The following is a 72,089-nucleotide window of genomic DNA, read 5'->3' on the forward strand; positions in this document are numbered from 1 at the left end:
TAAACGATCTTTTTTTCTTCTAAAATACAAGACAAAGTTAAATTTTTCTTAACCTACGTATTTATATTTATTTAATAAATAAATAAAAAATAGATAAAAATTAAATAAATAATTATATATTATCTTATATATATAAAAATCTTGTGTCACGATGTATGTTGCCAATAAACTCCAAAACTACTGAACCGATTTCAATCAAATTTCACATGTACCCGTATTTTGGTCTAACTTACTGGATAGGATAGTTATCATCTCAATTATTCGCTTATGTCGTGAATGTAAACGAATAAAATGTATCAAGTAATTGTTTCTTAAGCAAGTGTTTATTTACTGTTTAGTTTTATGAAGTTCTCGTAGATGGCGGTGTACGTTGATTCATCAATAAAATTCTTCAATATTGTTTGACATCTAGGTTGCAAATACACTCAATATATGGCGCTGTGTTCTGTTTCTTAGAATATAAATTCTATTACTTTATTTCATGTAGTATTTATTTATGTTCACGATATAACCGTATTATTTTAATGGTTTGTGACTGATATTTTTATAATTATACTGCGTATTATGTTACAATATTATTAGCATTAATAACAAAAAAAAAATTATACTATTTTTGTCAGAGAATTATTAAAGTTTTGGCGCCAAATTTTAATCAAAGTTTCAAGATCTGGCCATCAAATTCTATCGAGTCGCCATCCCTAGGTATCCTGATTTTCATTGCTGTAAATATTTTAACGATAGTTTAGTATACCTGTAGTAATTATAATAAGCATCCCACGCATTTCAACAATATGAATTTTTCAATAGAATACTCCAGTTTTATTTTCAATTTAGCTAATTCGATTTTACCGGAAGGGTTTTATTTCCTCAGTTACGATTAGAGAAATAAAATATGGCGGTGCGAAGTTTGCCGGGTCAGCTAGAAATATATAAAATAAAATAAAAAATAAATAAAATTTCGTGTCACGATGTATGTTCTAGATAAACTCCGATACTACTGAACTAATTTTTATCAAATTTTGTTTTGTAATATCTGTAATTTGGTCCAACTTGGTAGATAGGGTGGGTAGTTTTAATCTCAATCGGACCCGGTTGGTGGCGTCACTGTCGATATGTAACTCCGAAACTACTGAACTAATTTTTATAAAATTTTGTAAGCATTTGTAATTTGGTCCAACTTGGTGATAGTGTAGTTTTTATCTCAATTGGAGCCGGTAGGTGGCGCTGCTATCGGTATGTAAGCAATCAAATTTGGTTGTTGTCTTCCGGGTAGAACAACGTCTGCCGGGTCCGCTAGTTATACGCTATAATATAATTATAATATATATTAGTACGCTAAGGTTAAGATGTTTAACTCCCCTTTTAGAAAAAATCTGAAAATTACTCCACATAAATTACATATACATTTTAAAGATACTCGCTTACCCTACCGGCATCCAAAAAATATCGGCCAAAATAACCACGTTCTATAGGGGGCGGGGAGTTTTGACAGGAAAAGCTAAGTTAGGTTACATGAGGGGAGGGAGGGGTCTAAGAATGCGAATTATTCGCACGGGTATTGCTATATAAAATTATGTATACAAAATTACATATTTGCTATCGAGTTTACAAGATTATTAATCTAAATAATTATATATTAAATAAGACTTGTCTCCAAGTAAACAATGAATAATTTATGTATGAGAGCTCATGAAGTTACCGCAAGATTGTTACAAACATTAAAGATACTTCGCATTTATCAATTAAAACGAAATTTAGTTTACACGAAAGCTAATGTATTGCACACTATAATTTTAGTCATTATTTATTTATTTGACGGCATTTAAATAAACATAACTCTTAGCGAGTTATTATCGTACTTCGAATGTCGTAAATCATTACGTTGAGGAAGCGGTGAGATCATTTATTCTGGTCGCGTGCAAGACGCTCAAATCGGTCAGCCATACGACCGCGTCCGTGCCCTTAGGTGAATCAATTTCATACAGCTGTTTCGTACAAGCTGCGCCAGAGTAGACGATATGTATTGTCTTTGTCATTGGACGGCTGTTCTATTTTGACCGTACGCTCGGAAACGACTGTACCCTTATTGAAGTTATCAACACGCATTATGTAGTCACATGTACCTTTTGGCACTCGTTGGTAATTAATTTGATTATTTATTTCATATAATTTATATACCAAAATGCGCAATTATCATAATAGTTTTATTACAAAGATTCGTAACTTAGAATTATTAATTCATAATTAACTCCTAACCTATTTTATTACGCTAATACGAATACTTCTATTTCCATGGTAACCTTGTATTTCTGTATTATAAATTGTAATACATTATAATTGTAATAAAAAAAGGATTTACTTTTGTGCAAGAAAATATAATGAAATAATTTTAACAACACCAATACTCTTTTTTTTTACCAAACATAATTATTTTTAGGAATAAAAACAATAAGCTGATGTTAATAAGGATACATGTAAGAACTTTTTTAGCAACTCGACCCTATATTTTTTATGTATCATCACTTCAGCCTATGGCAATCCACTGCTGGACATAGGCCTCCAAAAGTTCGCGCCAGACATCCCGGTTTTCCGCAATCTTCATCCAGCCTACACCTTTTTTATGTATGTTCGGGGATAAATAACTTCGTTGTTTATGAACCGATTTTGATAATTATTATTTTTTTTTTGTTGGAAAGGAGATATCTCAAGTGTAGTACCATGATAAAGAAACCAGTATCTGATGATGGAATCCCAGAGAAATCGATGGAAACCCTCGAAAATCGTAGTGATAACTAGTGCGTTTGTTAATTTTTTTGAGACGGCTTTTTTCGTCGGTTTATTACACATACCTTAGAAGCGTTTTTAAAATCCTTGATCCACTAGGATTTTCTTTATGACAATAAGCATGCTTAGACCATAAGTTTGAAGAAAGAAAATTACGTAAGTGTCAAGTTTATTATACTATTTTCATCCACACAGTTCGCTAAATTTATTCCTCTCAAGTGTTGTACAATTTTAGCGGAACACAAGATAGCGCATATATAAGCGCTTTACAAGCCAGGATCTAGAAAGCAGTTGCGAAAAGCTGAGCAAAGAAACGTCAGAAGAAAACTAAAAAGAATATGTTTTCAACTTTGTTTGGATAGTAACATCGCTGCAGAGGCTTATGAAAAGAAGCTAAATTTTTAAAGATTGCCTTCGTTCTTTGAACTCTCGCAAATATTCTTTATATTCTTTAAGATAATAGGTCTTATATATACGGAATGATAGGTCTTTTCATAAATTATAAAAATGAATTTCACGTATGATTAAGGTATACGATCATACAACATATACCGCAAAAACATACAACTGAGTTACAATAATCAATTTAGTATGAAATATAAGGACTAAAATTGTTTATACTTTGCTTTAGCAGCTAAACAAAATAAACATATTTGTTTATGTGTATCTTTTATTAACTAAATAATAAAACGAGCTATATAATAGAATTAGTAACTTAAATATTTAGCACACGTTCGCTATGGGTTCAGTTGTAAGGATCGAGGTTAAAGAATTTATTAAGTAAGTTTTTGAAACAATTTGTGTCTGTACTATATGTATAACAATATATCAGGATATCTATAAATGGTAGGAAAGTCAAAACTGTACATTGAATATTTTTTTAAAAGAATACTTGGGATGTGATCTACAGTCCATACCGAAGCAAAAAATATAGTTTTTAGAATTTTTGTCTGTTTGGCTGTTTGTCTGTATGTATGTCCGGGATAAACTCAAAAAGTACCGCATGGATTTACTTCAAATTTGGCACCAATATTATTAAGAAGTCGGGTCAACATATAGGCTACATATTATCATGCTATCACCTACCGGGAACGAGCAGTGAACCTTTATTTCCTCAACGCATTCTGTACTAACGTGTAATCTAACGACGCATATTTGAATGTTGTTGTTATTATGTTAATAACCATGCTATATAAGCTAGCTTCACACTATAAAAAATCACGCAATATAAGTAACTAAGCCGATAAACATAATTAAATGAATATAAGTAGACAAGACGATTTTAAAGCAGCGCCATTTATGAGATTTTTCTGTAGATATGAAATGTAAAGAAGAAACGGATAAATTAATGTTATTTTAAAAGGTATAATCGTAGGTATTTTTGGTGCTGTATTGCGTTCACGCAGACGACATCGCGGGCAGCAGCTAGTATATAATTAAAACTTACGATCTAGGTTACAAGACAAGTTTAAAACCACAATATCTTCTTAGTTAAACTCACTTACTTAGCTTAACTATTTGCATTTATAATCTGTATAGACTTGAGTAAAAATCTTTGTTTTATCTTGCATTTACTGCTTATTACTTTAGTACTAACTGTAATACTTAAATTTTGTATAATTTATGCCCTATTAAAAAAACTTTTATGAGTTTAGATTTTCAAGTGGTTTTAATGGCACCATCTTGTTGTAAAATTTATTAAAATTTACTAAAATATTTTATATAAATTTACAAATTCCAATACAAGCTAAAAATACATAAAGGTTCATTAATTTAAAACATGTTAAAAATTCATCTAAGCATTTAATAGAATCCTAAGCAGCCGATGCTTGGTACATAAAAAATAGTGGAGGAAAAACGAACTGCAGAAGTCATTATGACAACTATATAAGCCAAACCATTTTTATACTGTGTTTGTGTGTTTGATTTTAAATTACACAAAATCTGCTTAACGAATCTGGTTGTTACTTACAACCTCTTCAAGGTAACATTTTCTAATAAATACAAACAGAAAATCGCACTCTTCTTAATCTATTTAATTAGGTATTGTTCATTTGAATAGTGTGAATATTGGTAAAAGCTCAAAGTAATGAAGGCTAGTATATATTTATAAATATATTCCTGCGATATAATAACGATAAAATTATTCATAAGCAATTACTCTGAACGCCAAACTTTATTTTTAAAGCTCGAGGATGTGTGTTATAAATTACGAAGTTTTCGCGTGTTTACATAGTTTAAATTTGATCATAATATTCTCTCTAGTATATTTATACTCCGGTCTATTCACTGGAGAACACCTGAATTCCTGATTTAAGTGTCGACACGGTTGAAGGATTTCATTTGCACCCTTCGACGTCAATGCCACATAAAATATAACAGTTAACAGTTAAGGTGCGTTTTGTTAATTTGATAAAAAAAAATCAAAATATAATTTATTTAGGTAGGCGTTGAATGCACATATGAATCTTCTTTCTATAATTATTTTTGATTAACCAGCTGTATACATTTTAAGAATATAAGTAGTAGCATTTTGCAGGTGTTACAGCGTATTTTATTTAGGCTAAGAAGTTATTTCTAGATTAAGACAAACATGATTATATAATGGATTTCATTTTTTTACTGTATATTTCGCTTTTAATTTTAATCAGCTAAAATTTGGTTTAATTATTATTATTATAATTTTTTTAAAATACCAAACAATTCTAATTAAAAACATTGGCATTTAACGGTGTGACAAAATTCATTGGTAATTTATTCGCACACCAGCATTCGACATCGTATGTTCACAATATCAAAATAAGAAATACTAGCAGTACCCGTGCGAATAATTCGCACTAAATAAAAATAGGTAAAAAAACTTTTTAAGTTAAACGGTTTTATGTTAAACATACATTGCAATGTTTAAGATAAATGTACTAAAAACCAAAAAATAATAAAATAGATACAGTCGTGGGAATTATAAACATATGCATAGACTAGACTAAAATAAAACCGTGGGGCACGTCAATTGTCTACAATCGTTGATTAAAATGTTTGTTTTGTAATGTTACACTATAATTAGGCAGTTGTTCAACCGACAACGATGGAGGTGTGATAAGTAGGGCTAGAATGTGGAAACAAGCTAGCAAGCTCGATTATAAGCGAGTTTTAGGGTTTCATAGTGGTGAGCGAGTAGTACTTTTATCATATGTTTTGTCGATTAAAGACAAACTACGAGCAGTGAAACGATTCCTCGCCAGCCAGCAGTGTGAATGTCCAACGATAAACCAGTTGAAACATCTTTTTTATTTACATGGAGTGTATAACTATTGGAATTTCCATGAGCAAGAAAATAGTAAGTAATTTCCTCACCGTCTGCGGGCCAACTGCCTATTTTAACGACGAATTAAACGATTCTTCTATCGCACATTAAGTCGATAATTTGTAGACAATTGACGTGCCCCACGGTTTTATTTTAGTCTAGTCTATGCATATGTTTATAATTCCCACGACTGTATCTATTTTATTATTTTTTGGTTTTTAGTACATTTATCTTAAACATTGCAATGTATGTTTAACATAAAACCGTTTAACTTAAAAAGTTTTTTTACCTATTTTTATTTTCTAGTTTTTAGTTTTTATTTCGCATTCTGTTTAATTCATTTAGTGCTTCATTATTGCAAGGCCCATCTTAAATATTGAGGTTGTATAGTGCACTGTATTCTTCTTGTCAAGCCCTTTTATTTGATACCCATATTGGTGGGATTGATAAAAAATTGTTATCAGACATTTGGTAGCGGCGGCCAGCTTAGATTTCAATTTTGCATAGTAAATTGTATTCTACTTGTTGAGACCTTTCATTTGATACCCATTTTGATGGGATTGATAAAACCTAAGTTATCCGCCATTTTGTAGAGGCCGCCATCTTGGATTTTAATTTTATATAGTACATTGATTATACTGGTTGAGCACTTTCATTTGATACCCATATTGATGGGATCGATAAAACCTACGTTATCCGCCATTTTGTAGCGGCCGCCATCTTGTATTTCAATTTTTTTATAGTATATTGTATTCTGCTTGTTGAGCCCTTTCATTTGATACCCATATTGATGGGATTGATAAAACCTACGTTATCCGCCATTTTGTAGCGGCCGCCATCTTGGATTTCAATTTTTTATAGTATATTGTATTCCGCTTGTTGAGCCCTTTCATTTGATACCCATATTGATGGGATTAATAAAACATAAATTATCCGCCATTTTGTAGCGGCGGCCATCTTTAATTTATAATGATAATGAATAAACATAATTGTATTGTCACCAAAATCCAAAGTGTATACAAAATTTCAGATTAATCGGTTGACAGGAAGAGGGTGAAATTTGAATTACTAAATTTGACCCAAGAATAATAAAAAATAAAACAAACGGGGTGAGCTAAATAAAACCGTTTAATAAGTAAAAAATTTACCGATCGTCAATCATGCACCGCGTTGGCGCAACGTTGCCAGTCATGGATTGTGCCTGTTGAACTGGCATTTGTATTGGCCATACAGGTGTTTGTCGTAGTCTGGGTGTTTGTGCAGTCCTTGTGAGTCTCCCCAATGTACCTTGGAGAGCACGTTAAGCCGTCGGTTCCGGTTGTTATCATGTACACCTGATCGTTTGAGCGATCGTCACTTATATTAGGGATAATATATCCGCCAACCCGCATTGGAGCAGTGTGGTGGATTAAGCTATGATCCTTTTCCTACATGGGGAAAGAAGCCTATGCCCAGTAGTGGGATATTACAGTCTGAAGCGATCAATCATATTGACGTTGCTTCAAAATTAAATCCGTCATTTATATAATTTTAATAGCAAATTATTTTACAAAAACAAAAGCAATATTTTTTTTAAGTTGTAGATACCAGTAGAGCAAGCAAGTATGTATAAAATGATAAATAATGTATGTGGAGTAATTGTGAGGTTTTTTTCTAAAAAGGGAGGCAAACATCTGAACCTTAGAATATTAATATAATTATATAATATTATAACAATTATTACCGTTTCTTGTAATCGTATGTTATTTAGGCGCATCGATTCCATTATTCTGGTTATCGATAAATAGTCAAAGTAGCTTACAAGTCTGGCTTATAGCTGGTTTATAAATGTGTAATAATTATGTGGTTTATATTGTATAACTGTAATTCCTTGGAAGCCTAGAACTACAGAAGGAAGCATGGATTTCTCAAATGCTTGGTAACAAATCAGTAGCGTTTAATCAATGTCAAGAAAATGTCGCTTTATTTAACAACGACGAATGTTCATCATTAAGTTAGTTGTATCTTTAATTAAAATAACGACTACAAAATATAATTCTACAATTTATACTTTAGTTGTATTTAATTTGACAATCTATTTAAAGATTCTTAGCTGTTTCCTTTTTTCAAAGAAATATCTTATCTAGCTGTACCCAAAATATAATTTATTTAATATTACGTGGATAAACTGTATGTTATTGACATTTATGTCAACGCTTATTATATTTTAAAAAGGTTCTCTTCTCTTATAATTACTTCCTGTCTAAGTCAAAATGAACCTTAACGTTAACTAATATTGGTCTCTCGAATTTTCATTCGTCCAGAAACCCATCAAACAAATTATTTTGTTCAAAGACCTGTATAATATAGGAACAAATGTAAGTATTTGGTAACTAACAATTATATATATATTGTATATCCTTCTTTTAATAATTACGCTATACACTGTGACGGAAACGATTTGTATAAATAACACAACACTTGGAAAAATATCGTATTTAATTTCATTCTCTCATCAAATATACAGATGTCAGAAAAGATGTATTTTGAAACTTCTCTGGCGCTTTGTACCGGCACTTTACTGTCGTTTGCTATGACTTGTAATTCTTTTGGACTAAAATACTATCAACACCTGTTACTATTGAGTTTATAGCCATCTACAAAGTGATATTAACAATAATGTGTCTGGCGTAATTTGGCATTATTACTTATAGTAATAAACACGAATTAATTTCTAATTAATTTATTTTGTTTGTTTCTACACACATAGGTAGCACATAACAAAAATTTAGCGTAAAAATAAATAAATATAATTGTATTTGCAGGCAAACGAAGAAAAGCCGATTTTAATTATATCGACAAGTAATACACACATGAACAAACACATGGGCAAAACACATGAGCTCACGTTATTTTTGGCGTAAACTTGTGGAGGCCTATGTCCAGAAGTGGACTGTATAGGCTGTGATGTTGAATAATGACAATTAATAAAACGTAAGTAGACGAAAAAATAGTCAAGTAAATTCGCATTATCAACGATTTCTACATAAGTTGTAATCAGATCTCGATGAAATTTAAATGTGACCACATGATAAACATTGGCTTTTGATTAAATTAAAAATCATCCAAATCGGTACACCCAGTAAAAAGTTATGCGGATTTTCGAGAGTTTCTCTGGGATCCCATCATCAGATCCTGGTTTCTTTATCATGGTACCACACCAAGGATATTTCCTTTCCAACAAAAAAAGAATTATCAAAATCGGTTCATAAACGGCGGAGTTATCCCCGAACATACATTAAAAAAATATATATACTCGTATACTCGAATCGATCGAATTTAGTAATCTTCTCCTTATTTTGAATGCGTACTGTTTTCAAACTACTTAATTTTTATATTATATTACATAATACATTATTATTAATATTTTATAATGAAAACGAACATCGTCTAAGTACCAATTTACTTATGTCTAATACAATCGTCGATTACATGCGCCTCTCAACTGACTGATTGACTCATCCATCGATGCAATTGAAATCAATCCATCTTGAATTTTTAGCTACGCAAGAACATTCTACAATATGTTACAGAGACATTTATTCCGAAAGGAGTGGGATTTGAAACTGGTAAAGAAAATATAACTTATTTAAAGAAATGTATAAATAATTCGATACTTTGTATAAGTATCTTAGAAAAGAGAGTATCTTAGTAAGTTTTTTAGAAAATTGTGTAGCAAATTTGCTTTATAAGGATGAGGATAACTTATGAATGATTACAACTTGCATAAATATGTCAAAATTGAACAAATATAAAATTAAGTAGTAAAAATAATTCAAAATTGCAAATTTGTAAAAATTATCGAAAAAATGGACTTTATTCAGTAATAACAGTTCTACATACAATCGAGTGTTAATACCTATTATGACAATACGTTGGTTATTTCTGTTAAAATGAAAATAAATTATTATTTATTTCAAATACAAAATAAAAATGGAATATTAATATTATAAATAGAGAATTTAAAACGATGTTTATTTCTATCACGTAAATATATTGTAAAATATTAACTCACTGTATTTAGTCACAGCTGCGGTCGTGGAGTAATAGAAAACAGGATTGTCGCAAATATTTCATTGTCCAGAAGAGAACAGATTTATTTACAGCGGTCTAGTTTATATATAATATTATATTCGTAAATTATGTATGACAAATACATAAAATAATATTATATGTTTCATTCAACAAGATCATGGAATGTAAAAAGTTTCAACACAATTTAAACAGTTTTTTGGTTGGCTCTGCAAACAAACTTACGCACCACCAAGTTAACGGCTACCGTAGTCTATGGACGCCTGAAACATCTGGAGCATTGCAAGCGTGTTGCCGTCCTTACCCCTGACCCTCCCCAGCTCTGGGATGCTTACTAACTACAGAAAAACAATCCTACTTGAGAGGTAGTATTATTTAGTGGTGATTTTCTGTAGTAAGGCTGAGGTACTTCCCTAGTCAGACTGCTCCAGGTTTTGAGCAATGTAAATTATTTAAACATTATATTGAAAAGTTAGTTTTTTCTTCACACAGGAGAATAGTTGGAGCTTAATCCATATTTCAGAATAACCGATAAATTTTGTATTATATAAAGCGTTAATATTGGTCATTAACGTGTAACCTAACCTGCATTTGACCAGCGTTTGTAAACTTATGTCGCATTTTGTTAATGTCAAACACTATATAAAAATAAAAAGAAAGGTTTAAATTATATATGATACTCTAAAATAATCATATGTCCATAAGTTTCAAAAGAGGGAGCAATAAAATTAGACTTTGCAGAAAGTATAAAAATACACAGCACGAAAATAGGACGAAAACTTTTGGCTTGTAAAAATTTCCGCATTAAGTTTTTAACTTGTATTACATAAATTCACCAGACAAGAGATTTATATTCGTTTAAATTCATAAAAGGCGTATCTATCAAAGGCGGATCTTTTAAAAATAGACTTATTAAAACTCTTACGATAGATTTATATTTTTTTAGAACTAAATTGAATAAAGGAAGTTACGTAAAGAAAAACAAAAAGTTAAATGGCCATGTAAAGTGTGTGTTAGATCCAACACACGACTGGATTTTACTTCTGAGGAACGATTAAGGTGATGTTTATAAATACATACGTGCTAAACCAAATTATAATTAATTAAAATAAAAAATCTCTAATAACAATACAGCTAAATTCACGCTTAATATTTGTATCAGTACAGTATTTGCTGTTACACTTGTACACCTTACTGTGTAACAAATATAATTGTGTTTGCTTTCAAATGAAAAAAAAAACCGACTTCAATTACATCGACAAGTATAATAATAAAATACAACGTAAATAGACAAAAAATAGTCAAGTAAATGAGCGTTATCAAATATTACTCAAAAAGTAATCATCAGATCTCAATGAAGTTTAAATTAAAATACAAGACAATTATCAGTTTTCGAATAAAACAAGAATCATCGAAATTGATATACTAATTGTAAAGTTAAGTTAGTTAATAGTCAAGTAAATATGCATTATTACACACAAGTTAAAAAGTACCTGTTAGATCGCGATTAAATTTAAATTGGACCACTTGACACGCACCACCTTACGATTAAAACAAATAACATCAATATCGGTCCTTCTAGTCAAAAGTTCTGACGACACCTAGAAATCAGCCATCGCGGAACATTTTTTGGAAGCCAGACCGACTCATTCGATTGAGTTTCATAATGCTCAGATACTCGCGACAAAACGCCATCATATACCCCGACTGGTACGAGAAGCGACCAGTCGGGGTCAGAGAGAGAGATAATGGAATAGTTTAGATGGGTTTCAACTGTCAAGGGTGTGGAATCCGGTGATTGGGTTATGCAAACCCATGAAGAGATATAAACAATTCGCGAATCGATACGGTTAGTGTCGTCTGTAAAGCACGGGATCGAGTAAGCAAAGGACAATGGTAGGGTTGAAAGTAACAATGGTAGTGGTGACCAGTGTTTACGCAGCAAAACGTGTGAGAAAGGAGTTATGGACATTACTAAAGCAGTCAAAATCTACCCGCAAATTTTAGTCTCGTGAACAAGACATTCGCAGTTAATATCGAAATATCGAGCTCCGCAAAATGAAAATAAAAAACATGGTAAACATCCCGTTTATGAATAGTTTTAGTAATAGAAGTGACTATGTTAATCTAAAATCTTATTTAAAGGTTCTGAGTTAACCAAACATAAAAAAAAATACAATTGAATTGGAAACCGCCTCCTTTTTTGGGAGTTGATAAAAAGCGCTGTAAAACGTAATTCCCTTCGTCACAAAGCGTCAGGTTCACTAAAGGCCAGCGTCAGTTGGTTCACAGGACATCACCAAAAGATATATAGATATGTATAAGGAAAACTCCAATATTTTTAAGCTAAAAATGTATTGCTATATTTTTTTTTTAAATATTTTTGTTGTTTTTCTTATTTACAATATGAGACATTGTATATAGGTATTTAAACGTCCAAATTTAACTTTATTTCTTTCGTCTGTATGATTTATTATGTACATTTTGAATTGTATTTTTACTCTATTTTGTTCGAGTGAGTGTGTCGATTAATATTTATTCTGAAAAGCACTAATTGGAAATGAAGATAGATATAATAATCTGATTGATAAAGATAAAAAAATAAAATAAAAAAAGTGTCTATATCAATTTTATTAAATAAAACGAGTCATTACATTAATCAGCTAGAAATTTAACTACACCCTATAGATACGGTGCGGCTCTATGACGTCGTAATGAAAATAATTTTGGTGCTTGTCCGTACCTACTCCATCCAAAATACGGCCCGGATTCGTTACGACACGGTAATACTTTAAGGGATGTACGGTAAGATACGGCTAATTTGATGCATCAGAAAAATATCACAACTTCGTGTTAAATTAATCTTTGGAAAATAGTTATTGTTGAATTTTACATATAAAAAATAATAAATACAAATAAATAAAATTGGAGTGTCTGTTTGTAATATTAAAATAATTGCTTTTTACTAAACGCATATGGATACACGGTAGCATTACCACCAGCCACCAAAATAGCATTTTTTACAATTTTTGTGTGTCTGTCTGTCTGTCTGTTTGTTCCTGCTAATCTATAAAACGGCTGGACCGATTTTGACGGGACTTTCACTGGCAGATAGCTAATTTAATAAGGAGTAATTTAGGCTAATTTTATGTTAGAAATTTATTTATTTTGTAACTCTGTTAACTGAACAATATTTTTTTTTAACTCTACGCGAACGAAGTCGGGAGCACAGCTAGTCTATTATAAAACCTTAATTTATCATACAATTCAAATATTCAAATGCATATTAATTTGGCATGTTTCCCGAAACCTAATCAATTTATGTGTAAAACGAACGTTTACTATTTAGTTTTGAATATTTCAATACCGTCATAATTCAAAATTCGACTAAATTACGTTTGAAATTGTGTCCGTAAGTACGAAATTTAACTAAGCCATTGTGCACTTTTATTATACAGTAAAATGAACACGTGGAGTATTTTTAACCGACTTCCAAAAAAGGAGGAGGTTCTCAATTCGACTGTATTTTTATTTTTTTTTATGTATGTTACATCAGAACTTTTGACCGTGTGGACCGATTTCGACAATTTTTTTTTAATCGAAAGGTGGTGTGTGACAATTGGTTTTTACTTGACGCTTTTTTCGTCGACCTACGTTGTATTATACCGCATAACTTTCTACTGAATGTACTGATTTTGATAATTATTTTTTTGTTGGAAAGGAGATATCCCTAGTTTAGTACCATGATAAGGAAACCAGGATCTGATGATGGGATCCCAGAGAAATCGAGAGAAACTCTTGAAAATCCACAATAACTTTTTACTGGGTGTACCGATTTTAATAATTTTTAATTTAATCGAAAGCTGATGTTTGTCATGTGGTCAAATATAAATTTTATGGAGATCTGATAACTACTTTTTGAGTAATCTTTGATAACGCGTAGGTACTTGACTATTTTATCGTCGATCTACGTTGTATTACTCGTCGATGTAATTGATGTCGGTTTTTTTTTCGTTTGCGAGCAAACACAATTATAATCATTTTAAGTCTCGCACTCAAAAGCATCGAAAACATATTGGGTTAAGTAAATATTTTCCAAAAAAAAAAAAAATTGGTTGTTTATTTTGTATATTTACCTATATAGCGTTTTTTATTTATGCGATTGTATGTATAATATAATAAAAGTAAAATATATAGATATAAATTATCCATGACATTTACGGTTGTGTTTATTATAATACTTGTTACAACTCAATAGCACAGTCAATAAGCTTTATTTAAGTATTAATTTGGGTAAAGTAATAATTAATTATTACACTAAACATTTCGTTTGAGTCATAAATTTACGATTGATGTAATCTTAAGCTGTAAGAACGTATAAATCAGGGTCGGTTACCATTTATTGAACATTCTTATATAAAGTAAAACATTGCAAAGTTACACTTGTTAATTCTTGTAGGAAACAAAATTTTATACCACTTCATAAAATATTATATTGTAATAGTATAAACAACAATTAGATTGAAGTGTATTTCGCTAAAACTATGGCATCTATCCAACGCAATATTAATTAATTTGCGTATAATAAATTTGATGAGAGTATATTTGTCCGTTTCAGTTTGGATCGTCTGTTCGGACATCGGATCACCGTGTACTGAAGATAATGTATTGTGGCCTTAACAATAACGGTTAAAAGCGGTCGTGTGGCCAAAACGAGAATACTTGTTGTCGACTGTTGCGTGAAATCGACCGAGCTAACCTGGGCGAGATTTTCGCGCGGTTGCGACTAGTCGCTCAAGTCGTTCAGATAAAAGGACTCGTGTTCCTAGTAATTTGGTTCGCGATTGCCTACACCTTGTTATTGTTTTTCTAGCAATGGTGAGATGATGCGTTCTGTGAAGTGAAAGTGGATTTTAGTGTCTTTTTTTTTTGAAATTTGAAATAACGTTACAGTTTTTCTAATTTAACGTCTGCTTATTTTCAGGAGGAACTTGACAAGGAACAGCTTACCAGTAGGTTTTCAATTCTTTAGTTTTTCTAAAATCTCCATTTGTCGATAATCCTATTTTTACCTTTCTTATTATTTCAACCAAGTCCTTTAAGAACTTATGAAATTAAAATTCTTTTCTATTATCTATGGCATCAAGGGACAAATTCTATTAGATTACATTAATATATATTTTCAGTCCTGAAAAAAGCCTTCGAGGCTTTCGACCACGAAAAGAAGGGATGTATCGGTACTGTGATGGTTGGTACTATCCTAGGCATGCTAGGACACCAAGTCACAGACGACACCCTCAAAGAAATTATCGATGAAGTTGACGTAGACGGTAAGAACGCTTATGCTATGATATTTTTTCCCTTTTGTAAGAGGATGCTAATCGATGTTAAGATAGTATAAAATATGATTAAAATGAATTCTCAATATAATTATCCGTCAACCCGCATTGAAGTAGCATGGTGAATTAAGCTCTTATCCTTCTCCTCATGGGGAAAGAGGCCTATGTCCAGCAGTGGCATATTACATTCTGACCCGCATTCTCAAATTTATAAATGAAATACTATCTATAACGTGTGGTTCAGTCAATGTGTTTACGTTTATTTCTCATTTTACTTACTTTAAGGTGATAAAATTAAAAACTTTAAAATGCCGTTTCTTTATTAATAATAAAAACTTAAGAGTAGAGTTTCGTATTTCCACCTAACAAAACACACAAATGCTATAGAAGTTCACCCCATGTTTTGCACCTTTAGAGGTAAAATTTTCTGGAATCTCTGTGTTGTAAAATGTTTTGGGTTTTCAGACCGCGCGATTGAAAAAAATTCCGGAAACTTAAATTGTTTGCGCTCGAGCACGTGGAAATGAAGCCGTTCGTGAAGACGTGTCATTTATTAATTATTTAAATGATTTAGAAAAGTAAAAATAGTACAAAATTTTTGTGGCTAAAATGTTTTAAATTTTCGAATAAAATGTACTCGAGGAAAGGTAAAGATAATTAATTCTAACTAAATCGTAATTTCATGTAAATAAGATTTCCGAAGGTGAGAGTGAAACTAAAATCATAGTATTTAATAGATTTCCCACATATTTTAAACAGATTAGTCATTAATATTAGAATCGATGTTCTTCAAAATTGTTTTGGCACATAAAAATAATCAGATACGACGGTCGTTTTAAATTCTTATCATTTGCCAAACTATTTATGTTGGTAATGTCTAGATCAAGTTCTTGATTGTGTCGTTGAGGTCTTGTGAAATTACTAATTAGTATGTTTTACGATGACTTCAAAATTTACTCATAAATATTGTCTTCACGAATTACTATATATGTTGAATTCATAAGAAAATTCCTAAGAGTATATTTCATGCGGATTGCGCTGATAATCGATAGCTTGTTACCACACGCTGTGATGAGCGATGACTTGTTATGACACGTCAATACTAAATGAAATATTGCCTGTTTGGCGTTAGCATTTTGGAACTTAGTTTTGATGTTTAATATTATAAACATCAATCGTTAAAATTTTGTCAGAATCTGACGATATTTTAACGATTAATGTTTATGTAAACGTTAATTAGAATTACAGTCGAGATTCAATTTAATGTTAACATAAAAGGCAACATTTTCAGAAGGATGAAATGGTTCACGGGTTTACATCTAAGTATATTTAGTTACATATTATCCTTCTCTTCTTTTTGAATCGAAATTTTAAATACTAATTTATATTCATGTGTTTTCGCCAATGTTACTTGTTTGAATAATTTCGGCTTATATAGTACAAAACTATTTGTGATAATAAATTTTATATCGTTTAGGCGTGTCATGAAAATGACGAACATTTACAGGAGTTTGGAGGAAATTAACAAATTGCTTTCAATTTTCTGCTACTAGCTAAATATTATTACTAAAATCGTTGATTATGCTATAGAAGGCAATAATTTGTTGGCATCCGTATTCGTATTTATTAAGCTCACACGGGTAGCACAAGGTATACGAATGATGTACGGGTATTTTATTTTTGATCAAAAAAAGTGAGTTTGTCTAAATAAGCCGCTGGTTTATATAAAATATTGTAATTTCAGGGTCTGGAGAGTTAGAGTTTGAGGAATTCGTAACCTTAGCATCCAGGTTCATGGTTGAAGAAGATGCAGAGGCGATGCAGGCAGAACTTAAAGAGGCATTCCGTTTATATGATAAAGAGGGTAAGAGAAGGATCAGTATTTTCGAATAAATAATTAGATTGATTAGATTTAAAAATTCTAAGTTCATTTAAATAGTAAAAATATATTATATAAATTGTTTTATGTTTCATAAATTAATTGTTTCATGTTGATTGTATTTTCCAAAAGAGCAAAATTTGTAGGCATTTTGTTTAATTTATATTTCAAGACTGCTTCCTTACAAAAGCCCCGATTACCGCCATTTCATTATAACGTAGTTATTATATAAAAAAAATTAAATACTTTAAAAATAATATTAATGTTATGTTGTCATGCAACATGCGCGCTGTAAGTAATTTATCTTGATGTAATAGTTTTTTAACTCGTAACATCAAAATATAACAAAGATATTTAAATTTAAATTTGAATACAGGTAACGGGTATATCACGACACAAGTTCTTAGGGAAATCTTGAGAGAATTAGATGACAAAATCAGTGCCGAAGAATTAGACATGATGATTGAGGAAATTGATTCTGACGGCTCCGGAACAGTTGACTTCGATGGTAGGTTTATAATTGTTTTAGTGATTTAATTTTTTAAATAACGCAACCTCGACACATTTGTTAAATTTTAGGAATCATGTCACTTATTATATCTTAAAAACCGAACTTGTCGTAGGTTTACTTTTTGTCTTGAAAATGATAAAATTTAAATTTAAGCTAAAACATAAACATAAGTATAAAGGCATAAAATTTACTGAGATATTAAAAAAATGCTTGATTTGGTTGTTTTGACTCCCAAATCAGTCAATCAATTCTCTTTCTGTAGATACAAGAACAGATTTATTTATGTATTTGCCGGGAAACAAAATAATATAAAAAATATCAAAAATTATCGATTGGTCTTTAGCAACACCATCCTATGCTTTATACTCGTAGCTTAGTAGTACTTTTTTATCAGTTGTTTGAAACTAGCAGCAAAATATGAATAATAAACATATTCGAAATATGAAATTAATTAAGAAAAAAAAAACAGTTGCTAGTAATCTAATATACGAGTATATATTTTCCATTAATTTAATGTATTAAGAACCCTCAATAACCATTCTACATTTATATTACATGATCAAATATATACAACTTTTCTTGTAAAAAGATATATTTATATATTAGTACATACATAGTATTGGCTTCTGTGTACACACCTAATGCCAGGGTCAGCCCTAATCGGCTAAAGTCAATTGCGTATTATTGGCGGTTAAATGGCAAACATTTTAATTCAACTGTCCGTGTATTTGATTTATTTAACTATTAGTGATTGTTTCTCAATTATAGAATTCCTGATGCAATCTAATGAAAATAATGCAATGTTACTTTTGAGTAGAGATAATAAATACGTAATAAGACATGAACGAAAAAGCCCCGTTTCGTTTCATGTGTTATTACGTTTACACGGTTACAGGGTATAAGTACCTACACAGCTGCTTTCTAAGTGCCATAGCTCCTATGCGTTTTACTTCCTTTATACTCACGTACAAAAACTTTTCTCAATATATTTTCTTATTTATTTTATTATTTTATACTTAATTGTACACCATAAATATATTACAAACAAAGCATAAAGATAGTTACAGACAGTGAAGTACAAGGGCGGACTTTTCTTCTAATAGGAGGAATCTTAAGTCATGTAGAGGTATCGCGAATTTGTCCTATAACAACGCATAATGTTCTAATTCAAAACTAAACTTCCCGCCATGGATAACAGAGGAGAGACAGACAATCTGGCTGCGTTCACTTGATTTTTTCTTACATTAATTTGTGTAGTTAGGTAAGCAATAAGTAATTACAGACACAAAGGACATAATTTCTGAGATGACGTGGTTAATCGAACAGTTAATAGCTTCTGCTGTCCATGTACATAATGAGTGATTACTTACTATGATTCACACTTATATCAATATTATATTAAATATTCAGGAATATCAATAATTTTTTTTTTCCGAAAACTGGTTAATTAGAGCCTATTTTTTAGGTAACATCTGACTGACATAATTATATTCATATTTTTTTTTGTAATAAATGTTCATATAAATATTAAAGACAGCAAAATTTGAAAGAGAATCGAAACCATAGCTCTGGAGCAGACAGCAGCTCATTGCCTGCTGAGCTCGTTTTTGCAGTTTGTTTTTTTCATTATTTTATTTCTTTTTCAGAATTCATGGAGGTGATGACTGGAGGAGACGATTAAATGAAAAATATATAACTTAATTTTCCTAGTACATGTCTTCTGAACATCTAGTCGCTTTGCTAGTCACCATTGAATCACCTTTGAAAGTATTAAAATCAAATAAAATAACATAACGGTGCGAACTCAAATGACTGTGGGCGCAGAACTTCCAAACAAGCACTAATTTTTATTTCATGAAGAATATATTTCTAAAATTAGGATCCCAAATGGGATAAAATCTCATTATTTATTACGAGTAAATTTATCTTAGGTTATAATTAAATAGAAATGTATAAGGTAGCTCGATATATAGTCACACAAATATTTTTTTCTTTATTTTTGTCTTTTAAAACAAAGACGAATTTTGTTTAAGGCACTCAAAATCTACGACAGATTGCTTTTATATAAAAGTATTATAACAGTATAAATTACTTAAAATAGATATTGAATTACTGTTATTTATTGTCAGTTACCTCATTTTTTTATGGAAATAAAAATACACTGAAATCGGATATCGTTTCTTTTTCTCGTTTTGTAATAACGCAATCACACCGATAGATGGCGTTATTTGATTCCTTATTTACTATTTGATATGATATTTATCTTTTTCTTAGACTAGTAAGCCTTTTTTTGTGCCTATTTAGACGGTCAATCTGAAGGAGTAAACTCCAGTCGTGCGTCGGAGCTGATACACACACACTTTTTTTTACTAATTAAGTCAACTTAGAATGTCATTTCATTTTCATCTTTTACAAATTCTATATTTTTTTCAAGATTTCTGTTTCAATTTAAACCAATTTTGTTTACTCGCTGACTCAATAAATTTAACTATAAGGGGATATGTAAAGATACTTAATTATATAATTAACAGTTGTAATGTCTCCTACGTGTGTACTACCAAAAGGCGGTTAAAAAATCTTGTGGACGTTTTTTGGAACGAAGTTCCTTATGGCAGGCTTGACATTTGGCTGGGCGACCGAACTGAAAAAAATATGATACTAAAACCGTAAGAAAAATATATAACGGAAGTGACGTAATATCAGTCACACGACTGTATAATATGACGTTTGTACAACTAAAATATTACTAGTAAACTTTTTTTTTAATTATTTATGTAATTTGATACTGTCAACAAAAATAAATAAAGCCATGTTTTTTTATTTCACTTAATAGTTTGAATTATTATTTTGTTTGATTTATTTTATTTAACGGTATTTGTTATTTTCTAAAATACTAATTTCCTAAATACTTTTATGTACTTAATTAAAAACCAATCAACAAAATTAAAAAAAATAATAATAATTAAGAACTAGAATATATAAATTAAATTGAACATTTTTTTTTCAAATTGTGTTGCTTCTATACTATCCGAAGGAACTTCGTTCCTACCTGGTGTCCCATGACACCATACAATTTTTTTCTAATTGTGAAAATAGCAGGTTAAGGATAAGTATATAATTAAAACTTGTAGTTTCACTTACTACTAAAAGGCGAAACGAGAGAAAACTATAATATTGTGCACAGTGACAGACTTACGCAAATTGATAGTTAATTGACTATAGCATAAAAATACATTCTACAGCGTTTTTAAAAGTTTTCGATTTTAAAGCACGTTTTGAATTTGATGACATCACGCTCTGTATCTCAAAGAAACTCAGTTGTTACATTTCTCCGAGGTGCAGCGAGGCGTGTTATTGAACGAGCTTGTACAATACACACCTACTAGGTATTTGGTTTAAAAACTACTTCAACGTTTTAAAATAAGTGAAACGTAATTATTTTTAAAAAAGCTCAATGATTTTTACAATATAATTATAGGTACTTAGGATAGAAAAAATTACTACATTTACTGAATGAGTGTTTATTGTACACCAACAATTACAAGTAACGAAGCTTATACATACAGTAAAACGCTTAGTATACAGTCAATCAGATAGTAAACAAATATAATCTATATATTAATACGTGAATCAAAAACTTTGTACTCCTTATATTATTAAAAAACTTTTATATAAAAAACACCTTATATCCAAGGGCAAAGTTTTGTAACGTATATTTTTATTCTTCGTTCATTCTCTTAACAATTATTTCGTTTCGTCGAATTCATTCATTCATTCATTCATTCATTGCTGGGCGTTTCGCTATGGTGGGGTTCGCAGTGTAGATTAGGCTCAGTCCTATATAAGCGCTGGTGCTGTGCGGCTCCTTGCTTTTCCTTGGTCTTCAGCCTCGGTCAGGTTCAGGGTGCGATTTTGTTGGGGTCCTTGGTGTGGCGGACACGTGCGGTGCCGTCGTTGTCGTGGTTGGCTGTTATGACCCCAACATCTACGATAAAGAACTGCTCAACCTCTTCGGATCAGCATCATCAGCATTCTTCCCTCTGAGCGAGCAAAATTTCTCATCCCCGGCAGACATCGTGATGGAGATGGTGTCGTGGACCTTGGACGTCTGAACTCGAGAGACTGGCGGTTGATCATCCCGGGAGTTTCTGCGGAGCCACGTGTCACGGAGACCGCTATGATAAGTGACCACAGTTAACCTCCACCCAAGTGTCAGAAATAATTCGAACCCTCAGTGTAGTTTGAATTAATATTAGATTAATCAAAAATGTATTTCGGTCCATAGTGCAGATTTAAAATTATATTATATTTTTATTAGATTTAAAAAATATATTTAAAGTTGTTTATTCATTCTGCATTAAGGTTAAAATTGTGTTTCCTTATATTAAATTACGTTCTACATTAGTCTAATTTAATTTTGTTCTCCAATCCAATCTGATCGCTAATCTTTTTTTAAATATATATTTACCTGTCTGTGATTTAGTTCATCGCGTTAAGAAAGAATTAATATTCTCTTATTCTATGCTTTTTAATTTAATTACATTTACATATATTTATTATATATTACTTAATTTTTTTTAACGCGCGACTGACAGACTAGATAAACTAGACAGGCTAGACAGGCTAGACCAACTAGAAAGGCAAGACAGGCTAGACAGGCTAGACGGGCTAGACGGGCTAGACGGGCTAGACGGGCTAGACGGGCTGGACGGGCTGGACGGGCTGGACGGGTTGGACGGGCTAGACGGGCTAGACGGGCTTGACTGGCTAGACAGGCTGTGCCCTACTTTAGTTAAACTACTTGTCATATTTAGACAAATGAGGTATCATTAGAAGCGGCTTAATTGTCCGCTGGTTATAGGCTATATAGTGTTATGTCACACATATTGAATGTCACGCCCTCTATAGGACATAAAGTGATGTAATTTTTTTTTTTTTTTGTCGTAGTCGGGTTTGAGTTTACTTACTACTTCTTCATATTAAATATTATATTATTGAATGTGCTTTAAAAGCTCAAGTTATTATGATCTTTCATGGCACAAATTAAAAAATTTAAATATAGTTATTTTTTATTTCAAAGTAGAAGTTCAAACAAAACTATTATAACTCTTTTTATATCCAAAACCGTATAGTGTAAAAAAAATATTAAACCATATGTTACAAAAAAACAATTGCACAACAAATGATTATGGAATAATATTAAAAAAAACCTAATTTCACAAGGAACCCTATTGGGTGATCATAGAAAATTAAAAAATAATAAAAAAGGGATTGTTTTAACTTAATAACCTTTTTTGTGTCAACAATCTAGTAGTTGCAAAGAGCGAAAATGTATAAGTGAAAAATAATTTTATTCTGATTGGAAACGATTAAGAGACGACAAAAAACGCTTAAGAGAAAAGCAGAACTGAATATAAAATTATTAGCACAAATAGATAATTATTAATAATGAATCTAACTTAATACTTATTTACTCTGTCGCGTATCTGCGATAAACGGTACTCATATGTTGACAACATTTTGTTAAGATCTAACAAATATGCAAAACTTCTGTCTGCGTCAATTGTTCACACATGTTCAATGGGAGTAATATTTTATCAACGTGTTCTAAATTAACTTCACTTTATTTACGGAAAATATCATAATAGAACGCTACTATAAACTTTTAAGTGACTGCCTATTGGTCTGTTTGCTGTTTTCCAATAAACACGATGTTTTGAGATGGAATTTATTAACCGAATAATCGCAGTTATAATTATATATGAAATGGATGTGAAATAATTAGGAACACTGTTTATCTGTCACATTTGAAATAATTTATGTTGGCTATTGCAAATTAAACATTTAAATGTTAATTAAGAGTTTTGCACATAACAGACCAAGGGATTGTTTCATTGGATGAAGGTTAACCTGAACATAAGTTACGAATAAACTTTGATAGCAAGAAGTCAAATAGGCCATTAGGTTCTGTTTAACCTCAATTAGTGAAATTCATTTATCAGATTCCAGGTCGCGAAAATAAATAAATAAATAGAATAAGTGAAGTGGAATTCAATGGGATATAATAAAATGTTATTTGTTGGGTACCGTGTATATCATATTATATAGCTTTGACGGAAACCGGTAAAATAGAACCTTAAGCTTACTCTAATAGCCAGCATGTATACCATTGTTGAGCAAGACCTCTCTTATCCTGTTTAAGGATACGAACCTTTTTCTGCGACGCTGTTTAACTGTGAATTGGCATATGCCACTCCTCTAGGGTTATTCTTGAGAAATTCAGGTTTATTTATATTAAGCTATATGTGTTTCTCAATAAATAAAAAAACTCAACCTATAACATCAAAACTACAAATACATCACTGTCCCGTACATAGCTTAACATGTACGTGTCCTACCATTGATAAAATAGTTTCCACCAAATATTTAGGTATAGTCACTGACCAAAGATTATCTTGGCATTCTCATTTGGAACTATTATCTGGAAGAATCAGAAAATTTATTTATATCTTTAAAACTCTAAGACATGTTGCTACAAAAAACGTTCTAAACCAAGTTTATACAGCCCTTGTTCAATCCTTATTTTCCTATTGCATACCAGTATGGGGAGGAGCGTCAAAAATTAAATTCCTAGAACTAGAACGTAGTCAAAGGGCGTTGTTAAAAGTTATGTACGGTAAATCTTACCAATTCCCCACAAAAGAGCTATACTCTATCAGCAAGATACTGAGTGTAAGGAGGATATATATATATATATATTACAGCTGATACTAAATGTGCATAAAACAGCGAGTTTAGATGTTAGTACTAAAACAAAAAGAAGAATAAACATTGTAAATGAAACATATATTGCTTAGACTAAATTTGCTTGTTAACAATGTGCTAAAAAATCGGCTCATGTATACAAGAAGATAAACAATTTGTTAAAAATATATTCTTTAAATTCTTACAAACTTAAAATATCACTACCTGAATGGCTTACAAAACAAAATTATGAAGAGACTGGGGCTTTACTTGAAGTAATTACCTAGAAATATACTAAATACAACACTCACATACACACACACACAGACACACACACACTCATACACATACAGAAAAATGCATAAATAAACTCTATTTTTTTTTCTTTTGTGATTGAATCACGATAATGTTAAGTTTTTATTTTATATGAATATGGAAGAGCGGGACATCCTGACACAGGTAAAACACTTAAAAGGATGTCCCAACAACGGTATCATGTTATGTAAACGTTTTTTCTAAATAAATAATTTTTATTTTCTTTTATTTATTATTTATTACTTTTACTTTAACGCCAATCTCTTTAAACACTACCTACCTACTTGGATACTGAACGGGGGTTATCTGAATTTTAATTCATCTCCCTTTTTTTTGATTTACTTCTTCAAAAATCATTATTTTTTTACATTTTCTTATAACGTTTGTGTAAAACGGATTAAGAAAAAATACATTTTCATTTTTTTGCAGTTCAAGGGCCTTACTCTTTTTATTAGCAACGGTAACAGTAGGCGTATTAACAATAAAAAAGGTAAAAGGATTTTTTGTTTTATCATTTTATGTCGTATCCAGCCTGTAATATCGTACTGCTAGGAATAAATCTCTTTTTCCATACAGGACAAGGATAGGAACTTAATCCAGCACACTACTCCACTGCAGATTGGTGACTAATCCCTACGTTACTCATAACGATTGCTACCAGGTATTTATGATAACAACCGGGAATGACGGCTTAACGTGCCCTTCGAGGCACATCTTTTCTTAATTTCTGCTTATATTTATATAAAGCCTTCATTTGACTAGAAGAGTTAGTAAGTATCATAACCTACTTACTATTCCTTGAAAATAACTAACACTGGGGTTGATTTGCAGAATTATGTTCCTAGCTAATCTAAAATACTGTATGCTTCAAATGTAATATGTAAGGAATCAACTCGTATTCAGAAATAATTTGAGATTCAACGCTGTAGTGAAGAAATATTACTTCACATATCAACTCTGAAGTGAAGAAATATAGCTTCACACACGGTAGGGTTGCATTTCTGAATACTGTAAATCATGATATAAAAATGTCTAATAAGTATGTATTACGATAAAGGCTAAAAATGTCAGATTTTAATTATTACAATGAACAAATAATATTTTAAACAAAATTTTATAGATTGACTAGCTGACCCCGCAAACGGTGTTTTGCAATAACACAAAATTTCAAATATTTTTCTCAATTTGATCGTAGCACCAACTGTCGGGAAAAATTAAAATTGAATAGAATAATGTTTAATATTTGATGCTGCGATGGTAGCGCAGTCTACCGGATCCAATGTAAAACATTCCAAAATTAACAACTACTTATAAATGAAAAATTAGTTAAATAAACATTTTCCAGTGGACCAAATTGTGAATCTAAGCCATCCTCGAATCCCTTTGAACTCACACAAAAAATTTCATCAAAATCCGTCCAGCCGTCTAGGGGGAGTTCAGTGACATAAACACGCACACAAGAAATATATATATAAAGATAACTTTAGCATTTCATTTTTTTAATGTATAATCAAAGTACCTACAAATTTTAGATATATCATTATATTTTATCATTGATATTTTACAATGAAATTATTTATATTATAAATTTCCTGCTCAAAATATGAAGCAGACCGACTTGGTACCTCTACTTTTGATTTACCTTTAAAAATGCGTATTTTTTTCCTATTTTGTCAACTACCCTACCTACGTTGTAGTTGTCGATGTAATTTGAAGTCTGTTTATTTTTCGTTTGTGAGCAAACACAATTATTTTTTGTGTAGTTATATTTTATAGCTAAAAACAAACGCTCTGATATATTGGTGCGTGTGTCATGTACGCGCCTAATAATAATAATAATTTAATTCAGACATACTCGTATGTCCATATTTTTGTTAGTTACATTTTTTTCCTAAACTATGTTAGTTATAACACTGGCGGTTTGCAGGTTCAATTCCCGCTCGGGATGGATTTTTGTATTTTTGTACAAATATTTCTTTCCGGTTTGGATGTCTGGGTACAAGGCCAGACCCACAAGGGTCTCCCCACCGTGCATTGGAAAGCACATTAACCTGTCGGTCCCGGTTGTTATCATAAATACCTGATAGCGATCGTTACTTATAGTAGGGAACATATCCGCCAATCTGCAGTGGAGTAGTGTGCTTGTATTAAGATCGTTGTTATAAAATATAGTTGATAGCGGTCGTTACAAGCATATATCCGCCAACCCGCAGAGGAGCAGCGTTGTGGATTAGGATGCGATTCTTTTCCTAATTGGAGAAAAAAGACTATGTCCAGCAGTTGATGTTACAGGCTGAATCGATAGCTTATATGTAATTTTAGCGTTCAAATATTTATGAGTATAAGAGGCTTAATCATCGTTATCTACACCTAGTATAATCTTTTGTAATGTGTTTATATTATTTTTCTTAAATAAATGTTTTTATTAAATGAAAAAATATTTTCCAAGTTTTATTTTTAAAATCATCCCCGGAAAAATCCTCAGAATAGCCTTAAGACGGTTGGCAACCCTATAGCGATATTTTCCTCATCTCTTACAACTTTTTTTTATCAATTATGGCGCTATTTATTTATTTAATAAATATACATTTGTAAGTATATTTTACAATATGTATAAGTACCTATATACCTCTATGATAGCCAGTGAAAAACCTCACTGTTTGACAAAGACTTATTTTTCTATAAAAAAAAAATATTGGAGCATAACTTGCTTTGTAAAATTAAAAACAAAGATTACTCAAATAAAGTAGATTTTAAAGGCACTTTCTAATCGTCTTTTTACAAATCAAATATCTATTTATTTTTTCACTTCTAACTATTTAAAAGAGAATCTACTACCGTTTCAGAATGCAGTTTCTGCGGAGAAGTGTCGGCAATAAACTGCGCAGTTATTTTCTAGAAAAAAAAAAAAAACAATAGTTTATCATAAATTTAGTACCTTTGTATGCAATACAGCGCTACTAGAACACACACGTCGTTATTATCTTTATCATTTATGTCGAATTAATATCAAGGTGCTCCACTGCAAATTGGTGGTGATAGAAACTGTCTCGAAGTTTCACGATGTTTTGCATTCACTATATTACATTCTTTATGTACTTTTATTATAAAACTTTCATTTTTAGTATGTACATGTTAAAATCCACCTTTTATGGTCACGTGCACACTCGCGACGGGGAATCGATACTTTCCGCTTCTCGGCGTGATTCGATTTCCGCCTGAGGATTGACCTGACGACAAGGAAAATTAAAATCTTAAACGAATTACTCACAGTCCAGGCGACTTTCATTTTTCTGAATATTTAATAAAGAAATTATTTCTATAGAGAATTAAGGGTGTATGTACGAGTATAGTGAAAGGTATTTGGAAATAGAATTTCAGTTATTTCGTTTCGTGTATTTACTTAACTTTATTACACAACTAGGTATACGGAATATGATGTGCAAAACGGACTTAAAACCAAACAGCCTTACCTATCTAACAATCAACTTTAAGGCCTATTTAAAACATTGTTTAGGTAGATGTGTAAACTTAAAAAAAAAGAAACGATAATAAGTTGGGTATCAAACATTAGACTAAGAGCTTTTAATATTTTTAAAGACATGTCATGTTTATTATAATTAAATTAAGCGTAAAAACTTTTCTATAGACAAAGATTGCTAGTGCTGGCTGGATGGGGATTGCGGAAAACCGGGATGTTTGGCGCAAACTTGGGGTGGCCTATGTCCAGCAGTGGATTGCTATAGGCTGAAGTGAGACAAATATAGGCGATCTTTACACATGACAGTCATGATAAATTTTCATTTGTCAAGACAAGCTAAACCTTTTAATTTAATGAGAGATGAATATAATTTTTTTTAAATGTTGAGGGGCAAGAGCATACAGTCATAAGGATTATATATTGTTAAAAAGTATTTATATACGAATACTCTTTATACTACTTTATACACGCAGCAGCGTCTTCGGTGCGACAAAGCTAGTCCTGCGGTCACCAACCCGCCTGCCCAGCGTGGTGACTATCGGCAAAATACATGAGTTCACGCCATTTTTGGCTCCAATTTGTGGAGGCCTATGTCCAGTAGTGGACTGCGATAGGCTGATGTCAATTGTGACAATTTGTCGTATAAAGAATCAATCGATTGTGATTGACTCTTTATACGACAAATTGTAATGTATACAAAAGAGAAATTATTGTAATATACCTGTGTATTTACTTAGATAAGTGTACATAATAAGTAAAAGTACACATATAAATCCCGTATAAACGGAACCAACCGTGATTTATCATTTTGATTTTTCATTTAGAAACTAAAAATTCGATATTTCAGCGATTTTGCAGACGCCATGATCATGGGCAACTCGGTCGCCATGACAATCGCAGAAGTTCAAAAATCATGTACCGTAAAAAGTTAAAAAACTAGTATAAAATACATATAATATAGTTTTAATATTTTTTATGGGTAAACGACAGTCACTAAATAAACAGTAAAGAAAACACACCCGTCAAAATTTTACGTAATCACGGATATTAAATTTATTCTATTAAAAATATTTATATTGCTCTTCCTTCACTCGTCTTTCGGTTATTTTCTTTCAATTCCAAATTTAAATTAAATGAAAACAAAATTGATTCTAAATTTTATTTATCGAAAATAGACGCGGGCAAAGAACTACTAAACCAGTGCCAAATTTTAGATTGATATCCGTATTTCTTATTGAGTTATTCGACCGTGACTCAAGGATAGGTAGACATTTGAAAAACAATATAGAACTATTTTAGGCAAACGTTTTCGTATAAAAATAAACATAACTTTAGTGACAGAAAACAGCTATAATAAATAATATAATTGATATGTATATCATCAGTGCAAAATTTTACTTTGTTAAACATCACACAATAATTACGACTATTATACAATATTAAATGATTAAAAAATAACTTTTGTTTTGGGTCAGGAATCCTTAAAATACTTTCTTGTTTAGTCCGTCAACTGTAATGAAAATTTCTTATTTTATATGTTTTTACGTTCCATGTAGTAGCAAAAAGAAAAAGACGTGCTTTTACTCCAGCCTGTTTTAAGCGACGTCTAAAGAAGTACTATATGTCCCTTAACATATAATAATATTCAGAATTTTAACATGCATATTTTATATTATCAATATATATTTTAAATTTATATATGTATATTAATACTATTTTGATTATTTATGTATGGGTATTTGTACTTATATGTGCATGTGTACGAATTAATGAATCTATCACACACTATTTTTATTCATCCTTAAGAATATTGTACACCTTCCTATCCGTCACTACTATATCATGTCCTGTGCCCAAAGGTTATCTCGAAGAAATCGCTCTTCAGCGATAAGATCGCCTTTGTACATCTTTTTTTTTGTAATTACTACTGTTTGTTTATATTTTGGTGTACAATAAAGAATATATTATTATTATTATTAAAAACCTATTGTCCACTGGTCATTGTGTTTGACAAGAACTGTAACTTATAAAAATTGTACATAGTAAATTTTTAACAGAACATGTATTACTTTTGTCACTATTAAGTCAAAAGTGAAAAAATTTTTTTAAAAAAAATCATAAAAACAAGTGTTTTTATGTTTTATCACTAAATTACCTAAGCCCAGATGCGAGCTGAGATGGCTCAGTAGATAGAGCACGTTAATCGATACCTTTTGCGGTTTTTCATTAAAATTCATCTCGTTCCCAGCGGTGAAAGAAAACAGTGAGGAAATATGGTAAATTGTTACAAGGGCGTGTTATTATACACGATACGTATTCGTTTATCTGTACTGTGGAGAATTCGCTTAAAAAAAAGATACTACAAAATATTTACAGCTTTTACTGTTGCGTATAGTACATCACTTGAACAACACAATGAATTAAAGTTGTAATTTATATATGATTTTTTTTAAATATCGTCTGTTCAGGAGTACATAAGTTTCTTATGACCTCTACGTAGAGGGTACGTTCTGTGTATTTAGGAGTTTTGATGGAATGAAGATGACTCATACGTTTACATGAATTGTAATAACATAACTATAATAATAATATTATTTAGGTTGTCTAGAAGAAATTGCTAGTTAGCTATAAGTCCACCCATTGCACTACATAATCAGAAATTATCTTTAAGTTTTATTGATAAAGTATTTGTTGTGTACAATATTAAATAAACAACCCTTTTTGGCAACAGTGTAATCAATAGATGTCTTTGTTATTCGCAATAAAAGTATTGTACCAATGTAACGAATATAAACACGCTCGTAGGCAAGCAGTAATAATGACATGTACTCATATAGATAGAGATCATTAGTTTAATTTCAGCCCTGTCATTAACATCACGGTGAGATTCCTGGCGTGTCCGGCCATTCGTCAGCGTTTACCAACCTACTTTAATTATATTTGAAATGTTTATTAAAATTTTATTACCATTACGCTTAAAGATGAAAGGAAATTTGTGATGAAGAATGAGAATTAAATGCTTTGCTCGTTTGTAAAGGCAATTACAGTATTTGCTTTTCGAATTTTTTTCCTTGAATTGGATATTCGTTGAAAATTCTGTTTCAAAGGATTACTAATTGGTTCAATTATAGATTTGGGTCTATGTTACGTATGTATCTTAATTATTTAATTATTTAAAAGCAGAACGTTTTTGCTATTAATATTTCATAGGGCTTTTAATTGATCGTAAATAAAACTGTAAAAGTTTATTACAGTGTAATAAAACGACGTTTATAAACATTTTTTAAGAATATATAAGAATGATATAATTACTCTGTTTGTCGTTGATCGAATAAATGAATTTTATAAAATATAGCGACTAAAACATGAATAAAGGAAACATTTTAAAAACAAGCTGTTCGTTTTTTTTTGTGTAAATGTATATGTTGTAAATTAAATAAATATGTGTGATACAGAAAAAATTGTCTAGTACAAATGGTAACAAATAATTTTAAAAAAGATGTAATAACGTACGGTAAAAGATATTTTAGGGTAAATTCTTCTTTTACATCTTATATATTATACAAGCGGCCTCTGTCCGTCCACATTTTTTTACACGATAAGTAATCAGCAACATATCATATACTTAAACCATTTCCGAAAGACGCTGCATCTTATAGTTTACTAGCTGACCCGCAAACGTTGTTTTGCCATATATGTTATTAACCCGCTTAATCCCCCCCCCCACCTTAGAAGTTAGGGGTATGAAAAATAGATGTTGGCCGATTCTCAGACCTACCCGATATGCCCACAAAATTTTATTAAAATCGGTCGAGCCGTTTCGGAGGAGTTCAATGTTTAACACCATGACACGAGAATTTTATATATTAGAGAAAGTAATATTCCGATCGGTTAAGTAGTTTTCGCAGTATAACCGAACAAAAAAAACAGCTTTGCATTTGTTAGTATAGATTTTAAACAGTAAGACTCTCCTTAACTCTAACAAAAAACATTACAGAATGTATTCTAATACTTTGATCATATTTATTTATAACTTTACAAAACTCTCATGCAAATTTTCTGTACACAAATAATAATACTCATAGTATTCACACTAACCTATTTATTGATTGAGTACTGAAGCCAGGCTTATTAAAACATAATAAATATACACAAATACATTTTGTTTAATGTTTTTCATCATAGAATATTGTTTATTTATTTATTATTATTACTCTTTTTATTTTATTTTTTTATTTTGGGATTCATACGATTTTATATTAGGCACATAATTATATTAAAACTAATTACAAAAATTGAAATAAGTAAAATTTCCACTTTTAGCATAAATATTAATATAACAGCACTTATAGCATTGTACTTGTCTCCATCTGAATACTTTTCTCTTTTTATCTTATCTTTATAAAATCTCTATCCCAAGTTTGTCTCCCCTGAAGTATTCCACCAAGGCATAATACGTCAATCAGAGTCAAGATATATAAACTGTAGGAAATTAGATCAAGACAGTTTATGACAGATCTATCTTAGTGCCCGTTTACGTCTTATTAGGAACAGTGAAATGGTGTGTGATAATATATTTCGAATTAATATTATTAAAATAAAATAAAAAATTACAATTGACGAGCTATATTTAATGTTAAATTTATCAAACATTTAATTATTATTTTTTTTGCAAATTCACAGGAGGAACTCGACCAAACCCAGTTACAAAGTAAGTAAATTAAAATTTTGATAAACTTAATTTCACGCAATAAGTGAAGACTGTTCTGTTAAGGTTTGTCTATGATTGTAAAATATATCCTTATATTTTTTATATTTATTTATCATTAATTAATTATCAAATCTTTAATACATTTTTTTATTTAATTGTTCTTGTCTGTTATGAAAGTAACACCGGTACTCTAATTTAATAGCTAGTAACTATGTTTGCACATATTTTAACTACTCGGCCTCTGTCTGTAAATTTATATTTAGAAGACAAACTATTTTAAAATAAATTATATCATACCTACTGCCTCTAGATTGTAAGGAGCGATTGTATAAACAAAACTTGTTACACGTAACTAATTGGAATCATACCATTCGTAAATTCTCAAGACATATTAAGAGCTTTTACTGCACTATTGAATTAGTCCAAGGTACTGTAAGTTTAAGATTTTGTTAAATTGAGTAAGTACAAGGTATATCATTTTGGGCAGCTTTATATTAAAATACGTAATCAATAGTAATTATTACAGTCTTATGATTTTTTTTATTTATATAAGGAAAACATCCTACTTTGCAATTGTATTGTTAATCGAAACTTAAAATGTCAAATGCCTTCATTAGCATATCAAAATCTTTATTAGGAAACAACACCCTTTCAAACATTTCACAATCTAACAACAAAGGCGAGAGGCGGTCTTATTGCTATAGCAGTGATTTCTTTCAGGCATCTAACCTACTACCTACCTGGCAAATTTATCCTGCTTGGTGGGTTTTAAGTATAGAAATTTATGTTTCATTTAGAAATGTATGAATACGATGCCCTTATTTAGGTACATATCTTTTGGTAGTAAGCACTACTTGTCATTTATAAGTAGAGTATTGAATTTAGCACCTATCCTTCTTCTTACCTCAAATTTCCCAAGGAGGGTTGATGTCAGGCAGGCGGCCGGTCGTAAAATATACAAGCCAAATCACATTACAACATGAGCTTGGGAATTAGAGTATCATGTTGTGCCGACCCTACATAAGTGGGATAAGGGCAGGAAGATGATGATGATGATGATTGAATTTAGCGCCAAAAATTATTTAAACCACTTCCCCCCCCCCCCCCTTTATAACTTAGTGGTATAAAAAATAGATACTAGCCGATTCTCAGACCTACCTACCCGATATACACAGAAAATTTAATGAAAATCGGTCCAGCTGTTTCGAAGGAGTATTTTAACTAACATTGTGACACAAGAATTTTATATATAAGATATAATATAAGTACAAAGTTATTATTATTATTATTTTATTATTATGTTATTTAGTATCAAAATGACGGAGAATAAATGTTATAATAGTTACATTACTTTTGTTTGTTTTCCAAATAGAAGTGAATTAGGAATAAGAATAGACAAAAAAAGGTTCCCCGTAATCCTAATAATGATTCCCGCTCGCTTCCTAGTTTTCTTAATCTAATTACGTAACCACTTACGTAATGCTTTTAGTCCGTTAAGTTTGTTTTATACCTCATTAAAATTTCTTGTATTTGTAGTCAGATTATTTTTTTAATCAAATTATTTCTAATCACAGTCGTTTCAACCTCATTGTTCTAGGTTACGGTTTGATTTAAATACGAGTACGCGTCCTATTAGTAGCTTCATTGAAAGTAATGACCTATGAAGCAGTCTAAATTGGATTGTCATCGTGCCAGCCATTTCAATTACTAGCACTGCTGACATACAGAAAACATATTGAATTGGCAATTTGATTGAGCTGTATTAAACAGTTATCAGTTCAAGCATATATTTTGATTATTATTTGTGATCTATATTTTTATACGTAAATAAAGTTATTCTGTAATGTCTAAAAAAATGTTTTGAAAATATAATTTATACTCTTTATCCAGAAATGAATTACTGAATCTAGTGATGAAGTTAGTGTTACTTAAAAAATTAACCAAAATTATTACACATGTAAATACAGTACCAAATCTTAGCTCTTAAAGTTAACATTAAAAACCAATCAGTAAATGTATTTATTAAACGATATAAAAGCAAAATTAAGATGATTAACTGTTTTACGAAAAATGGCATACCGATTTTTGTTTTTATTTTAAGAAGGTTATCTATGTAGTCTTATCTCGAACTGATTCTGAGATTGATTTGTCTAGATTTGAATAGGTATGTCGCTGATGCAATTATGGTATTAGACTTTTACTTAAGCGGTTTTTAAAGCACATTATATTTATAGAAATAGTAGCTGATCCCGCAGATGTTGTTTTACCATATATTTTAATTACCCCCTTAAATCAAAAATAGATGTTTGCCGATTCTGAGACCGACCTCTCGGAGGAATATGTTAACTAACATTGTGACACGAGAATTTTAAATATAAGATTATTGAAGTATTTTCGACTTGAGACTTTTTGATTGTCAGTTTGTTGTCACTGTTGTCAAGTATCGTATTTCTTAGGTTACGAATAAAAACTGCTTAGTAGGTACTTACCTATATATTAAAAACAATAAAAGTTTATAAGTTAGAAAAAAAGGTTTATAATTTTTTTTTATGGAATAACAATAGTTTAATAAGCATTATAAATATTTATAATTCACAACTTAAGTACTAAATATTTACAGATATTACAGTTTTATGGAATTGTGCCAAGAATGCTGGCAGCATTTCCCCGTTGAATCGTATCCCCGTATTTATAAATTAGAAACATAAGTCGTTTACATTTTATGCCTATTTATTAAGAGTACATTGTATATGTAGAGCAAGGTAGTCTTCTTCAAAAGACGGGTAGATAGGCACCTTCGTACTAGCACAAGTTTGAAAAGAGAAATGTGCAAATAATAGTTGGAAAGAGGGTCTGAGCAATAAATACAGTTACTAAAGCAAATACAAATAGTTGTCACAAACCGTTACTTTACTTTTTATTTTTCTATTGACTCTAGAAACTCTTTAAAATGTTTATATCATGTTACAAGTATTCTATACTTTTTCGTCAATAATTAATGTAAAAGTATATTTTGTTTATTAATGATTCATTTTTGACAGTGCTGAAGAAGGCGTTTGATACCTTCGACCATGAAAAAAAGGGACAGATAAGCACGGACATGATTGGTACCATTTTGGATATGCTGGGTCACGAATTGGATGACGGCACGCTTGTAGAAATTATACAGGAGTATGATCAAGATGGTAAATAAAATATTTTTCTCATACTATATACCACACGAATAGTAAAAATGCCTGGTTATTTTCCGAAAAATTGAAGATAGATGTCGCTACTCATAGCAAGATTAGTGTAGTTTGTAGCATTTTCGTTATATAAAACTAGATGGCGCTGTTTATAAAATTCATATTTTAAATAGTTAAAGATGTTAATATTTTAAAAAGTATGAAAGTTTTAGATAGTTTAGATATGTTAAGCATTTAAAATATTAAACAAAAAATATTATTTATAAAAAAGCCTCACCGTGACAATGCTTGCACATTGCCGTGACCAGGATTCGAACCTGGGTTACTACGGCCACAACGTAGGGTCCTAACCACTAGACGATCACGGCTATTGAGGCTACAGTGCTCTGAATGAATTTAGCAAAGTATTGATATGTAAGAAAATTCTCATTATTACACAATATTAGCGTTGTAAACAAGATATTTACATTTTGTAAATTACATTAGAAAACAATTGATTAATTACAGAACGAATTATTTTTCTTTAAAACTTACTTCTTTAAATTCATTTTTTTTCTGATTTTGTCTGCATTTTATTAAATTAAAAAAAACTGAATTAAAATTTATATATCATTCCTAGGCACTGGTGTTTTGGAGTTCAAACAATTCTGCTCATTAGCAGCAAGGTTTTTGACTGAGGAATTAGACGATGAAGCCATGCTTGCAGAACTTAGAGAAGCTTTCAGATTATATGACAGAGAAGGTACTTAGAAATTAGAATATCTACTAGATGGACATGTCAGAGTTTGAACCTAATAACGCAATTTTTTTATAGTATCGAGAAAATTTAGCTCCTTAAAATAAATAATATTGTAGTTTTATTAAATTGTACCTTTTATCAAATAAATGTAAAATCTCTCATATTCTCATATCACATTGCATGTGTTCACTCATGTCGTAAACGGCAAAGTTCGTGAGAAAGAATGTATGCATATTCATTATTCGTTAGCAAAAAAAAAACATTAAACCTTTACTAGTCTAAGCTACTTCTGTGGAAAGACATTTTCACTAAAGGTATACTATACCTAGCTTTTTCATTGAGAAAAATAATGGGATAAATAAAAAATGCGTTGATTAAATGTAATCACTAACAAAGTTGTACCTAAATATTTATTAGGTATACTTACGTAATTTGGCGATATGAATAATGTTAAAAAATTATGAATTTTAAAATTTACAGGCAACGGTTACATAACAACGGATGTATTGAAAGAAATCTTCAAGGAATTGGATAACACTCTGTCAAACGATGACTTAGAACAGATGATCACAGAGATTGATTCTGACGGATCAGGCACCGTTGATTTTGATGGTAATCTAATATTTTACTTTAATTTTATACGTTTACATGTAGGCTAAATTATTTAAAAATAAACCTGCCATTTTCATTGCAAGAGTTTTAGTAATACAAAATAACTTAACTTTAACTATTCTATTATATTACGAATTTGTACGCTTCAGCCTGTAATATCCCACTACTGGGCATAGGCCTCTTTCTCCATGTAGGAGAAAGATCAGAGCTTAATCCACCACGCTGCTCCAATGCGGGTTGGCAGATATATTCCCTACTATGAGTAACGATCGCTATCAGATGTACATGATAACAACCGGGATCGACGGCTTAACGTGCTCTCCGAGGCACGGTGTGGAGACCCACAAGGACTGTACAAACACCCAGACCACGGCAAACACCTGTATGGTCAATACAAATGTTTGTTATGTGCGGGATCGAACCCGCAACCGCCAGCGCAATAGGTACAATCTATAGCTGTGACCGTTGCGCCAACGCGGCGTACGAATTTGTAATTATCAATAAATTTTTGTTCCTGAAAATATTAAAATAAAATTATAAAATATAAAAGATATATACACCTAAGTGAAATGACTCTGAAGTTAAGTAGGTACTGAACTAATTCTTTGTTTATTCTTAGTGGAAATAAGACAAAAATTAGGCTTTTATTAAGAGGTTTATCATTTAGAAGATTATGCGGATAAACCAGCTTACGGCTTACGTAATTCTTAATCCTACTGTACAAGTATTAATTACAGTGACATCAAAAGTTTATTTTCTTAATGTTATGTTAAATATTAAGTAAATATTTTGTGTGTATAATTTCTCTTAACATTTATTTATAATTTTAAGCAAATGATTAAGTACCTGATGTGGAATAATCACTATTTTCCATAATCGTTAGTAATTCCAGAGCCACGTTTGTTACTGGATAAAGGATGAAGATCATAATAATGGATAAAGGAGGTGTTGGCTTCTAGCTATCATTATATAAAAAGCTCTTCCTACCCTAACTATCATATCCTACCTTATTTATCCTCCTATATCCAGCTCCAAAGCTTACACCTAGACTCTACCACAGTTTACACACTCAAATATACTCTCTATGTAATACACATCGCTCTTTCTTTTAATTTTTTTTTGCACCAGTACACCCTTTTTTTTTGTTTTTCAGAATTTCTGGAAGTAATGACTGGAGAATAGTTGTCTGTCGAATCACGCTCTTTGTGCAATGTTACTGTAATAAGACTTTATTTTAAGTTTTTATATATTAAGAGGAACACGTATTATTAAGTATATAATAAATAATACCTAATATTTTAAAGGTTTTTTTATTATTATTTCTTTACTTAATCCTTTATTGCGCAATACACTAAGATGTTAATGTGTCAATAGGAGTTTGTTGACTAGCCCGTTGGCACAGTTTGTAGTGGCCCTGCTTTCTGCTCCGCCGGTTGTTCGATTCCCGCCTGAGTCTAGGTGTGATATTAGTATTTATATATGCATTATTTCCATGTATATTTTTTTAAAAATATGTAACTGTATCAGCCGGCTATTACCTTATAACACAAGCATTAAGTTGCTTACCTTAGGAACAGATGACCATGTGTGAATGTTATAAGATATTTATGAATTCTTCACAGTAAAACCTAAATTTATTATAGCTTCATATTAACTTACTCGTAAATTAATATGAAGCTATAATAAATTTAGGTTTTAGGTTATCCATATAATTACGTACATTGTAAAGTGACAACTCAATAAGAGTATCTTTTAAACTTACTTGAATTTTTGATTTTGATTTTAGGTTTCCTATGTCTTTGGTTTTTTGGTTGTGTTGGTTTTTTTACCAGAATCTTTGCATGTATGAAATAAGATTACAATTTGTGTATTATATACGAGTTTAGTGTTGCTTCAAACTTCTGTAACTTATAATTAACGATGTTTAGTTATATAATGCTTACAAGTAAAATATCAATAAACTTCTGTTTAACTTAACCCCTTCCGTTTAACTCTTTGTTCTAATTTTCGAATAACGTATATGACTCAAAGTTGCCTTGTGGGGGATTAAGGTTTGGACTAGGCAGTTTTGACTAAATAAGTTAGTATTATATTAAATGAAATCTCACCTAGATTATATCTATTAGTTCCAAATAAAATTACAGTAAAAAACAAACGACTTAATATTTCTTGTCAACGTATTTTGACATTACATAGAACTGTTACTTCACTAATTGTATAACATTCAGATTACGATAATGCTTTTACTTCTGTTAGCTAATTTTTCGAAACAGTTACAATATCTTTATATAAACTTGTGTTAAGAAAATTAAATATTTTTATTAATTTAATAAACATACTCTGTAGTAGGTAAAACAATAAAATAAGATCATGCAAGCGACAGGTTTTGGAAGAGAATTATACAACTTTAAAAAGTTTTAGAGATCGAGTTTAATATAGTCATAGATACGTGTAAAAAGGCGTTTTTCATTTTTTTTTTTTTTTGAATCTTGACTTGCGATGTTTATGAACATGTTAAATGACTTACGGTCGCTGGGACGCTAATATATTGTCAACGATTCCTTAAATAACGTACGTATAAGAATAAGCCGATTTACTATCATACCGTATACAGAAGATGAATAAAAGATTATTATAAAAATTAAATCACTCGTTAACATACAAAAAGGAGGTTAAAACGTTATACGTTTTAATTTTATTCAATAAAATATTTTTTTCCGTAGGTATCTCAAAAGGAAAAAAAAAACGGAACCATTGTAGGATCAATTTGTTGTCCGTCTCTCTGTCAAGACCTTTTTTTCTCAAGAACGCGTGGAGGTATCAATCTGACATTTATATCAAATACTAATGTCTATATAAATATTAAGCTTCTAAGCTAACGCAACCAAAGATACAGCCGTTTATGCTGCAAATTTTCGACACTTGTAAAGGAATCAAAACCTCAAACCAGAGTACTTCCCGTTAACTCAGAATCTTAAAATTTGGTACGAAAGAACGTCTTACAGCACAGATAAAGAAAAAATTGCGAAAAGCATAGTTTTTTAGTTACATCACGTAATAAAAATAGTTTTAATAATTTTTGTACGGAACCCTCGGTGCGCGAGTCCGTCTCCCACTTGGCCGGTTTTTTTTTTAATGATAATTATTATTATAAAAGCCGCAAAAGATGTTGAAGATTTTGTGCAAAGTTATTAAATTTTTACATAATGAATATTAAGTAATCTGTGCTGTGACGGCTTCAAGGCGGATAAACGGACAGCGGAGTGTTAATAATAATATTCTGACCCTATAACACAGGCATATATATATTGTATTTTTTTAAATCAAATAAACATGAAGATAGATATACAGAAGTAGAAGTAATAGGAAATCCTTTTTCTCGTCTTTGCCTTAGTGATGTAGATATAGAGAAAAAAAAAGAAAAAATAACCGGCCGGTGTCTGTTCACTACATCGCATAAATATTAAAAAAAACTAAGTATGGGTTTATTCGTTGTTTTAAAATATCTATATCTATCTGTTTTTTTTTTTTAAATCAGAAACCGCCTTCAGCAAATTTGTTGCTTGTGTTCTCTTGATGTTTTATTTTACTTGTTACCTACGATCGAAATGTGTTTAAGCAAGCGTTAAATTTTTACCTCTTCTCAGTCTACTAGTTTTTGTCTCGTTTAGACTTTTTTTGTTATAATTCTATTTATTGAGTTATTTACTTCAGTACTTAATGCAATCGGAAATTTTATATAGAGTAGGTATAATAGTTGGATTGTCTACTCAATAATTGTTAACAGAAGTCACGCTTTAATTTTTTTTCTTAGAAATGGATATTATTTTTCTAAATAAATTTTGCAATTATAAGATTACATTACTTTTTGGATATATATATTACTAGCTGTGCCCGCGGCTTCGCCCGCGTTGAAATCAGTGTGTCACAAAGTTTTCCTGGCAAACTTCCAGTGAAACTCTTATTAAAATCGGCTTAGCCGTTCCCTAAATCTTCGTCTGGCCAATGGTGGAGCCCTCTCTCCAATGGTGAAACCGCATGAAAATCCGTTCAGCAGATTTTGATCGAATCGATCACATACACTTTTGGAGACTTTGTTTGACTGAGTAACTTTTTAAAAGGCACTATTTTTATAATTTAATAGTTATTTTTTATAAAACCTCTCTATACATCACATTTTTAAATTTATTATCAGGCTGTATATGTTTCATACAAACTATCAACCCCAATTAAAGCCCCTTAGCAGTGGAATATCATAAAATCCGTTCTTAGCGAACGTCTGCTAACTATAATCCTCCCTGCCAAATTTTGTCTTTGTCCAACCTGGATGGATAGACCATCCAGCGGTTTTTGAGTTCTCGTGATGAGTGAGTTAGTGACCTTTCTGTTTTATATATAGATTACGATGCATTATTTGGACACCTCCTCACCATCTATAGAGCATATATTTTAAATTTCAAGTCTCTTACTTCAAAAACATAGGACTTTCATACAAACTTCCAACCCCCGTTTTACCCCTTTAGAAGTCGAATTTCGTAAAACCGGTTCTTAACGAATGTCTTCGCCCTATAAGGAGCCTATCTGCCAAATTTCAAGTTTGTAGGTGTTATAGTTTCGAAGATTTCGTAATGACTGAGTAAACCTACCATCCCCCGTTTTAACCCCAAAAAGGAGTTGATTTCTAAAGATACATTATTTGGACACCTTCTCACCATCTAAAGAGCGTACATTTTAAATTTCAAGTCTCTTACTTCAAAAACATAGAACTTTCATACAAACTCCCAACCCCCGTTTTATCCCCTTAGGGGTCGAGGTTCGTAAAATTAGTTCTTAGCGGATGTCTACGCTCTATAAGGAACACCTATCTGCCAAATTTCAAGTTTGTAGGTGTTATAGTTTCGAAGATTTCGTAATGACTGAGTAAACCTACCATCCCCCGTTTTAACCCCAAAAAGGAGTTGATCTCTAAAGATACATTATTTGGACACCTTCTCACCATCTAAAGAGCGTACATTTTAAATTTCAAGTCTCTTACTTCAAAAACATAGAACTTTCATACAAACTCCCAACCCCCGTTTTATCCCCTTAGGGGTCGAGGTTCGTAAAATTAGTTCTTAGCGGATGTCTACGCTCTATAAGGAACACCTATCTGCCAAATTTCAAGTTTGTAGGTGTTATAGTTTCGAAGATTTCGTAATGACTGAGTAAACCTACCATCCCCCGTTTTAACCCCAAAAAGGAGTTGATTTCTAAAGATACATTATTTGGACACCTTCTCACCATCTAAAGAGCGTACATTTTAAATTTCAAGTCTCTTACTTCAAAAACATAGAACTTTCATACAAACTCCCAACCCCCGTTTTATCCCCTTAGAAGTCGAGTTTCGTAAAATCAGTTCTTAGCGGATGTTTACGCTCTATAAGGAACACCTACCTGCTAAATTTCAAGTTTATAGCTGTTATAGTTCCGGAGATTTCGTGATGAGTGAGTCAATCTACCATCCCCCGTTTTAACCCCAAAAATGAGTTGTTTTCTAAAGATACATTATTTGGTCACCTTTCTACCATCTATAGAGCATACATTTTAAATTTCAAGTATCTTACTTCAAAAACATAAGACTTTCATACAAACTTCCAACCCCCGTTTTACCCCCTTAGGGGTCGAATTTCGTAAAACCCGTTCTTAGCGAATGTCTACGCCCTATAAGGAGCCTGTCCGCCAAATTTCAAGTTTGTAGGTGTTATAGTTTCGAAGATTTCGTAATGACTGAGTAAACCTACCATCCCCCGTTTTAACCCCAAAAGGGAGTTGATTTTTAAAGATACATTATTTGGACACCTTCGCATCATCTATAAGGCATACAATTTAAATTTCAAGTCTCTTACTTCAAAAACATGGGACTTTCACACAAACTTCCAACCCCCGTTTAACCCCTTTAAGGGTCGAATTTTGTAAAATCCGTTCTTAACGGATGTCTACGCTCTATAAGGAGTCTTCCTGCCAAATTTCAAGTTTGTAGCTATTATAGTTTCGGAGATTTCGCGGTGAGTGAGTCAGCCTACCATCCCCCGTTTTAACCCCAAAAGGGAGTTAATTTCTAAAGATACATTATTTAGACACCTTTTCACCATCTATAGAGCTTACATTTTAAATTTCAAGTCTCTTACTTCAAAAACATAGGACTTTCATACAAACTTCCAACCCCCGTTTTACCCCCTTAGGGGTCGAGTTTCGTAAAATCCGTTCTTAGCGGATGCCTACGTCTTATAAGGAACCTACCTGCTAAATTTCAAGTTTGTAGGTGTTATAGTTTCGGAGATTTCGTGATGAGTGAGTGACCTTTCGCTTTTATATATATTAATTATAGATAACTGTGTTGTAAATTACGGACATGATGTATACGTAAAACAAAATCTTATCAATTAGTATTTAGGTACTGATTTAGTGTTAAGGTCAAATTAACATATAAAGGTAGACTATAAAACGTGACTGACTCTTTGATTTTGCAATTTTTTGTTGGAAATTAGACCCAAATTCTCACAGATTTTGCGTTACCACATTTGTAAGATATTGGAAAGATATTTGTAGAGACTGTTAAAATAGTAACTCTGTTTTCATGTTGTAAACATTCATATTTGATTCAAATAATGTCACTGCAGATAGTTCTTTATTTAAACAGAATACTACACAATAATTACAATATATGTAACTTCTGTATATTACTTGTATTGAAATTGAAAGTATTGACTATTTTGAACCTATTTTTACTTACTAACAGACATTAAACGTATTTTTCTAGGTCAGTTTGTTTAATAAAATATTTTAAATTAATAAAAAAATTTAATTATAAAATATTATATAATAACACTACACTAACACTTCAGCCTATCGCAGTCCACTGCTGGACATAGGCCTCCCCAAGTTCGCGCCACACATCCCGGTCTTCCGCAATCCTCATCCAGCCTACACCGGCAATTTTACGTAGATCGTCGGTCCAACGGGCCGGAGGACGTCCCACACTGCGTTTGCCAAGACGCGGTCTCCACTCTAGGACCCGTCTACTCCAACGGCCATCGGTCCTGCGACACAGATGACCAGCCCACTGCCACTTCAACTTGCTAATTCTGTGGGCTATGTCGGTTACTTTCGTTCTCTCGCGGATAGTCTCATTTCTAATCCTGTCTTTGAGAGAGACCCCAAGCATAGCCCGTTCCATTGCACGTTGTGCGACTTTTAACTTGTGGACCAGTCCCTTGGTCAGTGTCCACGTCTCGGCTCCGTATGTTAACACAGGAAGGACGCATTGCTCGAAAACTTTTGTCTTCAAGCATTGCGGAATCTTCGAAGTGAAGACTCGACGGAGTCTGCCAAACGCCGCCCAGCCCAACCGAATCCTCCTATCGGCCTCCTTCTCGAAGTTGTTGCGGCCTAGTTGGATAGTATGGCCTAGGTAAATATAATCCTGAACAACTTCGAGAAGGGTACCATCGACCGATACCGGTATCGGTATGACTTGGTTGTTAAACATAACTTTCGTCTTATCCAAGTTCATACAGAGACCGACACGTCGGGAGGACTCGTTTAGGCCGGCCAGCATTTGGCCTAACTCATCCAGCGTCTCCGCAAAGATGACAATATCGTCGGCGAAGCGAAGGTGAGAGATGAATTCACCGTTGACGTTGATGCCCCGTTCCCCCCAATCCAAGGTCTTAAAAACATCCTCTAGCGCAGTGGTAAACAGTTTCGGTGATATTACATCCCCCTGTCTTACCCCGCGCCGGAGGGAAATAGGTCTTGTTCTTTGGTCATTGACATGAACGGTCATCGTCGCCGCGTCGTACATAGATTTTAGTACTTCGATATATCGCCAGTCGATATGACATCTCTGCAGAGAGTCCAGGACAGCCCAGGTCTCGACGGGGTCGAAGGCTTTCTCGTAGTCCACAAATGCCATACACAGCGGTTGATTATATTCTTCCGTCTTTTGGATAATCTGCCGAACAGTATGGATGTGGTACACGGTGCTGTAGCCATTTCGAAACCCAGCCTGCTCTGGTGGTTGGAATTCGTCGAGTCTTCTGGCGAGACGATTCGTAACAACCCTCGAAAACAGCTTATAGACGTGGCTCAGAAGTGAGATCGGTCTGTAATTCTTTAACAGAGACTTATCGCCTCTCTTAAAGAACAGCACCACCACACTCCTGGACCACGCCTCCGGCGTGGTACCTCGGTGGATGACGGCGTTAAATAGTCTTGCCAAGGCTTTCAGGACAGGTCGCCCTGCGGCTTTAAGGAGTTCAGTGGTAACTCCGTCATCCCCCGGGGCCCTTCCGTTTTTAAGCTGCCCGAGCGCTGCACCAATCTCATCCTCTTCGAAGTCCGGGATACACTCCGAATAATGGCGCAACAATGGTGCCCGTGGATCTTCGGTGTCCCAAGTCGCAGGTTTGCGTGCGCTCGACGAGTACAGCTGTCCATAAAAATTCTCAACCTCTTCTCGGACCTGAGGGCGAGAGCAGACGGTTCTGCCATCTGCTGTTTTAAGCTTCGCAAGAAGGCTTCTCCCCAATGGTCTTTGGAAAACTTTGGACCCCCTATTCTGCTCAATCAGAGTAGCAACCTCTCTCGTATTTGAGCAGCGGAGGTCTCGGCGAATAATTTTCCGTACCCTCTTGGAAAGAGCCCTCTGTTCTGGCGAAGCAGCCGGCAACTCGCGCCTCTGCCGCATCAGATCCAAGGCTTCGGGAGAAAGTTTGGACTGCTTCGTTGGCTTTGTTGGTGGAAAGTGCCTGCGACCCAGTGTACACACCGTCTTCACCACGTTGTCGGTTATCTCGTCCACGTCGCTAGTAGTTTCCAGCGAATCGAATCGGTTTTGGAGTTCCAACTGAAACTGCTCGGAGCCACATAGTATTTGGGGCAGCGTAGGTCGGAGAGTAGATTTCATCAAGCGGGTCCGCTCCTTTCGGAGACATATATTCAGAGTGCCCCGTACTAGCCGGTGGTCGCTGCCGGTGTTAAACCTGTTAACCACTGAGACATCTCTGAATATATGCCTTTTATCCGCTATGATGAAATCTATCTCGTTCCTCGTCACAGTATCGGGGCTTTGCCATGTCCACCTCCTTTGGGGCTTCTTCTCAAAAAATGAGTTCATCAAGAAGAGCCCCTCCGATTCGAGGAAGTTGACAAGCGTCTGCCCCCTGTGATTCCTGTGTCCCAATCCGTGTGGTCCGATGCTCGATCCGTCGCGGCTTTGTACTCCCACTTTAGCGTTGAAGTCTCCCATAACAACGCTGTAGAAGGTCGAAGTAGTGCCATGTATGGCCCTTGTAATATCTTCATACAAGGCTTCGACTTCATCGTCAGAGTGTGCCGAGGTCGGCGCATATACCTGTATCACTTTCAGGGAGTACCTGTCGGTGAGCTTAAGTACAAGGTACGCTACCCGGGTCGACACACTACTGACTTCCACAACGTTGTTAGTGAGAGTCTTGTGAACCAGAAAACCGACGCCACCTTGGGAAAGCCCATCACCTTCACGGAAGTAGAACAAGTGCCCGGAGTCCAGGATCATCGTGTCCTCTCCCTCTCTTCGGACTTCAGACAACCCCAGTATGCTCCACTTAATGTGACTAAGTTCTACCTCAAGTTCGGTGAGGTGATGGTCCAACCGTAGCGTGCGTCCATTATACGTAGCCAGGAATATTTTTCTATGGCAGCCTCCCGTACCCCGGTGATTCTTAGCACCCTCTACCCCACCGTTACCACGGCCGCTGCCGTAGCCGGGAATAGTGGGGCTGCCGGGAACTGAGGGCCTTATTTTTAGGTTCGAACTCATGGGGGTTTTTGCCCATAGTCACCACGCTGGGCAGGCGGGTTGGTGACCGCAGGGCTGACTTTGTCGCACCGAAGACGCTGCTGCCCGTCCTCGGTCTGTGCATTTAAAAAGCCAGCAGTTGGATGGCTATCCCGCCATCGGTCGGCCTTTTAAGTTCCAAGGTGGTAGTGGAACTGTGCTATCCCTTAGTCGCCTCTTACGACACCCACGGGAAGAGATGGGGTGGCTAAATTCTTTAGTGCCGTAACCACACAGCACACATTATATAATAAATATAAATAAATTAATAAAAAAAGTTAATAAAAAAAGAGACAAAAATACCTTGGTACCTTTATCTTGGTTATTACAATATTGTGTAATTATTATTATAAGTTAATGATTTTGAGCAACTAAGAAATATTTGAATTTTATGCACACAACTAAGAAATATACCAAAATACCCACGACAGTAAATAAAATAAAAAATCATTACATTAAATAGAATATAATGGTAATATATATATTGTAATGACATCTTTTTTATATTATATTTTTTATTCAACCGCGAATTAAACCGTCAATGAGTTTTAATATCTTCAACCATGTATGAAAACTCGACTACATGGTCATAACTTTGCTTTATATTTTATAACAAATCTATCTAAATAATATATGATAAAGATAATGAAGAGGTGACAAGAATTTCAAAATGTATCAAATATCAATATTAAGATGCATACATGGTTACAAGGATTATTTTCAACTATTTAGCTGTTTTTGAGTAGTAGAGAGTGAGAGGTATACTATATTGTTACAGTTAAGTACAGAACAAGAATATAATTTGTTATTCTATGGACTAACCTTACCGATATCTTTAATTGTGTGTTTACACAATCATGAAAAATAGATAAGGTTAAAAATAAACTTTATTAATAAAATCTTAAGATATTACTTGATTGATCGCAGCATACAATTCAGATGATTGAACATGTAAGGTCGGGACAAAAGTCTTTTCGTATTTTAAGTAAGAAAGAAGAAAGAAGTTTGTAACTGGCCGGTTTTGATATCAGGAAAAAGTTACACTTTAAAAATGAAACTAAAAAGGAAAAAATAGTTTTTCGCCACGTTTCATTTCTTTCCGTCAAAATTGGTGAATGTATGGGGTGAAAGTATGGTGACATTTATGGACCTAATACTGCGTCAGTAAGACTAGCACAAAATTGGTTTAAGCGTTTTCAGTTAGAAAATTTTGATGTCAAAGATGCTTTTCGCTCTAGTTGCCTTGATATGATGATATATCATCACAGCAATGCCCAACCACACCTCCTTAGCCACTCAATAAAAATTAAGAGAGTTTTACTGGGAAATCTTAATGCTTCAAAAGAGGGCTTTCAAAACTACTTATCACGGTTTTTTAATGAGAAGTCTAAAAATTTCTACAGCAACGAAAAACTCCCCTTACCTATGAGATGGCGACAAGTTATCGAACAAAATGGTACATATATATTTTAATTAATTTAAATGAATTTTATAAAATTAAATAAAAAAAAATCCCCGACCTAATATTATATATGTATATTCATAACACACAAGCATTCCGACATATTATACATGAGAATTAAAAGTAAATAATTAAAACCTACTCCTGTTTGCTATTATTATGTACTTCAATAGGCGTGGTATTTGTGCTTTATTATTATTATATTTTATAATAAAAAATACAATTACTAACATCGTTCGGGGTGTTTTAGGAAACACAAACAAATTATAATTTCATTAAATGAATGCACCTGTGCGGAAACTACGTACGTAATTTTAAAACTGACTAATGCTTCGTAATCTTGCAGAAATAGGTAAAGGCTATTTGCGGTCACACCAAACCGTTGTAAATTTTGCGTATTCAGCACTGCAATGAGGAACTGCACCTGCATAATACATGTATGTTATTTAATATAATGATGTGTTATTTTTGCGTAATACTATAATTTACAAATTAATAGTTATTTAATGTTGCAGAAAATAAAATGTATCGATCGATTATATTTTTTGGTTCGAAAAGTTTGTTAAACTACATTTATATCTACTTTGAATATAGTTTAAAGCAAATTGACATACTTACCTCAAAAACATACATCTAAAATAAAATGCTTCAATTAGTAAAATTTTAATTGCACGTTGAAATAACTTAAAAATTGTCCGCTCAGGTGATTTAACGTGATATAATCGTGCTCGCGTGCCCGTGCAACGCACGCACGCCCATCATTATAGTAGAACCAATTATTATTTCAACAAGGCCTTTATTAATCTCAAATGAACAGGAAAATGTGTGAAAATATTGCAAAATATTCAGTTCTACTCAAGGTTTGAGGAATGTTGTTTAGGCCTTTTCAATTACGATTAGTATTTTTACGAATTCTTGATATTAATCTGGGTAAGATTTTCTTTTTTTTTTCATTTAATATCAAATTCTGTATATGGGTATAAAATGTTGTTATTTCCCGCTGTATTTTAATGAAGGTATAAGGTAGGCTAACAAACATTTCAACAGGTAGAGTATTGACAAATTACAGACATTAACAAGTTCAATTTACGATCGTACAGTTGTCCAATGTTTTTGCATTATGTAACTAGCATTCCCTGTTATGTAAATTGATTACTTTTATTTATGTTACGAGGGATATTATTTACGCGAATATTTTAACATTTTTCGGATTAAATTAATATAAATTATCAGAAGGCATCATTTCATTTCATCATCAACTTTTCATTGTTAAAAATATGTTGAATTTAGTTTGTAATATTTTTGTTAAAATGTCTTCTTCAGCTTTCTAATAACTAAATTATTCTGTCCATGTTAATGATGAAGATAATTAACGATGCTGTATTTTATGCAAGACGTGGCTACATTTATGGTGTTTGGCAGTTTTTTAAACTATTGAGTATCTTATCTTTCCATTGACTATAGTAAATTTATCAAAAATCAATTTAATTATAATTTATAAAATGTCGATAAAACTTGCTTTTAAAGCCTACTTGAATATAGACATTTTTGATTGAATAATTTGTTTTCTAAAATTATTGAAAATATTATGTAATTACGCATTTTCGTATAACTTTGTCAAGTGTAATTGAAAATATGTTTTTGATCTATTTCACAGAATGATATTGCTTTGATTATAATTTTCCTAATTAGGAATCGTAGACTAAAGTCATCAGCGTTCTAATTATGGTCCTTTAGTGAAAGTGATGACAATTGGACGTTTAGCAATTACGTTATACGTATTTTATTTTATAAAATTACCTTGCTGAAGAGGTAAATTAAGTCCTAATCTGTTCCGTAATACCTACTTAACCAAACATTGAGTGGAGGGATAAAATTTTAAAACATTATTTTGTAATTCTTACTCCTTTTTTAACTTTGTGTTTGCATGGCTTCTTTTGTTAAGCAAAAAATAGCCTGTTTTGCTTGGAAACCTGCAAACCTAACAGAAATGATTAAACACGTGTATCCGCCAATCTGTTATTTATTTATTTATTTTTATTAATTTTTTAAATTTAAAACCAACAAGACATACACTAACGAAATCAGAAAAGTAGCTATTTTCACAAATACATTTAGTATCGGTTTAGCCTTAACTACATGTGTTACACACATTTTATAAAGAGAAAATAAAACATATAAATAAAGTTATACACAATAAATTCAATAAAATCATCAAACAAAACAATTAAAATATTTGTAGAACAGATCACTGAAGCTACATAATACTTCTCTAATACTTCCTATGTGTGATGTGTTGTAAATGGTCTAATTCACTCACTAGTGGGAGATTTACAGACTTCTGGTAATATAAAGATTACTAAACTCGCTATATATATATAGCGATATATATATATATATATATATATATATATATATATATATATATATATATATATATATATATATATATATATATATATGTATCAACGGGAGGCAGATGAACAAAGCTGACGAAATAACGCAATTGTGACTCAAATTCGATATAAAAATAAAATTTAATTCAAAACAACAATTAGGTAAACGTTTAACACTTAAAAATATTTATCGTTTCACTTTTCCTCGGCGCCATTTTGTTTTGTCCGCAGGCGCTATTCCTCTCCCCCGCTGTCCCGTCCCGTACTCGACGCGTTCTTTCTTCTCTCGTACTGTCTTCTCGAGTCCCTAGCGCCGTTCTTTATTTACGATAAGAAAACTACGACTAGGATGATTTTAAAAGTTCCTTCATCGAGACATTGTTACGATATTACTGTATGACATAAGGTACATTTTAACACTAGAAAATTGTAAACTGTTATAAAACTATTTACATCTATATACTTTTCATACACGAGTACACTATTTACCATAAACTCTAGTCAAAATGGTATTTAGAATTGACAATCGCTCTTAATTCGGATAATTATCAAATTCGTAATTCGCTGAAATTGAAGTATTCGTATATGTGTTAGTAATGGTAACTAATAATCGTGGAAAACGTAAGTAGCCGTGGGAAGTTCTTAACCATACAAAACGCATTTTTATTTTCTTGTACCTGCGGAATAAAATTTACATAGGTATCTTACTAAAATTGGTTTTTAATTATGGCTTGTTTATATATATTTTTATTATTTAATTTTTATTTATATGACACAATAACGAGTTTGTGCAATAAGTTAATTCGCAAAAATAATTGTGAAAGACGTCGTTATTGACACAGAGGCGAAGACAAGCATTTCAACTAGTTGTATCTGCGGGACCACTTGCTTATAAGCTTCAGATTGTTTTAACCTCCTGCGGCCCAGTTTAAAAGAGGGGACTTCCGAGGATGACCCAATGTCCTTATATTAGAACTAATTAATGAAGTACTGAACGCCCAGACCGAAAATTGTTTGTATGTGGTTAATCCCAATATTTACAGGCGTCATATTTTAGGGCTATTATAGTATTGATTTAAGCTTGTCAGACAAAAAGAAAAAGTGCCAAAATCTTTTGTTCTTTATTCATCACATTGGGTTGTTACATTAACTTTAAAGCCAACTGAACAGTCATAGAAATCTTATGAAAACTTAGTATTTAAACACTTAAAACTAGTATAGATCAACAAAATAAACCTTTAGCTGCATAGAAGTTGCAATAATTATTTTTCTTTCACAAAAATAACTCAATAATCACATTCAAAAAAGAAAAAAATGAAATTTAAATTAACTTAAGGATGTTATTTAGACCATTTATGTTTCATTATTAGCCATCTTTTGCAAAAAAAATATCAAAAACCCCACAGCGAATAGGAATCTAAACAAAAAGTAAAAAAGTTGCACAATAACAATACTGCTATTTAACATAATTAGTCTATTTTTATAATAGGAACTCAAAAATCACATAAAAAACGTTATATTTTACTAACAATATTTGTAACTATAATACTTGACAATCTTTTAGCGCGGTAAAAAAGCAAAAATGTATGTGCCTGATGACCTAATACTATGACAAATTAAAGTATTAGGTACAAAAATAATTATCCCGTTCTTTTTTTCTATATCACACGAATGCCAAACCTTATTAGTATGAAACAGGTGCAACACCATTAAAAAAAAGCAATTATATTATACCCGCCCGGCGTACTAGTACTAGTACAAAAAAATTATCATCAAAAACACATGTCGAAAATGTGTCGTCATTATGGTAAACTAACAATTGTCACGCATAATTTAATTCTTTATCTCTAAAATAATAAAAAATACAGTAAGTATTAGATAAAGATTGTAAAGATATTTACAAGTTAAAGTAACCTCTTCTCGTTACACGCGTCATTGTCACGACGTTTGGTGACAGAAGACTGAAGATACCCCTTCCCGGTCCCTTTATGCAGTACTGCCATAATGCCAAATATATCCACAAACTAACCGACAACGAAAACATGACATGGCGCGTAATTTAAACATACCAGGTGTCGGTAAATATTTTGTTCTAGTATTATCACAGTGGGTCATTACTCCAAGTCTCTGTTTTCATACTTGGGCCTTCACTGCAAACTGATTTTGTCCTAGTATTATCACTTTGAACCCCAGGAGGTTAAGATTCGATAGAACACACTGATCTTATTAAAATATAGCATGCAAGTCATGTAGCATTGTTTTTTGTCTTTTTTATGAACATACATTTATTAGTAATATCTGTGCAACAAACGACCTGATATTTCAAAAATTATAACAGTTTGTATAATATTATTGTTGGTACCTTGAATTCATTTATCAAAATTTTGGAATGTGCAATTACATAATGTTTACATTTTAATTGCTCATAATTATGTATAAAATTACAGTATTATATATTTTTTACGTTAAAATACTAAGAATAAATAATATATTCCAGAATAAAATAAAGGTAACATTTAAAAGAAGGTTATTAAGTTTTTGTTTATTATTATTGAAATTATACACAATAAATATTTGTCTATTATTTTTACAGCGAGGTGTAGAGAGATGCCAACAAGCGTAAGGTTCGTCTGATGTCAAGCACATTGCTGACCATTGTGAGGGATGTCAGGTGAAATATCTTAGTCGCCACAGGGACACAATTTGAGAGCGATCTTATTTGACTTGAATTTTTTTTTAATAAGTTCTTCTCTTGTCTTGTAAGGTAGAGGTTCTTTGCCAGTCAGACTGCTGCTGCTTTTGAGCAAAATGTGTTATGCTACGCGTTACAATTTTCAATTCAAATAAAGATATTTTTATATCTCTGTCTACTTTTTCACTCATGATAAATGAGTGAAAAAGTAGAAACAGATACTACTAAATATTATAACTGGCTTATGTCTGTTTTTGAACTATTACTTGATGATTTACTTTGACATTTTTCTTTTATTCCAATTTACTATGATTTAATTAGTCAAGGTCGTGGCTAAGTGACAGCGTTGATGGATTTTCTTAACGCGAACAGACTGTAGAAGTAGAGTTATTACTTTAAATGACAATGTTTTTATATTTTAATTTTTATTTCATTTTAAGATTGCAGTTTTTTTATCGGTTTTTTTCAAACATTTTAAAGGTTATACTTCGGGGGTCAGTAGATCTAACGACATGGACAGGTGAACACTTCGACAAGGTCAATGTATCCGAGTTAATTTTTTCATTGTTACCAACAAAACAATCTGCACTGTATCACTATCAATCAATTACCTTCTTCTAAACTGCTTTCTAATCAATCAAGCAGGCACCAATAAATACGTTAAAAATTGACTTTTCGTTAGTTTACTTGTTGAGCATACTCTGTGAGTTCCTTATTGTATTGCTTGTATGTTTTATGACTCAGAAAATAAATATGGGTATTGCAGATATAATAAAAAAGGTAGAGCACAGCAAAATCAATAGCGGCCAGTCGGAGCAAGTACCTCAAGTTTACAGAATATTACTTAATAATATTGTTTTGTGACCAATGTTTTTGGAGGGTCAGGGTTAGGGTTGGCAAAGCACTTACGATACTTTTAGTGTTGTAGGCGTTCATAAGCTACGGTAACTGCTTACCATCAGTTGAGCAATACGCTTGTTTAGCATCCTAGTAAAGTAAAAAAAGAAAAACAGAACTATGTCTCAAGTAACTTTCTCGCAAATGATAACCATAGTCTTTTCAATGATTAAAATAATGTACCAAACGAAATAAAAATCGAAAACTTATTTGTCTGTTATAGGTACAACCTTTTTAACAATTACAAAATTAATTGATTAATATATAAAAATTCCCTTAGAATTATTTCGTTCCGTATAGTACGTGTAGTGCATGCTTTAAAACTATTGATATAAATAGTCAAGATGTAAATTAGAGTAAAACAAGCAGAACAATACAATGAAATAGTTCGTTGAATATTTTGTAAACCAAGTCCCCATTGTACAGATCAAGGTGAAATATTGCGAAATTCTTAAGTGTAAGGCTCAATACACATAATGAAGATACTTTTCAGTTATTATTTTTATTACACATATGAAGAAAAAACTATCATATTTATTTACAAGAAATATATTTGACATAACAAGATCGAAGTTGAAAAAATGTCAAATGAAGTCAGTGAGTATGAATGAATAATGATGAGGACAATAGTCCTCATCATTGTTTTCATGCTGTGATTATCCAACAAAAAAAAATGTGAATTTCTATAATTTAACGAAACATACATGAGTTGACAACTTAGAGTATTTGCTATAATATGCTGAATATTTGCTATAATATGTAAGTGTATCGTGGGCTGTATTTACCATAAATTAAGTTTTTCACAAAAGTCATGACATTTTGTTATCATGGCAACCCTACAAGGTGTATTATCGAACGGATTACCTACTGTTATTTGTGAAGTATGCCTTAGAGGTAGTGCGAATTGTTCTCAGGTATAATAGTGTTTGTTATGCTTTTTATCAAACCCTATTCGCCTCACAGATTATTAATGTCAACAGCACTAACCTTAATGGGTGTTAGCGTAACAATTTGTATCACGATCTATATTGTATAATTTTTTATTTATCTTATATTCTATCTATACATATCTATATAAAACGATTCCCTGTAATATTGGTATATACACGAATAACTTCCGAACTACTAAACAAAATGGATAATTATCTTTTTTGTGTTTTTATTGTCAAGACAAAGTTTGTATAAAAGAAAATAAAAAAGTCGATAAATTTATGGTTCACCAGTAATAAGCTAGTAACTAAAGTAATGTAGGTATATAATTATAATACTGATTTCCTTATACCAAAAATAGTTAATTTATACCCATTTTTGATTAATAATTTTAATTAGCAATTTAGATACAAAATTTGTTCTACACGAAATATTCTGTCTAAAATTAAAGATATTATATTTTGAGTTCAGAGTGTAAGCCCTCATAGTTTCTATATTTTCTAATTTCCAAATAAATAACAGGTAAAGCGAAATCACGAGAGGTTCCGCTAAAATAAAATTGCAAATTATACGCCAGTTTCAAATACATCTTCGGTGCGCTAAAGCCAGCTCTGCGGTAACCAACCCGTCTGCTCAGAGTGGTGACTATGAGCAAAGCACATGAGTTCGCGCCATAATGTCTGGCGCAAACTTGTGGAGGCATGTGTCCAGCAGTGGACTGCGATAGGCTGAAGTGACGCAAGTTTAGTTCAAAATATTATAGTATTATTCCGCGTATTGAGAAAAACAAAATAATTGTAATAAAATAAATCATGCGAAATCTATTTTATCGCGACATATCCAACAAGCCTATAAGCCTATGAATAACGTCACAAAGATACATTTTACCATTTATTGAACAATGAATTGCTTTCAGTCTCACAAGGAATAATTTATGGTTTTATAGGTAAGGCTTTTGACTACAGTTTACGTTGGGAATTGCTAGTAAATTATTTTTTAACTTCTATATTCATTCGACTGTATGTTTTTTGTACTTTATAATTTTTTTTGATCCTATTTAAATTTAAGTGAGGTTTGTAGTTTTCAGGCCATATCTATTAATGTGTACATATTATGTCGTTTACTATTCGATGGAAATTAAATTTGGTTGCGATTAGGTTTTGAGATATTTTATATGTGTTCAAATGTAATATGTGTGTAGCTTTTCCAGCTATTGTACAGTAGTGCAACAGATTGAGCTGCTTAAATGCAATGCAGATAGTGCTGCTTAAATGCAACAGATTGATTAATTATTACATGAACCTTGCAGCAAACAAGACCGTTTACACAAGTCAAACATGACACGGCTTACACACACCCACTACACACGCTAATACAATACCGCGAGTATAACCTTGCAAATATTGCTTTGCTAAGCGTAATTTTCTTCTTTTATCTACAGGAAAGGACTTGTGCTAAATTAAAATCGTCGAGATCTACTTACTATATCCTGTCTTGTAAATGGATTAAGTACATACATATTGTTATTTAAGCGTCTAAAAATAGATAAGGTATTCTAGAAATGTATTTTGGACTTAGAAATTTGGCCATACGGCATACATGATTTTTTATTTTAACTGAAATTACTCCAACAAAACATCCTTCTAAGTTTTAGCTCTTTCTGTCATTTACTCTGTCTACTCCAATACTCTACATTTTCTGAGTGTTTTTCCGTCTTGAAAAAAAATTTTTTTTTCATTGAATCCGCTACCCATGTTATATATTCGAGTATATTGAAATTTTGAAATTGGATTTTTGTTCACAACTATTTACTATATATTTATATTTAAAAAATGTAAACACTTGAATAAAATAAAACTAAAAACTTTAAAAACATATAAAATAAAATAAACAATCTATAGGAAATCACTTAGACTAATACTGTGGCAAAACCAGAGTGCTTGCAACTTATCGAACGATATCCGTATTAGTAACGTAATACGCAATATAGACGATATGAACCACTTCCCATAAATATGTGCACACGGTAAAGTAATTTGTTATTAAAAAAATTACAAGTGGGATACATAAGTAAGTTTGTACAAATAGAATTAAATTTTTACTGCAGTTTCACTAATATGGCTTTAATGGAACTAGTGATCGAAATTCGTAATAAAAATCGCTCGCGGATAATCAATAAAATGTTATGTTATGTGTTTTTTTTTAAAGCACTGGCAGTTACGAGCCCTTAGATGTTGTACAGTAAAAAACTGTAAATAAAAAGGTTTTAGATTTCAATTTTCATAACAATCATGTCATTTGATGTTAAGCAATCCATCAATAGGATGATATTTCTAACAAACATTCGTAAAAAACAACATTTTAAAAAAATATTGATTTTAGAATTTGCATTTGTGTCACATGAACCCCGACTGAAGGTAAATCAGAGAATCAGTAGAGTATAAAGAGTTAAAGGCTTAAGTTAGATGAATGCATTTGGTTGGAAATACCTATCTACAAAAAAGGATCTCATAACGACTATGACAATTACAGACCAATTACCATAATGCCAGTGGTCGATAAAATATTTGAAAAATACATATCCAATCAGATACAAAATTACTACGCATCGAATGACGTCTTGTCCGGGGCTCAGTTTGGATTTTGAAAAAATAAATCAACTACTTTATTTATTATCAAATTTTACCGACGAAATTAATAATTATCTGGACAGTAAACAACACGTAATTCTTTTATTTATTGACTACAGTAAAGCGTTTGATACACTCGACCATTAATTATTATTAAAAAAACTAGACGATACCCGACGTCTGTGGACCACTTCGTAGATGGTCTGAAGATTACCTCAAACACAGAAAATACCGAGTGAGAATTGAAAATGAACACAGTGATAAAATATCTTTTACTACGGGTACAGCTCAGGGACCTGTCCTTGGTCCTCTGCACTATCTGGCTTTTTTAAATGATATGGGAAATATCATTAAGTATAGTTCGATGTATCAATACGCTGACGACACATTTCTAGTAATAGCCAATAAAAACCTAGCAAAGGCAGAGAAAATGTTACGACTTGACTTAACCAACCTTTGCATGTGGTCACATGACGCAGGATTAGTATTGAACTCGCTTAAAACCAAAGTTGTACATATCCACTCGACGCATTCTAACAAAAACCAAAGACCAATAAAAATACTGGCACATAGCCACGACTGCCTTCACAAACCAGACTTTAGGATAAACTGTAATTCTACATCTTTAGAACAGGTCAATCAATATAAATATCTAGGCTTAATTGTGGACGAAAGATTCCATTGGAGTAAGCACGTTGAATATGTATGTGACAGGCTACGGGCTGTGTTAACAAAATTTACCATTCTAAAATACAAAATTCTGTACCCATCCTTATGAATCTCTTTAATGCACTTGTTGAGTCTTTTATTTAATATGGAATAACGAGTTATGGTAAAACATTTAAAGCTTATTTAGATAAAATACAAAATCTACAATTAAAAATATTAAAAATTATAATACCCAAAAAAGTTAAAAATCAATTATACAATGAAAACAACCTAAATGGAATATTTCAATATTGTAAAATATTACCTGTGCATACGAAATTTCAGATGCTATTATTAATGGAACAATTTCACATAAAGGAATTACAAATTAAAATTAACCATAAAATCACAACAAGAACCATTACACAAAACAAACTCGCTACACCTAAAGTTAGTAACTATTACGGTAAACGCACAAATAGATATTTGATACCCAATTTAATTAACCAACTACCCAGAACTGTACTTCTCGATATTACAAAAGATAATTAAAAATATAAACTTAAAAATTATTTCTGTGAACAACTGCAAAAAAAAATGAGAAATATTAAAAACTCAAATTTATTAAATGGATATGTCTATGTATGTATAATATGTATTTTATTGCTATCTGTTTTTGAATAATTAATAAATAGAAGTAAAATATATATTAATATAGTAACTAATTTACCATAACAACCTGTATACTGCTAGCTATTTCTGAGCAAATAAAAACAAATTAACTATCTCGCTTACACCCGTATGTTTTTTGTAATCGTTTTTGTGACCATACCGTCGATGATAGTATTGTTTAATTAATAAAGGAGAAGCTATTTTTAATAAGATGGGTAGACGCAAAACTTTGTCTAGCAAAAATTATCTAAGCGCAGTATAATTAAGTTTTTGTAACCACTGTAGTTTGTAAATGTTATAGCAATATACGAGTAAGTCTTATGTAAAATGTGCGAGACTGCTACTTGCGGACACGCTTAAGGGCTTTTGCAAGTAAATATAATGTGATGTATGCTTTTCTTAATATTATAAATAAATAAATAAATAAAAATTTATATGAAGACAACTTAGGCGCAAAAAAAGGTAGTCAAAGAGCGGGTTTGTGTGGAAAGACTAAACATTATATATTTTCTAATCTTACCTCATGCTGCAATATAGTATATGCAACATGCTACATAAATCCATATCTTTAATTATTTATTTATTTATTTATTAGCATATATTATACTTTATTGCACAATACATTAAAGAATTGTACAAAAGCTGGGCTTAATGCTAAAAGCATTGTTTACCAGCCAACCTTAGGACGAACAAGAGTAGACGTTTGTAGGTGTGCAAAATTGAGTATTACTAAAATTCACATTAAGAAGAAAAAAGGGAGGAAATATAAGGTAACTTTGTAGGAATCGTTATATTATATACCATACATACATACATACATAATACTTATTTTAGTATAAATTATCACGTTTATTATAGGTGTTAATAATTTATAATTGTGTTTGCTCGCAAACGAAATAAAAACGATAATATAGACCAGTAATATAACGTCGATAGATGAAAAAATAGTCGAGTAAATACTCATTATTAAAGATACCTCAAAAAGTACTCGTTAGATCTAAAAAAAATTAAAGATGGTAAGCACCACTTTTCAGTTACTTAATTAAAGAATCATCAAAATCGGTATTCCCACTAAGAAGTCATAAGGTATATAGTACAACGTAGGTCGACGAAACAATAGTTTAATAAATACGCGTTATTAGTGATAACTCAAAAAGTACGTGACGGATCTCGATTAAATTTAAATGAGTCTACGTGACAAATTTTAATTAAATTAATTTTGTTACACTGTGTTTTTACACTGCGCCAATTTTGTGACACCCCTAAAAATATTACACGAAGACCGCAGAAATAATGACGCACAAGAAGCTTAACACCCTCTTCTTTGTTGTGAAATAAATAAATGTAAAATATTAATGAACTGCTAATCTCCTAAAATCCTCAACCGACTTTGCCATATTTGTCAAACTTAACTATAGGTATATGCTATACGCCTTTGATTTTACGTATTTATGGACGGCCTCTAAAAGAAAAGTTTCGTAAGATCTTTTCTATTTTAGAAACAATCAATATACCTAACAGCTGCCTACTTTGAAGGGCGCTTGAGTGATCATTTATCTACATTAAGTAATACTCATGTAGTATTACTAATGGAAGGATACGAAATGGTTTTAATATAACGAAATTGAAATGATTGATAGTTTGATAAATACTAAAATTTTATTCCTCTTTAATTTAAGACAGTTATCACAGTAAATAATTTTTCAATTGTGATATTTTAAAGTTCAAAATTATGTTTAAAGTTCAAGATGTAATATTTTAGTAGACATAACTATTTTGTTAGATATTTATAATGTAAGAAATGTTTTGTCATTAAATGTAATTTTAGTTTTATTCTATTCCCATTATAAAAATTGAATAGTTTATGCAAAACTAAACAAAAACAACTTCTAATTTATAAACGTTATCGTACGCTTAAGCAAAAGTACATAATACCTGAATAAATTACACGATCTCTAAAGTGTACTTCGGTTATAATACTTATAAAACTAACAGACATTTCAATTTACCGTTTTATTTTTTAACAGTCAGTTTCAGTCAATTCAGATTACTTTTTGTCAACAATAGCCATATAGAAATGAAACTGCTGTGTTTCCATATTTTGACTTTTCAAGTCTAAGCAAACGAATTTTATTATATGGTTGTAAATAAGTGAACATGAATATAAGAAATTTATAATAAAAATCGTGACATAACCGATTGAACAGGGACTTCGAAACGTCTTTGTTTATCGGGCGTGTCGAAAGTAAATCAATTCGTGACTGAATCCGGAAACCGTTGTCCCACTTAAAATTTATTCTTTTTGAAATTGTATCATTTCTTCAAGAATGACTTCGTAATAATTGATGAAATTGGTTCAAATAAATAATTTTCTCAACTCGATTTCGAGTCTTTGAACTATCTTGGTTTACGTGGAAACTTTATTTTCGTTATAATTAAATAGTAATTCTAAAATATCTTTGTATTTACCACATAATTTAAAATGTTAAAAAATATTTTTTGTAATTATTAGTATAGATGAGAATATATGTGTAGATATTACAGCAGCTAAATTTTATAAGACTGCGAGACTGCTAAGACTGCGAAGACATATGCCATCATGACATTTAATTTATTGTTTGTGATTATTAATTGGTTAATTATTTCAAATATTTTAAAATATTAAATGAATGAATAAATCTTGATGGTGTTAAGTTAAAAAAAAAACCTAATCTAAGTTACAATCCATAAATTTGTAGAATAGTATTTATTGTCAATTGTAATTTGTGAACTGCTTCCTGGAGCTAATTATTTTTTCCGTGAAATTTTACCACTTGCAATAAAAAGCAGTATTGGTATAGCGATGGGTCCTCCTCATTACCCAAAGTTGTTAAAAGATAGATACAAACAGTGTACTAACTATTCAAATGCGTATTTTAATTTAAATATACACATAACTTTTATGATGAAGAACTCTTTTATTGAACTCTTTCATTAATCTTTATCTTAATGTGCCGCGCCACTGTATATTTGTATTGGCATAAATTTGTTTCTGTGTTACAGTAAGTACCACTTAGTAACAGTGTGTTGTTATCGCTTTGTTGTGCGAGTTTTAAAAAAAACTGAAGTATAAAAACAAACTGACTTAAATTTTATGGCTGTATTACGAAAACTTAGAATAACAAGAATTTCAATTATAATACTCATTTTTTTATTTTATTTTTATTATTATTATAATTATTTTTATTGAATAAAAAACGCTTAATAGTAGCTCATGTACTTTGCTATAATTACAAAATATGTAAATATACGAGTACGCAGTAAGACGCATTAAGACGACTATTTAAGCGCTTAAAATTTTATCTAGTATGAAACCTAAGGCAAAATGGTTTGGTTTGATATGTAAGTTTAACAATATTATATGAATCATTGTCAGGTATTATAAGAAAAATGAGAAGGTAATCAGTTACTTATATGATACCTATTCAGCTGTACAAAAATGCACCTTCATTGTAATTGGTTGGAAACACGAATGTTAAAAGGATTTTACTGCATTTTAGAAACTTAGATTAAATGGTGACCATATATGACCAAACGCCGTTTACAATTCATCACCATCATTAATCGACTTAACAATTAATTAAATTGTTATTACATTGATTTTATAGATAGATAATAGAAGCATTGTTTTATATGAAATATATAATTTAAGCGTATTTAGACAAAATAATAACTTTGTATAACAATAAATGTCAATACTTACGTATTTTCATAGGCTTACGACAACTTTGTGATTTTATTTTCGAATTGTGTCATTTATACCGTTTGTCTCTTCCGTATTATTACGATATGTGTATGTATGTCAATTTAAATTAAGAGTGTATGCTACCTCAAATTGCTTATTTTTTAGAGTAACAATATGAACAAAATGTGTACTTTCAGATAAAAATCTAAGATATTAAAAGCTCTTAAGTACTTATTGTAATGAAAGAACGTTTTCGGATTATATTGCGTTTTATTAAGTTTTTTAATTCCCAACGTTTCGGATACTTTACAGCAACCATGATCACGGGAGGACTTATTGAATACTTGACAATTTTTTTTGAATATTACGTTATTTCCGATCTGGTTCTCTGTCCAACATAGAACTGACGCATTATTTTGTAATAATGATTTTAGAGAATTGTCGAAAATAATGATATGACTTATTTGTACTAGTTAAATCCTAATAAATATAATGAATGTTTAACCGACCATTACATAGCACGTTGACGGGTAATAATGACAATTAAAATTAACGGATTTAATCCTCTACACAAAATATGATTCAATTAAGTTTATATTTAAATTATCCTTAGTAGTACTCAGAACGCTGTGTTGTGTTTCTAAAAAGTTTACAGGCACGAAATTATACTTCAAAAATTATATTGTATTTTAACTAATATAATAGTTTCTTCGAGTTGATGATATTATAACATTGATGGTTGAATAATCAATCTGTCATCCCACTACTCACCACATTTAGCAAGAAATATTATGCTACTTATATAATATTACATAATGATGTTATTTACAGTATTAAGTGGAATACAGATATATGTGTATATTTTTCGTTTCAGCCTGTAATATCCCACTGCTGGGCATAGGCTTCTTTCTTCATGTAGGAAAAGGATCAGAGCTTAATTCACCAAGCTGCTCTACTGCGGGTTGGATGTATTTTTTGTATTAATATAATTCATTATTGTTCTTATGAGTAAGCAAACATTACAGCTTTTTAAAAATAATAAATATTTATAAAATGCAGTCACATTTTCATTATAATTACTACCATAATACATACTTGGAAACATTATCAACAAAATTTTATAAAAAGAGCAATTTACTATTTTAATCATAAAAACTCATGTTGCTGTGAAATACATTATGAAATTATCATTTAAAATACTTATACAAGATTAAAAATTATGTAACGATTATCTCGTGTAAATATTACACCTTGTTAGCGATAAAAAGTTATCTAATACTCGTAATTTACCGCTACTCAACCTTCAGAGGAACGTGCATGACTAAATTTAATGCTAGAATTATAGCTACTTGTAGCGAAGCCAGGCTCAGATTATTATTATGTGTAACTGTATCATAGACATTTAAATTAGTTTTTAAGCTATAAATGTCATTTAGTCTACGATTTATATGACACAGTTGCATATAATGAAATCATAACGAAATGTTTAGAAGTGAAGAGAAATATAATTGGCATGCCACGCGACACTGACTTTGATTTATGAGATCAAGACGTCGACCTTTCGTTCACATCTCACATAAATGATTACAATTTAAAAATAACGAACTCCATATTTGAATAAATACGGCTTAGACGTTACGTTAAATCGTAAAATTCTCGGTAATTTTACGGCAATTACGTTGCAACGGTACGGTTTTATATGTAAATGTAATTTTTATTTAACTTTAACAACTTAATAAAATACTAAAATAATATCCGTGCATTGTATTCGCATTGCGACGTTTATATTATTTAATTTACGAACGAATGGTATTAGAAGCATTTGCAATACTAGGTTTAAGAGTTTATCAGTGTTAAATACATTTATTATAATAATTTGTAGGTAATGTTTATTTAGATAGTATAGTAGAAAAAGTAAAAAAAAAATTGTATCGAAAAGTATATAATTAAAAACCTTTACATTATTTGTGATGTCAGGATCAGGAAGGTTTTTTTTAAGCTTGAAATTCAAAATTGATGTCGTTAATAAAAAAATAAGTCTAAATAACCAGATCCCGTGTTTCAAGCAGCGGTCGATGAGATACAAAGACGTCTTAAAAATAATATTTTACTGTATTGGGGCCTTTTCCTTTTTATTAACAGCTTTATAAACCCAGACAATAAGTAAACTTAGTACAATTAATAACGGTTAGTCTGTTATTGTCACCTTTATTTTTTACATGTTTATTTGTTTACTGTTCTATTGTTTACAAAACCATTAGTATCCTCAAAAATGCAGTGTAATTTCTAGTAGGCATAATTTTATCAAATTGGTCTCATATATATAAAAAAACACCAGCTTAAAAACATTACAACAAGAACAGATTGATTACCACAAAATACTTTTTATATTGATACCAAAAAGTAAATTTTAAGTATGAAATTATTTCTTTTATGTTTATCCAACAAAGCATTATTGCTACAATTTCTGTTGCACGAAGAACATAATTAAGTGTAATTTTACAAGGTCCAACGGTTCCAAAACGAAAAAAATCCGATTTGTCATCCACAGATTGGTGTCTGCCGGTAGTCTGCGAAACGTGATTCATTTTCCTCTTTTTGCGAATGCGAAACGAAGCGCTGTGTTCGCTAGCAATTAAAACTGACAGTTCTTTTAATTCGTTTAATTTCAAGAAATCGTATGATTTTATTAAAATGAATTAAATTAAAGTAAATGCTAAAAACATTTTACTCGATTATTGTGCAATTTTTTTAATAGTGTACTTTCTATATGGTTTTATGTTCTTTGTCTCGAATTTAATTATTTTATCTTATTTTATAATTAAATTAAATTTAAAAAGATGATTAGATTTGTTTAGCAATCAGAGTAATATATGATTGTAGAATTCATTACATTACGTTATTTAATTACTAGTTATATAACTATCCACCGGTCTGGTGTAATGGTGCGTGTGCCATGTCGGCGGCGTCTGAGCATCAACGGTCGCGGGTTCGATTCCCGCTTGGAGTATATATATTTGCATTTATTCAAATATTTATTTCGGGTCTCGTTGTGTGTCCTTGTGGGTCTCCTCACTATGCCTCAGAGAGCACTTTAAGCTGTCGGTCCTGATTGTTATCATGTACACCTGATAGCAATGATTACTAATAGTGGGAAATATAACTGCCAACTCACAGTGTAGCAGAGTATTGGATTAACTCTGATCCTTCTCCTACATGGGGAAAGAGGTATATGCCTTACAGTCTGAAGTGAATAATTATTCAACAGTGATGAAGGTGTAAGCGACTGTTGTAAATTGACCTATAATAATTTTATTTAAAAATATTTTAGAATGTAGTGAATAACAACACAATATTTTTAATGATAATTAATCGGGAAAATAAAAACAATTTAAATATATTCACACCTAATAATACAATTTACGGGTTTTTGAACTTAATTTTAAAATACACTTGTTTCGTTTATCAAAATACATGTGCAACTCGTACTTACATCAGCTGTCTGTCAGTGAAATACCCGTCAAATCAGTCCAGACATTTTAGAGATTAGCCGGAATAAATAGACAGACAGACAAAAATTGTAAAAAGTGTTATTTTGGTATATGTACCGTGTATCCATATGCATTTAATAAAAAGCGGTATGTTTTAATATTACAAACAGACACTCCAATTTTATTTATTTATATATTTTATATAGATAACTCAAACTTCATTTTGAAACGGCTTCGAAGGTGCTTATCATCTCTCGTGCACGCATAGCTATAGTCCCAGCAATGTGGGTTAGTAGTAAAAGACCAAACTAGGCAGCAATACCCTAATTCGTAACCGACAAAGTAATTACAGTTAAGCTTTTTTTTGTAGTATTTGGACTAAGTGCCTGACTTGTATGACTCAAATCTATACATATAATAAAATGGCAGGAAAGTCAAAACTGTACATTGAATATTTTTTGAAAGAATACTTGGGATGTGATCTACAGTCCATACCGAAGCAAAAAATATAGTTTTTAGAATTTTTGTCTGTTTGTCTGTATGTATGTCCGGGATAAACTCAAAAAGTACCGCATGGCTTTACTTCAAATTTGGCACGAATATTATTAAGAAGTCGGGTCAACATATAGGCTACATATTATCATGCTATCACCTACCGGGAACGAGAAGTGAACTTTTATTTCCTCAACGCATTCTGTAACAACATGTAATCTAACGACGCATATTTGAATGTTGTTGTTATTATGTTAATAACCATGCTATATAAGCTAGCTTCACACTATGAAAATCATGCACCCGACCCGATCAGGAAATCACACCTCATCCTGATCAGGTCCAGACAATTCTTCTGCGTTACATACCTTATCCGGTCCAGATTAGGCATGCCCAGTCCGGTCCTTCTAAGGAACACGAAAAAATTTCTACTCGGGTATCTACGTACCTGCAGTGGCACAGCGTGGATGATTAATCTCGACCCTTTTCCGAGGCCGATGCCTAGCAGTGGAATCTTACAGATTGACTCAACCAATTAATCAAGCCATTTATAGAATTATATATTTAATCTCAATTCAATTAAACATGTCTAAGTCAATTATAATTGAGGAACATAATCACATTAATAAGGGTCCGTTGAATTTCGGGCAGTAGGTAACTAGTTTAACTCTAGCCATCCGTTTGCTTTCAATTTCCAAAGTAAGAACGATTTATGTTAGATTGTTGTAATTACAATAAATATCACTAAATGATATCAGATTAATCAATAAAATATGTAAATTTTATGCAATTATGCTATTTATTTGTTTGAAATTGCATAAGAAACTCACACAGTTGTAAGCCTATTATTTATTGAGGTATTTAAGTGTATCAATAACAGTACATTCGACCTTTGATTATTTATATTAAAATAAAAATAATTAGATAACGTAATATTAATTCACTAATGTTTTAACTAAACATTTTTAGTTAGAAATAAATATATATTACCTATTTTGTTATAATCCTGTTTATTGGATACAATTATTAAACATCGCTAAATATGATCATAATATTTCTAAAATAGTAGTGTAGTATATTGTCTAAATATGTAATAAAAAAATTGTTCATTTGTTTTATTAGTTGACTAGCCCGATGGCACAGTTTGTAGTGGCCCTGCTTCCAGTTCCGCGGATTGCGGGTTCGATTCCCGCCTGAGTCTGGGTGTAATATTATGTATTTATAAATTTATATATTTATTATTTCTATGTATATTCATATTAAAAAAAAAATAGCTATAACAGTCGGCTGTTACCTGTAACACAAGCATTAACTTGCTTAGCACAGAAACAGCTGACCGTATGACTGTATGTGATAAGATTAAAAAAAAAAAAAAGTTGCTAGTTTTAATCGAATAATGAATGAATAATTAATATAACCGATAAAAATACTTTTAAGTACTCGTATATATACCTCAAGATTTGAAGTACTGCATAGGATATTGTTCACCTAAAAAAATGTATCTATATTTTATACAACGTTTTCGAGATTATGACAGAATTACCGGATGGGGTTACATAGTTAGTTTTTATTTAATTCACACTCTAATAATTGCCGTTATTTATAGGAAGTATAGCTAATAAATTACACCTCGTTCTACATACTTAAACAGGTAATTATGCTCAAGGTGTAATTTTATCAGAAAATATATGTAAATCAAAAATATATCAACGTTATTTAATTAAAATTAAATGTTTCTAAGTACTGTACGAAACAAGGCTTTGGATAATTCTTTTACCTACAAAGAAGTCAAATATAAATTTAGAAATATTATAATGAGTACCTAACACATTCTAATTTTAACAAAAAAAGAACTTTTTATACATAGCCAATAGCTTACCTGATGGTAAGTGTACCGTAGCTTATAAACATCTACAACACCAGAAGCATCGCAAGCGCGTTGCCGACCAACCGACCTTACCGCCAATCCCTTACAGGAGCTCTGATCACCTTACTCACCACAGGAACACAACTCTGCTTGAAAGTAAGATTTAGCTGTGATCTTTTGTAAGTTTGAGGTAGTTCCCTAGTCAGGTGCTGCAGATTTTAAGCAGGATATTTTCTGCTCTGCCCTACCTCAGTTAAAGCTAAAAAGGAAAAATTCGTGAATCTTTGATGCCTATATTTTTTTATTTAAAATTGAAATTTAGCTGGTAGTGCGGTGCAGATCTGTTAATTTGACACGTATAATAATTAAAAAAAAAAAAAAAAAAAAAAATAGTGAACTAAAATAAAACAGTAAATGGTTATTTGTTTGACAAAATCGCTGTTTCTACGTCGTGTTACTTACTTCACGTTTTTGTCAAAAAGCGACCTGAAAAATTTAACCAATCACTTGTAGTTTTTCATTTGCATTATCTTTTTTTTTTTGTTGAAAAGTTCGTCCAACATAGGTAAAAATTATTAGGGTTTGCTCAAACACATAAAGTTGGACAAACGTCTCACTTACTTGTACGCTTTATGCACTACCTGACATAAATGGTTTCACTCTATTAATAGCAATGTCAGTTCTGAGCACCTTATGATAACTTGTAAAGTAAGTGAGCTCACTGCTAATACGCTTCCAAACGTAAGACAAGCCCTTGTTACTTTAATAACTATTTATGAATAATGGCTCTAACTTATGAATAATGACCTAAATCTTATATAAAATATACTATAAATAAAAAGATAAATTTAAGTGTAATGTAAATACTTAAGGTAATAATAACTCCGCTTACCACGTGTTACAAAAAAAGTTTTGGATTTATCTGAACTAAATATACGGTATTATAATATTATTATAGGTTTAGTAAATAGTATCTGGGTTCAAAGTTTACAAGAGATGGAAAGTGTGAGAGTGATATTGAAAGAAGAGTGAATACAGGAAACAGGGTGAATGGAGCTTTGCACTCCTTTATAAGCAGTCGGGAGATGTCTAACAAGGCTCGTTTGGCTGTGCATGAGGGGGTGTTGGTTCCGACACTCATGTACGGAAGTGAAAGTTGGGTATGGCAGAAGAAACATGTAAGCAGAATAAATGCAGTTGAGATGAGAGCGTTAAGAAGTATGATAGGAGTTAAACTGAGTGACAGGATAAGAAATAGTGAGATAAGGAGACGCTGTGGTCTGAAAGAAAATGTAGTGACAAAAATTGAGAAAGGTAAGCTCAGATAGTTTGGTCTGGGTCTGATAGTTTGGTTTGAGCGCTAATAAAGTCCGAGACTAACGGTTGAATTCTGGATAACTCTAAGTGAATTTTGCAGCAAAAGCTGCTTTCGCTTCAGCCTGTTATATCCTACTAGGCTACTGGGCATAGTCCTCTTTCCCCATGTAGGAGAAAGATCAGAGCTTAATCCACCACGCTGCTCCAATGCGGGTTGGCAGATATATTCCCTCCTATGAGCTATGGTGATTGCTATCAGGTGTACATGATAAAAACCGGGACCGATTGCTTAACGTGATCTCCGAGGCACTGTGGGGAGACCCACAAGGACTGCACAAACACCCAGACCATGGAAAACACCTGTATAGCCAATACAAATGTTTGTCATGTGCGGGGATCGAACCCGCAACCGCTAGCGCAACAGGTGCAATCCATGGCTGTAACTGTCGCGCAAAAGCTGCTTTAAGGTGAGTTAAAGTCAAAATTTGTGTTTTAGACTCTTAAAAGTTCCATAACTGTGTACTCTTACACACCCAAATTCAGTGTCCTCACAGGGTGCCACAGTGAACTATACAGAGTTGCAAGTAGTCGCTATAGCTATTATGTAGCAGTTGTCAAGCAACGACAGCTGATAACGACAACGAAAAATACTTACTAAAAATCATCATATGCGTCGTATTTATTACTTGGTATTAAATATTAATCAAGATCAATTAATGTTTTAATTACTTATGGGTTGATTTGATATGACACATCAATTGTAATAATAGAAAAGTGTTTGTAGTGTTCGCACTAATGTATTACAACAATGTATACTACGGTTAGAAGTCAATGCGGAAAGTATATTTTTATGTTTTTTAAAACAATTGAAAGGAAATATTTGCTACAGCGGAAGGTCAAACGTAAAAATCTATGAAATGTATATAATCTGTATCATAGGCTTAATAGCAAATTGCGGAATTTAAAGTAATAGCACAATGAGGAACAATATTATTTTAGTGTCAATAAAGTATGTTATTTCTAATTCTTACGTAAGGAGACGGTCATAATAATGAGTATTTATAATTAGTACTTGCTTTGACTTCAAACGGAATAAAATCCAGAATTTTGTAACTCTTTAGAAGAATTAGTTTACTAAAGTCGGTGTTCCAAATCATAGTCGCTAAATTTCATGGTGAGTTAGTAAGTGAGTGGAAGTTTCTACTTTATATAGCCAGAACTGATCCATTTGAAATTACAAAACCTTTGCCAAATAGATATAAAGCGTTTATTTAACGTATATTTGTTTGTTACATGATCGAAGTCGAGACCTGGTCGAAAGTAATGCTCCAGATACT

At 31.6% G+C, this 72,089-nt stretch overlaps 3 protein-coding genes, 1 long non-coding RNA gene and 1 other non-coding gene across 7 annotated transcripts in view; 3 read left to right on the top strand and 2 right to left on the bottom strand.

Annotated features, from left to right (window-relative positions):
- The window catches only part of LOC123653771, a 4,908-nt gene extending 4,904 nt beyond the window's left edge, over positions 1-4 (top strand). The window contains exon 3 of the mRNA XM_045589754.1: positions 1-4. This exon is cut by the window's left edge and continues 2,030 nt beyond it. The gene's annotated coding sequence lies outside the window, so the exon portion shown is untranslated.
- Positions 5-14,773: 14,769 nt separating this feature from the next.
- Positions 14,774-20,060, top strand: LOC123653444 (troponin C, isoallergen Bla g 6.0101-like). The gene is made up of 6 exons (XM_045589443.1): positions 14,774-15,037; positions 15,144-15,171; positions 15,346-15,489; positions 17,243-17,362; positions 17,754-17,885; positions 19,535-20,060. Exons 1-6 carry the CDS (start codon positions 15,035-15,037, stop codon positions 19,567-19,569), a joined length of 462 nt encoding a protein of 153 aa, XP_045445399.1. The 5' UTR covers positions 14,774-15,034; the 3' UTR covers positions 19,570-20,060.
- A 7,620-nt stretch (positions 20,061-27,680) lies between these two features.
- LOC123653448 lies at positions 27,681-30,706 on the bottom strand. Of its 3 annotated transcripts, none has more exons than XR_006743102.1 (2): positions 30,639-30,706; positions 27,681-28,177 (listed from the first exon to the last, which is right to left on the bottom strand). It is a non-coding gene; the product is annotated as an uncharacterized LOC123653448 (long non-coding RNA). The 3 variants fall into 3 exon arrangements; XR_006743100.1 differs by lacking the exon at positions 30,639-30,706 and adding an exon at positions 29,448-29,714; XR_006743101.1 differs by lacking the exon at positions 30,639-30,706 and adding an exon at positions 28,421-28,480.
- A 2,177-nt stretch (positions 30,707-32,883) lies between these two features.
- Positions 32,884-38,973, top strand: LOC123653447 (troponin C, isoallergen Bla g 6.0101-like). Its single transcript, XM_045589445.1, has 6 exons — positions 32,884-32,989; positions 33,112-33,139; positions 36,181-36,324; positions 36,944-37,066; positions 37,544-37,675; positions 38,829-38,973. The coding sequence occupies exons 1-6, from the start codon at positions 32,987-32,989 to the stop codon at positions 38,855-38,857; spliced, it is 459 nt and encodes a 152-aa protein (XP_045445401.1). The 5' UTR covers positions 32,884-32,986; the 3' UTR covers positions 38,858-38,973.
- Positions 36,621-36,692, bottom strand: Trnah-gug. The gene has a single exon. It is a non-coding gene; the product is annotated as a tRNA-His (tRNA).
- Positions 38,974-72,089: the final 33,116 nt, after the last annotated feature.

This window comes from Melitaea cinxia, chromosome 5 (assembly GCF_905220565.1).
Source record: "Melitaea cinxia chromosome 5, ilMelCinx1.1, whole genome shotgun sequence".
Classification (NCBI taxonomy): domain Eukaryota; kingdom Metazoa; phylum Arthropoda; class Insecta; order Lepidoptera; family Nymphalidae; genus Melitaea; species Melitaea cinxia.

What these genes read in the sequence shown, in the direction of transcription:
- LOC123653447 (XM_045589445.1), top strand. An exon ending in ACAGGAGTATGATCAAGATG is followed by an intron (nt 36,325 to 36,943) that starts GTAAATAAAATA and finishes TATCATTCCTAG; the next exon opens with GCACTGGTGTTTTGGAGTTC. An exon ending in CAGATTATATGACAGAGAAG is followed by an intron (nt 37,067 to 37,543) that starts GTACTTAGAAAT and finishes TAAAATTTACAG; the next exon opens with GCAACGGTTACATAACAACG.
- LOC123653444 (XM_045589443.1), top strand. An exon ending in TGACAAGGAACAGCTTACCA is followed by an intron (nt 15,172 to 15,345) that starts GTAGGTTTTCAA and finishes ATATATTTTCAG; the next exon opens with TCCTGAAAAAAGCCTTCGAG. An exon ending in CGGAACAGTTGACTTCGATG is followed by an intron (nt 17,886 to 19,534) that starts GTAGGTTTATAA and finishes TTTCTTTTTCAG; the next exon opens with AATTCATGGAGGTGATGACT.